This window comes from Calliphora vicina, chromosome 2, assembly GCF_958450345.1.
Source record: "Calliphora vicina chromosome 2, idCalVici1.1, whole genome shotgun sequence".
NCBI lineage: Eukaryota > Metazoa > Arthropoda > Insecta > Diptera > Calliphoridae > Calliphora > Calliphora vicina.
The window spans coordinates 133,347,931-133,402,836 of NC_088781.1; the positions used below are offsets into that span (position 1 = coordinate 133,347,931).

Sequence of the window (54,906 nt, forward strand, 5' to 3'; positions counted from 1 at the left end):
CATAGGAACGTTAAAAATAAATTTTGAATTATTGCAAATTCTTTATATATTTAAGCCAAAAATTAATTTCTGATAAAAGATGTAGTCAAATTTTGAAACTTTTAAGTGTTTCAATTCCATTTTTCATAGGAACATTAAAAATAATTTTAGAATTCTTGAAAATTTGTTATATATTTGCGCTAGATTATTTTTTCCGATAACAGTTGTACTTAAATTTTGGAAATTTTAAGTGTTTCATTTCCATTTTTCATAGGAACATTAAAAATAATTTTAGGATTCTTGAAAATTTGTTATATATGTATTTGCGCCAGATTATTTTTTCCGATAACAGTTGTCCATAAATTTTGGAAATTTTAAGTGTTTCATTTCCATTTCTCATAGGAACATCAAAACAAAGTTATAGATTTTTCCAATTTCATTACGAATATAAATATTTCTTTCACTGAAATAAATTATATTTATTATAAATTATGGACATTTGCACTGTTTCAATTCCATTTTTCATAGGAACGTTAAAAATAATTTTAGAATTCTTGCTAACAACAGTTATACATAAATTTTGGAAATTTCAAGTGTTTCATTTCCATATTTCATAGGAACATTAAAAATAATTTTAGAATTCTTGTAAATTTGTTATATATTTAAGCTAGTTTCATTTTTCTGATAACAGTTGTACATAAATTTTGGAAATTTTAAGTGTTTCATTTCCAATTTTCATAGGAACATCAAAACAAAGTTATAGATTTTTACAATTTCATTAGGAATATAAATTTCTTTCACTGAAATAAATTATATTTATTATAAATTATGGACATTTGCAGTGTTTCAATTCCATTTTTCATAGGAACAATAAAAATAATTTTAGAATTCTTGAAAATTGGTTATATATTTGCGCTAGATTATTTTTTTCGATAACAGCTGTGCTTAAATTTTGAAAATTTTAAGTGTTTCATTTCCATATTTCATAGGAACATTAAAAATAATTTTAGAATTCTTGAAAAATTGTTATATATTTATGCTAGATTCATTTTTCTGATAACAATTGTACTTAAATTTTGGAAATTTTAAGTGTTTCATTTCCATTTTTCATAGGAACATCAAAACAAAGTTATAGATTTTTCCAATTTCATTACGAATATAAAATTCTTTCACTGAATTATATTATATTTATTATAAATTATGGACATTTGGAGTGTTTCAATTCCATTTTTCATAGGAACATTAAAAAAAATTTTAGAATTCTTGAAATTTTTTTATATATTTAAGCTAGCTTCATTTTTCTGATAACAGTTGTATATAAATTATGAAAATTTTAAGTGTTTCATTTCCATTTTTCATAGGAACATAAACTAAAAGTTATAAATTCTGTGGAATTTATTAAGGTTGCTTATTGCTTTGATAAATCTACTGCTAATTTTTTATAAATAATGAAAATTCTTAATGTTTCAATTCCATTTTTCATAGGAATATTAACTTGTATTTTAATTTTTTAGAATTTTTTGCGGAATTTGTAGTACTTTATATGAAATTGTTAAAATTTGTTACAAAAATCTAAATAATTTGAAAAATAATTGTGTTTCATTTCCATTTTCCATAGGAATGTTTAAAATATATTCATGTTTATTGGAATTTTGTTGTATATTTGTCCAAGATTCAGATGTCTAATGCCAGTTTTAATTAAATTTTGCAAAATTTGTATGTTTCATTTCCATTTTCCATAGGAACAGAAAAACAAATTTTTTAATTTTTAGAGATTTTATTAAAAATATAAATAGCTTTCAATAAAGATTTTTAATATGTTTAGAATTGTGAGAAAACTAAAAGTTTTTTATAAAAATTTGGACAAAAAAATATTTCATTGCTGAAACTTTCTAACACAAATTCAGGTTTGTTGTAATTAAGTTTAATACTAAGTTGTGGATTTTACTTTGAATCTCTTTTAAACTATTTTATTCATGATATTTTAATAAAACTGCTGGATTTCAGAAGAATTTTAAACAGTTTTCTAAATATTTCAATAATTTCAAATTTCTGGGTACCCCTTTACGTATGATTGATATTAATTATTGGGACACTTATTATAAACCTTAATAACTCTTAGTGGAATTGAGCTGAAATAAAGTTTAAAGACTTTTTGGAATCCTAAGACATTATATTTTAATCTTACACTAAAACTATTTAATATTGCGCTCAAGGCAACAAATTAAAACAGGGTAAAAATGCATATAAATATTAAACAAAACTTAAGAAAATCAAACTTACCTCTTACAGCTTTTGCAGAATCATTTGCTGTTAGTAATTGCTTGTAATAGTGTTTGACTTATTGAAGAAAATAATTAATTGCTTGATTGATTGATTTGTTTGAAATAAATATTGAATTGGATGAATATAATTGTGATCAATGAATTTGAAGTTGAAATAAAAATCTAAAAGAAAAATATTAAACAATTAGCTAGAAACTATTATAATTTATTTGTATTTTATAATGATGATTTATAATATGTATAATATTGTTAACTTTATATATAATATATATGAAAAAGTTTTAAGAAAGAAGCTATGGCTCAAACAATATTTGTAATGTAGACGTTTAAGAGATTGTTAACAAAATTAAAAAAGAAACTTATGTTATTCTTTAGTTTTCGTAGCCAATAGATTTAAAATTTTAGTCTTGAAAAAAGTACAAAACATCATAAAAAGAAATTTCCTGTAATAACAGACTAAAATTGTCAAATCTATTTGCTACGCAATCATTAGTTTTCATATATGTATATATTATAGATTTATAAAATTTAAAGTTTTAAACAACTTCAATTAATATTTGAAACATATTTGTTTGGCAGGTTTTTTTTAAGTTTTTTAAAGACTTTGTAATAAATGCTTTAAGAGACAGAAAAATAGTTGGAGATATCATGAATTTAAATATATAAAAATATTTTATAGACATTATTTGCTGATATTTTTTGTATTTTACTTTAAGCTATGGTAAATTCTACTGGTTTAACTCTACTATATAATATTTGGCTTTAACTTGTTTGTATATATAAATATTTTTGAGTAAATTCTTTATTATTTTGTTAGGTAGTTAACTTTTTTTTATAATTATTGTAATTTTCAATTTGCTTAAAATATATAAAATTTTAAGAGTTTAGATTGAAGATTTCAGAACAGAGACAATTATTTTGGAATTCCGCATAAAACTGAATTCTAAAGAACAAAATCTATGATTTAGAAAGTTTTAGTGTTTCATTTCCATTTTTCATAGGATCAAAAACTAAAAGTTGTAAATTCTTAGAATTTTATTAATGATTTATATTGTTTTAAAAAAACTGCTACTAATTTATTATCAATAATGAAAATTCATCATGTTTCAATTCCATTTTGCATAGGAATGTTAAAATTATTTCGAAAATTTTAGAGATTTTTGTGGAATTTGTTGTTCGTTAAGAGAAATTGTTAAAATTTTAAAAAAATCGAAATTATTTGAAAAAATTTTGTGTTTCATTTACATTTTTCATAGGAACGTTTTTAAAATATTGATTAAAAATATAGATTAAGATTTCTAATGCCATTTATAGTTAATTTTAGTCAAATTTTTATGTTTCATTTCCATTTTCCATAGGAACAAAAACTAAAAGTTTTAAATTCTGAGGATTTTATTAAGGATTCATATTGTTTTAATAAAACTGCTTATAATTTATTATCAATAATGAAAATTCTCTATGTTTCAATTCCATTTTGCATAGGAACGTTAATATTATTTTGAAAATTTTAGAGATTTTTGTGGAATTTGTTGTTCGTTAAGAGAAATTGTTAAAAATTTTAATAAAAATGGAAATTATTTAAAAAAAAATTTTGTTTCATTTCCATTTTTCATAGGAACGTTTTTAAAACATTGAAATTTTTTGCAATTTTGTTGTGTTTTTATGCCAGATTGTGATTTCTAACGCCACTTATAGCTCATATTAGTCAAATTTGTGTGTTTCATTTCCATTTTTCATAGGAACAAAAACTAAAAGTTGTAAATTCTCAGGATTTTATTAAGGATTCATATTGTTTTAATAAAACTGCTGTTAATTTATTATCAATATTGAAAATTCATCATGTTTCAATTCCATTTTCCATAGGAATGTTAAAATTATTTTGAAAATTTTAGATATTTTTTTAAATTTTATTGTGTTTTTATGCCAGATTGTGATTTCTAATGCCACTTATAGCTCATTTTAGTCAAATTTGTGTGTTTCATTTCCATTTTTCATAGGAACAAAAACTAAAAGTTGTAAATTCTTAGAATTTTATTAATGATTCATAATGTTTTAATAAAACTGCTGTTAATTTATTATCAATATTGAAAATTCATCATGTTTCAATTCCATTTTCCATAGGAACGTTAAAATTATTTTCAAAATTTTAGAGATTTTTTTGGAATTTCTAGTTCGTTAAGAGAAATTGTTAAAATTTTTATTAAAAATCGAAATTATTTGAAAAAAATTTGTGTTTCATTTCCATATTTCATAGGAACTCAAAAAAAATTTTATTTTTTGCTGCTTTTATTATAAATATTAGTCCTTTTTAATAAAAAGTTTGTGAGTTCCATGTTTTTAATGTATTTGTGAACAAATTAAAAGCTTTTTAAGAAAATCCAGTTTTTTTTATCAAATTCCTTGTTTCTGTTCTGAAATCCATATCTTATTCCATTTTATTTTGTTCTTAAACAACCTGTTTTATGTGTTTTTGTAAAATGATTTTAAAGCTTTTTATGTTTGCTTTTTTTAAAGAGAAGAAAATCAACTAACATTTCTACTATAAATATGTATGTATATAATACTATAATTTGATTTATTTAACTTACTGTCTGAGGACATTTTTCTAAAAAACAATAGAAAATTAATACCTTAACAGTATAACCTTCAGCTTACCAATCTGCCTGATCCTCTGCTCCCTCTTTGAGTACCTGTACTGACATTAATTCCTCTACAATTTTATATTCATGACACTGGTTGCACAATAATCTGCCATTTGATTTGTTAGTTCTTTGTACTTTTTCATGGCAAACAATGTGCACTAATTTGAGATTTTTCAATGAAAATATTTCCAAAAAATATTCCAACACTGAGATGTCTACAACAGGTTGTTTGTGTATATTACACAAGCGTTTTGGTTGCTCTATTAAATCGCGGACATTGGCTATTATAGAGGGTAAAATGGAGCGTGATAATTCTATTTGATGATCTAGATTCCAGACTTGAAACAGTATTAGATTTTCCCGCGAAGCATAAGGATTGATGGAGTGTTGTAGAGCACAGTTATTCTGAGAACCTGAATAGGCTCCTTGGCAATAAAAATCACCCAAATCGGTGCATAGGGAGACGGACCATTCATCTAATATCTCATTTCTTAAAGTGTAGTCTTTAATGACCTGTTTCAGCTTCTTATTTGGCACTGCTGATCGGGCATCAGTTTCATCATCTTTTTCTAGTTTTTCCACTAGGAAATCATGTTTTGGCTCATATTTTCTATCAAATATCATGGAAAAATAATCACAACCTATCAACAGATAACGAAACTTCTCCAATATTGAGTCAATGACTTTGCGGGCCTTAAGATTTTGCCGATACAAATGATTGCGTGTTAGTTCATCTTTGGTTTTGTAGTAATAAGCTCTTACACGATCCTGAGCCTTTCTGGCCAGAGCCTCCTCTTTGGTGTGGCATTTCTCTTCTTGGCCCATAAACCATTCAGCATGTTCCGTTCTTAAGCTTAAGTGAGTCTTGACATCTCCTCTGCAATGAGGCAATTTTTTCTTTTCATAATCTGCTATTAGTTTGCCAAACTTTTCGGGTTGTTGTTCCATAAAGTCATAGATAATGTCGGCCACTTTGAGCAGAGGAGATCTCTGGCGTAATTGTTCGAATTCAAAGTCGCTATCTGTAAGAAAAGCGTGTGTTATATAAAAAAAAAGTGTAAAAAAGTTTAATTTCTTACCTGTGGTTATTATGGCTTCGGGACCAGCCACTATGAATAGAGTTTGAGATTCCAAGGTTAAAAAGTAGTCTTCATCGGTAACTTCGTAGCCATCAGAGGCTAAATAAATGCGCAAGTCTTTGATCTGAAAATAAAAAAATTTATTTAGAAAAAAATTAAAAAAAATTTTAACAATTTCCTTAAATAATTTTTATTCAGCTACAATATTTTATTTTAATTGTTAAAGCTAAAATAAAATAATAAAAAAGTACATTTCCGTGATAAAATTTAAAAAAATTAAAAATTATATTTTATGTTCCTATGAAAAATGGAAATGAAACATAGAAATTTTAAAAACAATAACTAAACCTGGCATTAGAAATCTTAATTAAGCATAAATATATAACAAAATCCCAATAAATAAAAATTTTTGTAAAACGTTCCTATGAAAAATGGAAATGAAACACAATTTTTTTCAAATATTTGAGATTTATGTTAAAAATGTTCAACAATTTCTTTAAACAAATACAAATTTTGCAAAAATACTAAGAATTTAGTGTGAAAATTATAATATTCCTATGGAAAATGGAATTGAAACATAGAGAATTTTTACTTTTGATAATGAATTAAGAACAGTTTTATCAAAGCTATATAAGACCGCAATAAAGTCTCAAGAATTTAAAACTATTAATTTTTGTTCCTATGGAAAATGGAAATGAAACATAGAAATTTTAAAAACTATAACTAAAACTGGCATTAGAAATCTTAGTTAAGCATAAATATATAACAAAATCCCAATAAATTTAAATTTTTGTAAAACGTTCCTATGAAAAATGTAAATGAAACACAATTTTTTTTCAAATAATTAAGATTTATGTTAAAAATGTTCAACAATTTCTTTAAACAACTAAAGATTCTGCAAAAATACATACATCCGCAATAAAATCTTGAGAATTCATAACTTTGAGTTTATGTTCCTATGAAAAATGGAATTGAAACATATAAATTTTGCATAAATTAACTGAAATAGGCATCAGAAATATAAATTCAGGAATAATATTGAACTAAATTACATTAAATTTTAATTTTTGTAAAACGTTCCTATGAAAAATGGAAATGAAACACAATTTTTTTTTTAAATTATTGCGATTTATGTTAAAAATTTTAACAAATTCTTAAAAGAACTAAAAATTTTGCAAAAATCTTGAGAATTTAGTGTAAAAATTTTAATATTCCTATGCAAAATGGAAATGAAACAAAAAGAATTTCCATTATTGATAATAAATTACCAGCAATTTGAAGAATTTTGATGTATTTCCATTTGAAATCTATTCCTTTGCTTTAAAACACTTCTGTAATCTCCTTATTATGTATGCAATGCCATGTAACATTGACATTTTTCCTATTCTAAACCTGAACTTGACCTCCATTTCCTCCACTAGCAAATACAGCATGTTAACCCTGACCTGTATGCATTGCATCCTAGAAATGTGAAGGTACAACCAACAAATAAAGCAAACAAAATCTGAAAAATACAAAAAAAAAAAAAAGAAAACATGCCAAAAGTTTAATGTCCTTCTTAGCCAAGAGTAAAGTAACCCACAGCAGCAGCAGAAGAAGAATGAAAATAGCAACTAACAACTACGACTCATTCATTACCAACAGGTGGCTGTATGGCAACTGCGCATTAAGAGTACATGGATGCTTTGAGTTGTATTTGGGGTTGGCTGACATTGAATTGTTTGTACACAAAAAAAAAACACTTGACAAGGTCCTCGCATAAATAAAAGGAAAGGAAGTTTATCCCCAACAACAAACATAATTGAAACAATAAATACAACACTGATATAATTGGCCCTGGTGGCAAAAATTCCAAGGTCATTTGTACAAAATAAAAACACGACGCAAAAAGTGAAAAACCCACTGGATATCATACTTACAGGAAACTTTATTTTGGCTTTAGTCTTAAGCATTTGCAAGGAATTGGCTCCTATGCCATATTTTCTAGAACGTTCATTATCTGTTATCTTATAGCCCTTAATAATAGCTGTTGGTGGAGATTCTGCTAAAGAAGTTTTCACCGAGTCCTCGAAATTTTCTTTCTTCGCCTGTGTTTCATTTTGTTGCTGCTGAGCCGAACTACGCGTTGTAGGCGCCATTACTTCTTTCAAGAAATTAAACATTATTTTCTTAGATATTGTGTTTTTTATAGACTTTTTCTATTATTTTAGTATTTAATTAATAAATTTTTGCAATTTTTCTTTATTTTTATCAACTTGTCTGTTCCTTTTAAGGAATTTTCTCCAACTGGTTGTCCTTTAAAGTTTAAACACTTGTTTTCAAAAATGTATGAATGAATGAATACTCACACTAGCTCAGTGTGTGTGTATTCTTTTGTTTATGTTCTAATCAAACAAAATTAATAAAGTAGACTCAGTAGAACAGTTGACTATTTTTGTTATTCAGTTTGAACTGTCAATTCACTTGTGGTTGTTGTGGCAAACAATACAACAAACCCAAAAGCAAAAACAACAACATGCAACTTTGACAGTTCACTTACCTTTAACAAAAACAAAGTACCTGTTGTTTCTGTAAATGTTGTATTTGTTGGAGTATTGTCACTATTTTATTAATTTATTTTGTTCTAATAAGAAAAAAAGGTAATGCCAAGTTGCCAAACTGGCGAACCATAAGCAAGGTGCTGCCAATCTGGCAACTTTATACATATCCGGCTCACGTGAGCGGCTGACGTGCTCACGCCTCTAAATTTCTTATGGGATATGATTGGCTGAAGACCCCCCAAATGTAGCTGGGAAAAACTTCATATACAAAATTGGTTCTGCTCACAATATATCCTCTTAACAATTGTATTAAACCATTCAGGACAACCTCGATTTTTGACCTACATATATCTGGATTACTAAGTCATTAATATAGACAATATGGATATCTAATGATAGATATTTCAAAGACCTTTGCAACGACGTATATAAGACTATAGTAAATTGGACCTACAATGGGTCAAAATCGGAAGAAATATTTTTTAACCAGATTTTTTTTTTCACCAAAAGTTTTTTTTTCGCTAAATATTAGGAAAAAATTTTAATTTTTTTTTTTTTAAATTTAAAAAAAAACAATTCGAAACATTATTTTTACAAAAAATGAAAAAAAATAAATTTTGTTTAAAATTTTTATTTTGAAGTATAAATTGGTGAAACATAGTTTTCTTACTTCTTTAATTTCGAATTAAGATTTTAGTGAATTATTTAATTAATATATTTTAATACAAAACCTAGTATATTTGATTTTATCTCAAAAATATCCTTAAAATCCATTCAGAAATCTAATAAATACCACAATTTTCAATTATACCAACAAAAAATCCATATCCATTATATTTAAAATTCTTTCAGTGTAGTAAACTATGTGGCATCTCCTCTAGAGTCTTATTTTAAAAAAACTTGGCATTACTTTTGTTTTGTTGTGATGTCACCTAAAATTCCTATACTCACTCCCCATCTCTTTTACTCCTTTAACAAAACAACAATAACAAACCAAAACAGCTGGTTTTTTGCAAAATCTTTTTGACAGTTGCTACTACATTTTTAGGTGTAAGGTGTGTGTGTGTTTGAGTGTGTGTGAAAAAACTTAAATTATGAATTAAAATCAAAAAAATTGCTCTCTAAATTGATATAAATTAATAAATAAAATAAACAAATAGTAAAAATTTACTATAACATCGGGAAAATATAGAAAACAACAAATATAAGCTAAAAAACATGACAGAAAGGTGTTAAGTGCATAAATAAATAAGTTTGAGAAATAGAGACAAGGGCAAGAATTATTTGCTGCCGTGGATTTTGTTGGAGCAGATATTTTTTCGAATAAATGATGAGCTATTTATGAGTAGACACGTTAATTGGTATAATAAAGTTAAACAACTAATTAAATAATAAAAAACAACGTGCTACGGCCAAAAGATAATGTTTATCAGTGGCATTTATAGAGCCCACAATTAAAATTTAAGATTATTAAAGAGGCAATAAAGTAAAAGTGAATGGCAGCAAGAACATTAAACAATTACCAATGTTTATAACTTGCAGAGTTAAAGCAATATTTAAATTTGTTAGAAATAATCAATCAAACAAAACCACATCATAGTTAAGTTAGTCATCAGTAGAAAAAACAACTTCTTTCAATTTGTTACTGTCACAGTTATTTAAAACTTCCCACCCATTTACTGACTTCCTACCCAACGATCACATAAAATTCTTGGTGTTTCTAACGCTATGTCTCTTAGTACTGATTTACCTTTGAGAGATTTCGACGGAGAGTCTGATGATACCGATTCAGAGACTGAATTACTCATACGCCATCATCATAGTGGCAGTGGTGGTGGGGCTGATGGCCATCACCTAACAAACACACATCAACAACAACAACGTTCTCGTCATGGCAGCTATAGCTACTCAACACAACACAATAACACTCATCAAGCACCAAGTTTTCTCAGTCAACTATTCGGTGTTGTCGGCGGCACAACAAAATACTCGTCGTCGTCGTTGTTAACGCTTCAATCGCAACAAAATTTAAAAACGAAACAAACACCACCACCACTTTTACGTAGTGCTACCGCCTCCTCGTTAGCGCGTGACGGTCAGGTACGTTTTAGAAATGAACGTAGTCGTGAGCGTTTTGCCACACAACAAACTGCAACGGGTACCACAGCGTCCAACATTACGGCCTCGCAAACTACTCTAAATAATGCGGCTCAAGCCGCCAAATTCGGTCGTTCAACCTCAAAATCCTACAATCTAAATTCCTCAAACGATAACCCAGCTAATACGGGAGTTGGTACAAACGCGGCCTCGGGTTCATTTCATTACAGTGACTCGCTACAAATGTCTAATATGGATAATACACAACCAAATATAACCACAACTACCTCCCCGAATGGGGTAATGCAGACGGTCGTAGATCCTGAGAACGGTTCGACGACGGTCTTCTATCAGAAAAATCGCCGGAAAAGTAAAAAACGTTCCTTCGGCAATATGTGTAAAATGTGTTTTTGTGGGTGAGTGTTCAAAAAAAAATTATTTGAATTTTTTTTTAAATCATATTTCTTATGTATAAAAATAACCAAAATAGAAATCAAAATCTGTGAGAGAAAACAAATGTTAAATTGGTATCTTTCGAAAAATATTTAAAAATTTATTTAATAAAAAATAAAAAACTGTGTGAGTTTGTGTTAGAAAATATCATACCTATAAATTAATTAGCTTCTAATTAACATGCCAAAAAATAAAAACAAATATTGCTATTACAACAACAAAAAACAAGTTTTGAAAAATAAAAATGTGAAAAACACACAATAAATATATAAAATTTATATATGCAAAAATATCAGTGAAAGTTTCTGTTATAAAATACATAAAAATATATAAAAACGAAAAGTATAAAATTATTCTATAATAAAAAATCGAAAATTATCCAAAATAAAAATATAAAATTTTGAATAAATTAAAACAGTGCTGACAATATGAAATTAAAAAATGATGTTAAAAAAATCACCAAAATTGCAATTTAAAAGTGCTAACATTATTAGCGTTTTTATAGTGAAATCTTGCAGCTGAAAAATGCAAAGAATCAAAGTTGTACTTTAAAGTCAGTGTTAACAAAGCAGCATATAATAAATAATGTTCATATTAAATATATGATAATTACATTAGATCTTGGACATGTAAGATTGTTGATAACGACCTTGGCAGGATATTAAATGTATTCCAATTTGACAAATGTCTAAATTACTTTACAATGGTATTCTTTGAATTATTACAGAGCAAACATAAACTATCGATAATAAATATTATGTATACGTAAAATTATGAAATATTTGGCTTAAAATGCTGAACTATCAATCTGAGGGTTGCGGGTTCGATTTCCGCTGGGTGGAGTATAATAAGCAAAACGCTTTGTATTCTGCTTTGGTTAAAAAACTACATATTAGTGTTATCAATATACCGATTATATTCATAAAACTAAAATATAAATTTAAAGTTCTAAGTTATTAAAATATTTTTTACAAAATTGAAAACCAAATTATACTTTAAAACATGATACAACAACATAAGGTACACCCAGTATAAAATAAATTCTCAATTATACAATTCTTGTAACGTCAAACAAAAGAAAATATAAAAAATATGAAAAAAAATCAAAATCAATGTTTGACGTTATAGGGCTAAATATTGAAAACTCTCCCTAGTGATTCTACCTTCTACAATTATTGTATCATGCTTTAAAATAATAATTTTGAATATTTTTAGGTAAACAAAATTAAATTTTTTTTTTTAATTTATTATCGTTTTTTTTAAATTTCAGTTTTAATGTTTTTTAATTTCAAAAAAAAAAAAAAATTTAAATTTTTTATTGAAAAAAATTTTATGAAAAAAAAAATGTTGGTGAAAAAAATTCGATTTATAAAATATTTTTCCCGATTTTGACCAATTGTAAGTCTGATTTACTATGGCATTATATACGCCGTTGCAATGGTCTTTGAAATATCTATCATTAGATATCCATATTGTCCTGTATTAATGATTTAGTAATTCAGATAGTTGTCCTGGTTTTCTCTCATATCTCAGCCATTTGTGGGCCGATTTTCTCGATTTCAAATATAAACCGAGCCGGCTCTGTAGCGAATATTTTGATGTACGAATCATGTATGTAAGTTATTTGTGGGATACGAAAAGTTGATTTCACCCAAATTTTTTTCAACAAACAATTTTTGGAATTTTTTTCAACAATAATTTTTGCCAATTTTTTTTTACCAAAATTTTTTTTACCAAAATTTTTTTTATAAAAAAAATTCAACATCATCCCTATTCGTGTTTAGCCATTAGTGTAGATTGCAATCGCATAATCCCGAAGAACAGAGTCTGCGGCTCTTTACGATAATCCTCTGCTCGGTATCATCGTAAATGTTTTGTTAGGTGTGGTAGCACATAATTCAATGTTCGCCCCAAATTTACCAATTCATTCACTGTAGTAGTGACATGTTCATTAGCATCATAGGTTAGGTAATCGGTCCAAAACCTTCGTCTCGTACAGCTCACTTGGGTCCAATGATCGTTCCCTTTGTGGTACCTGAAGAGAAAATGAAAACAGAAAGAAGAGAGAAATAGAAGTAAAAGAAAAGAAAATTTGCAAGAGATGAGTATTTGTAGAAATGGGAGAAGTAGGAGGAGAGGATGTTAAGAATTGGGAGAATTGCTGGGTAACCATGAGGTGCAATTTGCATGTTCGGTCTTATTAACCACCAGCTTTCCCTATTTAAGGCTTCTAAGCATCTTAGTTCCCTCACAGATAACTCGGAGAGGGAACTAAATGATCGCTCACCTAAAAGCCTATCAAGTAGATCTCCCAGTTCCGGACAATTACAAACGAAGTGTAGGATGGTTTCTTCCTCATTTTTACAACTTATGCAGAAGTCGTGATAATGTAACCCAAGTCTTGCAGCATGGGAACCGAAAGTGCAATACCCGTTGATCATAGCCACCATATTGCTAAGTCATATTCGTTGTAGTCGAAGTAGATACCACGAGCGTTTACGCAGGCTATATCATCATCGTAATGGCACAGCTGGATTCATTACCCCACCTTGTTTGGGCAAGTTCGTAATATGCGTCATGTATACGTTTATTGCGATTGATATCGAAATTCCGTTGCTGAGAATATCGAAGAGAAGAGTTAAAAGTACCAGTCATTCGATGGAGTCAGGCCCACAATAAGATTGTTTCTGATATTATGGCATATCCAGCTCCATTTCCTATTTGTGTTAGTATGGGTTCCTCGTTGGTAAGATCCACGTTGCTGATATTGTCAGGTCAGAATATTCTGCATATGATTCTGTAGCACTTGTTGATGAATACCTGTAGTTTTTGCGAGATTGTGTTCGATACTAACCAGGTTTCATTTCCGTAGTATATTCACGTTGAATATTCTAATCTTGGTTCGTCTGGATATTTGTCAGCTCTTCATACTGGTTGTAGTCTTCAGATTGCCGTTCTCGCTTTATTGAGCCTGTTTTTTACGTCTATTTCATTGGTGCTAACATTGTCAATTCCCATAACTTTGGTTTTTTTTTGATATTTATCTCAAATCCAACATTGCGTGCTAATCTTTCAAAATCGTCTAATCTTTTGCTTGCATGTTGGAGATCTTGTGCGAGAGTAGACAAATATCATCCGCACAAATCAAAATCCTCGAGTTGACGTGAGAGACTCCATGTGATTCCTCTTCTCTCTGAACAGACTTCGCTCATGATGTCATTCAGCACTGTAGTGAATAGCAGGGGTGATAGGGGCTTCCTTGTTTTACTCCAATGTTTGTGTTAAATGGTTGACTTATATTCGCTTTGTGAAGAACAGAGACTTCTGTCTGATAGTATCGAAGGCTTTCTTGAAATCTATAATGCGTTGGCTGTTGGTCTGGTCTACGAAGCTCCTGTTTGGCCGGAAACCTACCTGTTAATCTCGTAGATTGTTCTACATTTTACTTTGATGTCTTCCCTGAATTATGACTGCTAGTATCTTGTATATGGTGTAGGCCAGTTGGCCGTTTTTTTAATCGCAGATTGCCAGGCGACAGCTGCTTCTTCCAGGCAGAGATCCTAACGATATGTAAAGTCACGGATTTTATAAGGGCACTGTAAGAGGGCTCCAGAGGCGTTATTGGAACTATACATAATCAGGTTAACTGAGCAGATGAACTGGTTAGGCAGGATTCGGATCTGGACTATATTAATAGGAACTGGAAGGTTAAACCTCCAATATGCCACTACTATATGTGGATCTTCGAGAGATTCCGTGACTCTACGAACCAATGCTGCTGTTGTAGGACGGATTGCAGGGTGTTCTGGGCTATTTGGCCAAAGTTGGATGCAAAACAACCAGAATACTAATTGGGTTGGATAGGAAAAGTTACAGGTATTTAGTAGGAACTATGATCGGTCATTGCTCAATTGGAGCCTTCATTGGTAAATGGGATATGGGACTATGCTGTGCAAGGATATTGAGGAAGTAGAAACAGTGGAATTTATTCTGTGTAACTGTACTTGATTACAGGGTCTCAGGCAAACATGTCTAGGAGAAAAATTCAACGATTAACTGGGGGATATAGCTAGATATGATCTAGGTAATCTTTTAGGATTTATCAGGGGAATCCAGTCGATATTTCCTGTATTTTTTTGGACTGGATTTTTTCACTTTATTTCTACATTGCTTGACTTCTCTTCACATCTAGTTATATTTCATCATAAGGGATACATACTATGGGTCTCCGAGTGGAAGTGTACTTCTACACAATACAACCCTTCGAATCTCTCTATCTTGACAGATAGAAGTGATAAAACATATAGAGCAAAAAATAGGCTGCTGGCTTTTTAACGTCACCTGGAATGAATTCGCCTTGACAACATTTTAGCCTAAGAGTTGCCAGATTGAAGAGTTTACTACTGTTATTTTATCCAGTGATGACAATTAAGTGCTTTTTTACCATTTCAATATTTTATCGCAATCTTAAATGAAATTTCTGTGAATCCCTCTATTGTCATAATTTACCAACGTGAAACATACTATTTGCTCAACACTTGTTTAAATTACTCATATTACCGTTTATTTTATTTTTTTTTTGGAAATTTCTGGGAAAAAATTCTAAGAAAATTATTAAAATTGAAACTCTTTTGTATCGTTCATTGTGCTTATTTATCATTATTTTGTTTCTATGTAGTAAATACATGATAATAAACGTAACATGAATAAATAGATAACGAAATAGCGCGCTTCACACTCAACACTAACATTTTAATGCAAAATAATAAGACACTATTTAAAGTGGCGGTAATTAATTTTATAACAAAATAAACGATAATTTATTAGAGTGTGTATATTCTGCCGTTAAGTGTTTAAAATGAGTAAAAATAAATATTTATATTTTTAATTTCTTCTATAAATAATAAAGCACACACTTTAAAATGTTTTATGGCGATTCGTAAATTAATTACATTTAAATTAGATAATTTTTTTTTTGTTTATCTTAATCCAGCAATAGATAAATTAAAAATACTTTGGTTGAGTACCTAGAAAGTACAATGAAATGATTGAAATGTTTAAAATGCTTAAGCAGCTGTCATTCATTGTTTGGTTTGATGTATAAATAAATGAACTTTAAAAGGTCAACCTTGATTAATACAAGAAGTGACCTCAGAAATAAAATTGAGATAAAAAAATAAATAACAGTATTACTACTAGTGTTTTTATAATTTCAATATAAAATGTTTGGTTTTGCTTGAGCTGGTATATATTGTTGAGCGAATAGAGAAAAGTATAATCGTACTCTTGAATGACTTGGTTTCTAATTATGCTTAATATTTAATTTGTATAATACCGTAAAAAAGCAAACAAAAGTATTCAAATATTTTGTAATATTATTTCTTACCATTACTTTTGTTCGAAGGACCATTTTTAAACACAATTGTGTAGAAAATTTCAAAACTTAAACATATATTTAATGAATTATATTATTACAATTATTTTCTATAAATTATCTTATGGTTTTGCGGTATAAATACTAATCAAACATTACAACTTTATTTTAAAATAATTATCATAAATTTCCCATGAACATTAACATTTAAATTTTATAAAATTTATTTTAAACTATTTTCCTGACATTTGCTAGAGGTCATCAAAAAAACATTTTTATTTTTTTTTGAAAATATCAATTGACATTTTCCCATACAAGACATTTCAATTCTCATATGAACTTCCCTCCCCCTAACCTAAACTGCCAACATTTGAAAGTGTAAAATATTGCGGTGGTTTTTTTTAGTTAGTTATTATTGTTTTTTCAAAGAATTTACAATATTTTCTCATTACTGGAATTGTTTTTATTTTTTTATTATTGTTTTTAATACATAATTCACGTAAAATAAATAAGAAGGTATGATTTTTTCCACATGTGCAGTAAAAAAAAAACTTATAAAACTCACAAGCTGATGAATATGATGACTCAGGGGGCCTAGAGTACTGCAGTGGCTGTTATAATAATAAAAATATAAAAAAAATATATTAATAGTTGTAAAAGTTTAGAAGGTAAATATAGAATATTAATATGTGTAGAAAGTAAATAATTATTATTGACTGTACTGAAACTTAGTTAATTTTAATAAAATAGCGAGTTTAGTTGGCAAGATGTTGGCAACTAACTAATTTATTTGTAAGTTATTATTACTTTTTTGCAGTAATTAAAAGAGACTATAGGCTTCTCGCACAAAATTTAATATATTTCTTAAATAAACAATGTTTAGGTTAGGTTATCAAGCAGCCATCAATCGAAGCAGGAAAGAACAGCTCACTTGGGTCCATACAGTAGGTTCCTTTGTGTTACCTGAAAATATAGAAATAGAGAGAGATGAAAAGAGAAGAGGAAAGTCAGATAGAATATGTGTAGGTGTAGAATAAATATAGAGGAAGAGTAAGATGGAGATTAGTAGACTGCAATCTTTTGACGGATACTAGGTCACCTCTTGGAGTTTTCCGTGTTTGGCGTGAGTAGGAAAGAACAGCTCACTTGGGTCCATACAGTAGAGATAAAAAGAGATGAGGAATGACAAATCTGACGAGGAGTAAGATGGAGATTGGAAGACTATAGTCATTTAACGGATACTACACAGAAAATACAGATTCATAGTAGCAACCGAATTTGTTGCCAATCGAATGATTCGGTTGCACACATAGAATTTTTCGGTTCTGTCAACAAAAAGTCAGATGTTAATGAAGAATTACGGTTAAAACAACCAAAATTTTGTTACCCCTTCTAAATTTTTGTAGCAACAACTGTAAAATTCGGTCACTAAGGTAGAATCACTCGATTGGCAACAAATTCGGTTGCTATCTTTATAAAAGAGTTGATACATTCTAAATTTACGTGCGAGAGTTCAGTAAGAATATTGAAGGAACCATGTTCTAGATACCTAATGTGTAGATCTCCTAATTGTTAGGCACCCGTCAATTGATGCTGGAAAGAACAGCTCAATTGGGTCCATACAGTATGTTTCTTTGTGTTACCTAGGAAAAGAAAGGGCCAGATGGATATGAAAACAGAAGAGGAAAGTCAAATGGAGTAAAAGTGTAGAAGAAATATAAAGGAAGAGGTCTGACCAGGAGTAAGATGGAGATTAGTAGACACCATTCATTTGACGGATACTATGTCACCCCACATTTGGCTTGAGTGCCAATTGCAAATCCTTATAAAAGAGTTGAATCATTCTAACTTTATGTCCGAGAGTTCAGAAAATCTATTGAAGGAACGATGACCTACCAACCTAATTCGTAGATCTCCTAATTGTAAGGCAGCCGTCAATCGAAGATAGAGATGAAAAGAAAAGAGGAAAGTCAAATAGAGTAAATGTGTAGAAGAAATATAAAGAAACAGGTCAGATGAGGAGTAAGATGGATATTAGAAGACTACAGTCATTTAACGAATACTAGTTCACCTCGTGGAGGTTCCCATGTTTGGCTTGAGTGCCAATTGCTATTCCTTATAAAAGAGTAGATGCATTCTAACTTTATGTTCGAAAGTTCAGAAAGACTATTGAAGGAACGATGTCCTAGAAACCCAAAGCAGGAAAGAACAGTTCATTTGGGTCCATACAGTAGGTTTCTTTGTGTTACCTAGAAAATGAGAAGGTCAGATAGAGATGACAAGAGAAGAGGAAAGTCAAATAGAGTAAAAGTGTAGAAGAAATATAGAGGAAGAGGTCAAACGAGGAGTGAGATGGAGATTAGTAGACTGCAGTTATTTGACGGAGATACCTCGTGTAGGTTCCCATGTTTGACGTGAGTAGCCAATTGCTATTCTTTATGAAAGAGTTAATGCATTCTAACTTTATGTTCGAGAGTTCAGAAAGACTATTGAAGGAACGATGTTCTAGATACCTAATGCTTAGATCTCCTAATTGTCAGGCACCCGTCAATAGAAGCAGGAATGAACAGCTCACTTGGCTCCATACAGTAGAGGTCTGACGAGGAGTAAGATGAATATTAGTAGACTCCAGTCATTTGACGGATACTTGAACACCCCATGGAGATTTCCATGATTGGCTTGATTAGCCAATTGTTATTCCTTATAAATGAGTTGAAGCATTCTAACTTTATGCCCGAGAGTTCAGTATGACTATTGTAGGAACGATGTTCTAGATACCTAATACGTAGATCTCCAAATTATCAGGCAGCCGTCAATCAAAGTAGAAAAGAATAACTCACTTGGGTACATACAGTAGGTTTCTTTGTGTTACCTAGAAAAATAGAGGGCCAGATAGAGATGACAAGAGAAGAGGAAAGTCAAAAAGAGTAAAAATGTAGAAGAAATATAAAGGAAGGGGTCTGGCGAGGAGTTAGATGGAGATTAGTATACTCCAGTCATTTGATGGATACTAGAACACCCTGAGGAGATTCCCATGTTTGGCTTGAGTGCCAATTGCAATTCATTATAAAAGAGTTGATGCATTCTACCTTTATGTTCGAGAGTTCAGAAAGACTATTGAAGGAACGATGTTCTAGATACCTAATGCTTAGATCTCCTAATTGTCAGGCACCCGTCAATAGAAGCAGGAATGAACAGCTCACTTGGGTCCATACAGTAGAGGTCTGACGAGGAGTAAGATGAATATTAGTAGACTCCAGTCATTTGACGGATACTTGAACACCCTGAGGAGATTTCCATGTTTGGCGTGAGTAGCAAATAGCTATTCCTTATAAATGAGTTGAAGCATTCTAACTGTATGTCCGAGAATTCCGAAAGACTATTGAAGGAACGTTTTTCTAGATATCTAATGCGTAGATCTCCTAATGCCGGACAGTGACAAAGAAGATAAAAAACGGTCTCATCCTCCTCTTCATTGTGAAAGCTTCTATTGAAGTCATTATAGGGCAGGCCATGCCTCTTTGCATGGTTGCCAAATTTACAGAGTCCAGTTGTCATCGCCACTGCATTACTTAGGCCATGTCATTCTGGTAATCATACAGGAGGATTCACTCCTCCATCTTGTCTGAGCGAGCTCATAGTAACAGTTGCCAATTCGCTGCTTGCATTTAAATAACGATATTCAGCATAGGAAGTCTATGTCTCCGTCAGGCATCATGGCTCCCTTTTTTCACCAGATTGTCAGCAACACAGTTGGGTATATCAGCTTGAATAATACTACATTAATTTGGAATTCTAAAGGATAATTCCACATTCCTGAATGTAGACACCTTCGCCAACTCGATCTCCCCTTCTAGAGAAGTACGAAGAGAGCATGGGTTATGTAGGCTTTGAGGGCGGTTGTGGTTTGTGACAAAGACCTGCGACTTAACTAGGTCAAATCGCACGATCTCGGTTTCCAGATCACATCACCTCCACGTGGGATGACCATGCCCTCATGGTCATCCCAAATATGATCATGGAAAATCATATTTGCACCGAATCATTTCTTCATATCTATTATGAGCTCCTTAAATCTGACCAGACAATCACAGGAAACCTGTACCGAATGCAACTGTTTCGTTTGAGGAGAGCATTGGCCGAAAATCGCCCAGAATATGCGGCCAGACATGAAACCGTAATATTCCACCATGACAACAATATTCCATAATATCCAATTTTCCAGTCAGGGGATGACCCCTACTCATGCAAAGCATTGTATTGGGACTAGGAAAATTGGTTACAGGAGGGAGGAAAGAGGGAGTAGTGTTTGAGGACATTCGATTTGAACTTTCCTGCATTGAAAATGACAATACTTCAGCGGAAATTTTGTTCCACACACGTATAGTATGGCTAAAGAACGAATTTTCCCTGTAGTGTGTTGTGCGGTCCACTGGCCAATCGTCCACAAAGGATACTACATTCCATTGTAGTATCGATAGAACAGTGAATCAATAGAATTGGATACCCTACTGTCACCGATAATCACCTTCGCCCTCTCCTGGTCGGATATACACTGAAGAAATTATGTCTTCTTGAAAAATCATCGCTTAATTTTCCCTAACATTTTGTTGGTCTTCATTGAAGAATGAAGCAAGAGTTGCTAACTTGGAAAATATCCATATCCAGGTAAACTTCATTCAAATGAAATATTTAAAAACAGGAAGGAGTTACTCTCTTTCATTACATTGATTGCCCTAGGAGGCGTTTCAAAAGGCAGTCCCACATGAATATTATGAGGTTTTATTTTTTTCAAAACGAAATTAAAATACTTTTCCATCACACAATGTACAATACAATACAGTTGAAGGCGGTGGACAAAATACTACATAAATAGAATTTACAATTTAGTGGTTTTTGTTTTTATATTTTGTATATATGTATTTCTATATTATTAGTTGTTGTTTTTAAAAAGCTCTAGCTTATTAAAAATAGTAATTATTTTGTGTTGAAATACATTATTTATGACAAAAAAATATATATGCAAGCAGAACGTATAGTCTTAAACATTTGTTGTATTTGATTTTTGTTTTTTCTAAACCGTGTAAATAAAATGATTTTCTCATTTTTATTCAATGACAAATTTATTCCGATCATTTTGAATATTTCAATGATTACACAGGGCAACAAAATATTTTGTGGCAAGGGATTTATTAAACAATTTCAATACATTTGTGTGTTCTATATCTATACAGTTGTAAAATTATAAGACTTTCTTTGAATTGACTGCATGAAAAAACTTAAAAAAAAATTATTCAAAAAAGTGTGTTGTTTTCACATAGTTTTGTTTACTAATACATTCTCACCTCTTAAGTTTTTGACAACTGAGTTAGGTATTTGACTGGAGAGTTTCCGATGTATGGTTTTGACTACTAATTGATTATTTATTTTGTTGACTTAGAATCTGTGTTGCCCTGTGTGTTATTTACCGCATTGACGTGTGTAATAGTTTGATAAATGGTTTGATATCGTAGCAATTCAAATGTTTAATTTATTAGAATTTGAAAAATGTTTAATGGAATTTTAATTACTAAAAACGAATTCAAATTATTTCAATGGAAGTAATTTTTAGCTGGTTTCTTAACATTTGTTTCAATGGAAATAATGTGGGTTTTAAATAATTTTAAACAAATTAACAAAAATTCGTAGTTTTCAACTAAATCATTGACTCCTATGTCAGTGTGTTTCTTTGGAATTAAAATACGATCGTAAATCGTATATTAGATATATAAGTTCCTTTAGTTATAAGTTGGAACAAAGGGCCGTAACGAAACTCTTCCATGGGATCAAGTTTTTCCTGTTTCGCTAATTTCGGATTCTAGTTACCTTTTCCAGGTGTTAGCGGGTCTACCTCTTATTCTGCTGCCTTTAGGGTTCCAGTCAATTGCCATCTTTGATATATCATCATGAGGTCTTCTCAAAATATGGCCAACCCAGCTCAATTTCCTCTTTGCAATTTCTATGCGGACTGGTGTTTCGCATGTTCTAAAGAAGTCTCTTTAGGAAACAATGTACGTCCAAAATACAAGGTGGCGCAAAAGTAAACTTCCGATGTTTTTTGGCTGTAATTAAAAAAGAAATGAAAAACTTTGATTCTTCTTGTGGATTATTTTTATTTCGTCTTTTAATTTTTTTTACATCAAGTCGAGAATATGATGTCATGTAAATGGCCGCCGCCACAGTTGATTGTCATTTGAGCCCTTTTTATGGCATTTTCCATCACTTTGGCCAAAACTTCAGGCGATAGGTCCTCACATTCTTGACGGATATTGTCTTTAAGAGCTGCAAGAGTCTGAGGCTTGCTAGCCAGTGCAAATCGCCAAAACGGGAGATTAGCTGCCCGGGAAATGCATCCTTCAGCATATCGGTTGTGGCACGTGCAGTGTGTGCCGTTGCACCGTCCTGTTGGAACCACATGTTTTCCAATCCCTATTCATCAAGTTGCGGCAAAAAGAACTCGTTGATCATTGCTCTGTAGCGCTCACCATTCACAGTAACCGGTTTTCCCGCGACGTCTTCGAAGAAAAAAGGTCCGATGACTCCTCCAGCGAAAACTGCACACCATACAGTGACTTTGAGCGGGTGTAATGGCTCTTCGTGGGTTACACGCGGATTTTCAGTGCCCAGGAAGCGTAAATTTTGCTTATTTACGTAACCGCTAAGATGGAAATGGGCCTCATCACTCATGATTATTTTTGATGAAAAAACCGACCGATTGTTGGTCAAATAAATAGTCGGCAATATTCCGGGTTTTGGAACAGTGTAGCTTAACATTGTTTATTAATGTGTATTTCGCATGTGTTTACTACACAAATGTCAAAACAGAACTGACATTAGGGGCCATTACTATTGCGCCACCTTGTATTTGCAATAAATACTTGCAGGGATTGTATGTCACTTGCAATAGAGTTCCAATTTATTCCAAATCACATTAATATAGCAGGGTGGAGCGAACATTTGCGGAGTAAAGGCGGAGCTTGTTTTTAATATATATTTGTGGTGACTTCCATACTCTTTATAATGCACCAAATTACTATTTTGCTCTTCTTATGCAATATCATCAAGTGAGCCGCCTGTGGTGGATATAATACTTCCTAAGTAGCAAACGATTGCACATCCTCGAGCTCTAATTTGTTAACTCTGACCTTGAAGAGATTAGTTGTACTTATATGTAGAACCTTAGTTGTGTCGAAGTTAATATGAAGACCAACACCAGATGCCAGCTGATATATCTGATATAATTTGGCTTATATGTCGGCAAAGTTATGTGCGAGCAGGCAAATAACATCAGTGTATTCCACATCCTCCAGTCATCCATTCATATCCCATGTAAGGCCTCTCTTAATGCAGGTTGATTGCTGCATAATTGATATTGAATAACAGCGGAGATAGGATACATTCCTGTTGTACCCCAGTGCTTTCACCAATCGGATTGCTTAATATGCTTTCATGCAGTACTCGGCTTGTTGAGTTGATATACAGAGCTCTGATATGGTTGATTAGCTCAGGTGGAATTCCCTTGCATCGAAGTGCGTGCCGAATTGCCTGGGGGATAGTATCAAATGCTTTGGCAAATTCGATAAATATCAGATTTAGTGGAGATTGCCAACGACTGCTCCACTATGATCCATAGGCTATTTATATGATAGGTGAAAGATCGGTGTGCACTGAAATCAGCTTGCTCATTTCGAAGAACTGCTGAAATTGATGATGACAGTCTAGCATGTTTTATAATCGCTAAAACCTTATCGTGGTTAAAAGAGTTATACACCGCCAGTTCTTGCATTTTGTTAAGTCTACCTTCTTGGAATGTTTGATTATCACTACTTCATTTAGTTCAGCAGGAAGAGAGTGGGATGTCCAAAAAGTCTCTGACAATATGACTGATTATTTCAGCGCTAAAAGTCGGATCAGCCTTAAACAGTTCACGATTGATCTTATATTGATTAAGGAAATTATTATATTTACTGGTTAAATTCTCAACTTTTAACAACAACTACATATTGTTACGAAATTGTACTTGAATTCAAATATAACGATTTTAAGGGCTGATTTAAAAGTAGCATAATGCTTTCAAATAACAGTGCTGTAATAGCAAACTGTAACATATCTGTGGACATTATTAAATAAAAGCTTTCAGTTGATGTGATCGTAAGTTGGCAACGCTGTATTCGAATTCGAATATTCAGTTAAAGAACATTGTAGAAAGTACACCACAGATGGCGTATGTATTAGTAAGATCTAGAATATTCAAATTTTGACAGTTAAAGAACAATCTAGAGTGCAGATGGCAGTGTTATAAATATTGGCAGAGTTTGCAGTCGTGAGTCAGTTTATCAGATACGCTATTCAAATAAACATCAACTGAGTGCCATAAAGTGTGCTGTATTTTTCAAGTGAATTCGTATGCATTATAAAGTGTCTGTATTTATGAGAATTTATAAACGTGTATAAAAAAAACATTGAGTGACTATTTAATTCTGTTGTTGTACATTTTAAATAAATAAAGAGTTGTTACAATTTTCAAACTATTAAACGGCTTTTAACGAACGTATGGAATCAAGCCAATATCGGATACTCTCTTCCAAAGTGAAGCGTATCACAGAGAAAGCGTTCTGCATCGATCGAAGCAAATATTAGTCGGACGGGGCATACATAACAACCACTTCATTGTAAATACTTTTTAACAGGTATTGCAACATGTGGCCGAGCATTATCATAATGGAATATTACGGTTTCATCTCTGGCTGTATATTCTGGTCGTTTTTCGGGCAATGCTAGCTTCAAACGAATCACTTGCGTTCGGTCTGGCCAGATTTCAGCAGCTCATAATATATAGGACCCTTTTGCTCCCACCAAATACAGAGCATTACCTTATCGCCATGGATATTTGGCTTTGGTATCGATTCGGCAGGTTTATCGCAAGTAGGGTTTTTATCCCGGGAATTCCCGGTACAAATTTCCCGGGAATTTTTCCAATTTTTCACTACCCGATTCCCGGGATGTTTAGTCTGGAATCCCGGGAATTAAAAAATAAGAAACTACAAAGAAAACAAGTTACAAAGCTATTTTTTCACCAAAAAATGTGAAAAGTTTTTTTTAAGTTTTTATTTATGGTTTTTCGAATGATACAATAATTTGAAAAGACATACGGACATCGTTTTCTTCGCTATCTATAAGACGTCAGTGTATATACATATTTATTCTTTATGGGGTCGCATAACAAAGGATTAATTATTAATTCCATTTTTGAGATCAAAATAAATTGTGTCTCTTAACGATTAAGGTATTGAATTCATTCCTTATTGAATTTATTCATTTGAGAATTCATTATTTATAGAATCAATTTCTTATTAAATCATTATAAATTTCTTCAAATCCATAACAAAATGTATTGAATGATTAAATTTTTCTTCAATTCAAATCGATTACAAAAAGGCTTAAGACAATTTTTTTCAATTCATTTGTAAATGATTAAAAGCAAAACAAACCTGAATGAAGAAAAAATGTAAAGTCATTTTGTAGTAGATTAACAAAATCTACAAAAATTTAATCATTCAAAGTTTGAATAAATTCTGTTATTCAAAATTCTGATGTTCAAAATTAATTCAATTTAAAGAAAAACTTTTGAATGAAGCTAAATAATTAGATGTTTGGAATGGACTTATTTATGGAATGAAAGGCTGACATTTTTTAATTATGGATTAAAATTTTAATGAATTAAGCTCAAATTTAATTAATTAATACGAAGCTGCGATATATAATGATTATAACACTCTGTTATTATATGAAATTTGGCTATAATATTCCTAATTTACAGTATCAATATATATTTCGGGAATAGCCGGGTACCCGGGAATGTAAATAAAAAATTACCGATTCCCGGGAATCAAAAAAAGGTCGGGAAATTAAAAACCCTTATCGCAAGTAATGTTTCGGTACAAAAATGATTTCCTTTTTCGTTCATTAACTTTGTTTCCGTGAAAAAATTCCGCTTGTTGTGAAATTTTTAGATGGAATTTTGTAAACAATAAACAGCTGTTACGAACAAAATTAACTATTGTGAATGAAAAGATCATGAGAATATCACGATAACAATTTTCCCTTCGAGGGAAATGGATATTTCATGGGAACAAAATTTCACATGTTTTTGCCTATAGAAGTGACTAAAAGAGAATAAATGACAGATATGTACCCTTCAAAATGACATATACAGCCCAATTATGAATTAAAATTCCCCGGGAGTTTTCTCCCTTTTCTCATTTTTCCTATTCAAATTCAATGGGAAAAAACTCTCGAGGAACAAACTCCCGCGGAATTTTTTATTCATAATTGGGCTGATAAGTTATTAAAAATAAAAAAAACGCGTTCAAAAAATACGCAATTTATTGTAAATCCCGCATTTTTAAGTCATACACCCAATAGTTTTATATGTTCTTGTAAAATAAAAGAAAAATTGAGCTCGTCTTGGGTACTTCCTTATATTTCAGCCAATAACGGATCGATTTTGCTGATTTTCAATATCAAAATTCTTTGATATATTGACAAGGCGGTATGTGAATTTTCATGGGGGCTTTAGAAATTATATTTCAAATAAAACACCTCTATCTATAAGTATCCAGAATATATAACTTTTTTATGACTTATAAAAATCATGTTGGATTTTCAAAATATTCTGAATATTATTTCTAAAGGGAATTCCTCGAATTAACATTTAAATTGTTTGCAAATTTAATTACATTTAAAAAAAATGTTTTTTTTAAACGTTTCTAAACGAAAACGCAGTTCTTTTTCTACACTTTTATATCTCTTTAGCTTTTTCTTCAATTCTAATACAATTTTATTGATTTTACTTGGAAACCATTGACGTTTGCCTTAAATCCCATACAATTTGTAGACGATGTACTCGTATGTATTTAAGACACAAACAAATAAATGTTTTATTTAATTGTTTTTGGAAGCAGAAACAAAAATCAAATACCAGTTTTCAACACTTAAAATGCAAAATAATAAAAAAAACACAATTTAAAATAAAAAAAATAAACAACAGCTTTACACATTTTCAAGGTCAAGACGTAGAAAAAAAAAACCAAAAACTAAAAATCATATCAGCATTTTATTTATCAACATTTATAGAAAAAAAAAAGAAACACACATAATAGATTTGAACACAAATAAAATCTAAACATGTTTTTTTAAAAAAAAAAAAAAAAAAAACATATTTTATGAGTTTAGAAATCAATGGATTCAAGCTGACTTCTAACTAAAATAAAAAAACTTAAAAACTAATTTTTATTTTAGAAAAAAACACAACCAGACGGACATTTGTTTAAAGAAATAAGAAACAAAAATCTAAAACTACCGTTGACTGCACATTACGTTTACCACTGTTATCTGTTATGTCGTTACTATGTTACGTTATAACGTTTTTTTGTTTGTTGTTTTTTTGTTTTGATTTTCTAAGCCTTGCGTGACGCTTTCAAACCACCAAACTCCAACGTTCATAAATTGTTTTTTTTTTTTATTTTTTTTGAGTAATTTTTATTACCTCAAATAAATAAAATTAGTTTAAAAACTTAGCTTACGTTAGCAGAAAATTAATGAAATTCTGTTTCATGATTTCTTGTATTTGTTTTGTTACTTAAAACCAAAAATAAAAAAATACAACAATTTATTTTCAATTTACAATTTACTTAATTTAAGCTTTACTTAATCAAACCATATACTTCATCTATTGCCCAGAAGAGGTGTTAAATATAAACAAATTTGTTTTCTTTTGAACATAACTTTGAAATTAATGAATTAAGCCTTTTTTATCGCTAAAAGTTTGTAAAAATCGCCCGTTTGTCTCTTTGCTTACTGCATTATAAGTAAACACAATGAATATGTCAAACGTTAAGTGAGAATGACAGCTAAATACAGAGTTGCCCCCTTACTGGCAGGATATTACTCGGAATTTAACGGAAATGCACAAATTTTGCCAAATAAGTAATAAATCTCTGTTAATGATCCTATTTGACTTAACTAGACTTGAAATATTAAGAGAACGGATGTTAAGCTCTATTAAATAAATATTCCAATTTCTTCAGTCAATAACATAACAAATTTTTCTTATCAAAATAGATTTTTTATACCCTTCGCCATAAGTTTGTCATTCCGTTTGTAATTTCTACATTTTTCATTTGCGACCCCACAAAGTATATATATTCTGGATCCTTATAGATAGCGAAGTCGATATAGCCATGTCCGTTTGTACGTCTGTATGTTGAAATCAACTTTCCGTAGCCCCTAAATAACTTACATACATCAATATATCGGGAATTCTTCCGGCTCGGTTGCTATTAAAAAAATTGCAAAATCGGCCCACAAATGGCTGAGATATAAACCGGGAAAACCTCTATTTTTTGCCAATTTTTTATCTATATCTGGATTACTAAGTCATTAATATAGACAATATGGATATCTAATGATAGATATTTTAAAGTCCATTGCAACGATGTATATAAAGCTATAGTAAGTTGGACCTACAATGGGTCATAATCGGGAAAAATATTTTTTAACCCGAATTTTTTTTCATAAAAATTTTTTTTTGTCATAAATTATTTTTCCAAAAAAAAAAAATTTTAAATTAAAAAAAAAAAATTGAGAAATTTTAAAAAAAAAATTTAAAAAAACTTTCTATAAAAAAATTTTGAAAAAAATAAAATTTAAATTTTGTTTACCTAAAAATATTTAAAAAAAATTATTTTTAAGTATAATTTGGTGAAGGGTATCTAGATTCGGCTTTCTTACTTGTTTTCTTCTTGGATCAGCACTGATGGAACTAGGTTATGGGAGGGTGGAAAGTGGGACTAGTGTTTGTTGACATTCGATATGAACTTTCTTGCATTGATGGTGACAGTAAAGACTTCAGCGGGAAGTTTGTTCCACATCCAATCGACCACAAAGGAATGTGTTCTTGATGAAAAACGTGTATTACGTAAAATTATGCAGCTTTCACAAACAAGTTCCCTAATTTCATTAGAACACATTCGATTATAGTACCGATAGAACAGTTAAACGCAACCCACGTTGCGTCGGTGGTCCAGCGAATTAATACTGTCACCAATAATCATCTTCTACCTCTTCTCTAAGCATTGAAGAAGCTTCCTTGTAGCCTTCCAAAAGGAAAATCTACTGGTCTACTACCTGTACTGGTCTACTACGACTCCTTTTCTATACTTGAAAAGGTCTGAAAAAAGCATGCTCTACCATCGATTTCTCTACTATGTATTAGGAATAACTTCCCAACTTCAAAACACATTATTTTGTAGTACCGTGAAACGCAACCCACATTGTGTCAGTCCTCCATCTAATCAATTGAGTTGGATACACAATATAATCACCTTCGCCCTTGTACTTTTCCAAAAGGAAAATGAATTCGTCTACTACCTGGAACATGAAACTACCAGCCTCTATTTTACCGTGTCCCACTTTCGTCGACTCATTTCCTATACTTGGTAAGGAAGTAGTCTGAAAGATGCATGCTCTACCATCGATTTCTCTACTATTTATCTGGAATAATTTCAAAACACATTCTTTCGTAGTACGAATAGAACAGTGAAACGCAACCCACATTGTGTCGGTCCTCCAGCTAATCAATTGAATTGAATACACATTATCACCAATAATCACCTTCGCCCTCTCCTCTACGCGTTCGAGAAGCTTCCTTGTACCCTTTCAAAAGGAAAATGAATTCGTCTACTACCTGGAAGATGAAACTACCAGCCTCTTCTTTGAGGTGTTTACCACTAGTCCCACTTTCGTTGACTCCTTTACTATACTTGATAAGGCAGCAGTCTGAAAGAAGCATGCTCTACCATCCATTTCTGTTCTATGTATCAGGAATAACTTCCCAACTTCAAACCACATTCTTTTGTAATACCGTGAAACGCAACCCACATTGCGTAGGTGCTCCAGCGAATCAATTGAATTGGATACACATTATCACCAATAATCATCTTCGCCATCTCCTCTACGTGTTCAAGAAGCTTCCTTGTACCCTTTCAAAAGGAAAATAAATTCGTCTACTACCTGGAAGATAAAACTACCAGGCTCTTGTTTGAGGTCCCACTTTCCTACTTCTAGTCCCACTTTCGTTGACTCCTTTTCTATACTTTGTAAGGAAGGAGTCTGAAATAAGCATGCTCTACCATCGATTTCTGTACTATGTATCAGGAATAACTTCCCAACTTCAAAACTCATTCGATTGTAATACCGATAGAACAGTGAAACGCAATCCACGTTGCGACGTTGCTCCAGCGAATCAATTGAGTTGGATATCCACTGTCACCAATAATAACCTTCGCCCTCTCCTCTACGCGTTCAAGAAGCTTCCTTATAGCCTCCCAAAAAGAAAATGAATTGGTCTACTATGTGGAAGTTTCAAGATGCTTCCTTGTAGCCTTCCAAAAGGTAAACTGAATTAGTCTACTATCTGGAATTTGAAAGTAGAGGCTTTGTTGCGTTTACCACTAGTCCCACTTTCGTCGACTCCTTTTACTATACTTGGAAAGAAAGCTGTCTGAAAGAAGCATACTCTAGGGTAGTTTCTCTGATTTCTCTACAATGTAGATCTTCATAAACTTAAGATTTTGTGTCAGTCGGTATCTTTTTGCATAGACGTACTAATGTTGCTGCGATACGAAAGTCAGTTATGGTTTCAAACAGCTTTGATAGTATCGGGATGTTGAATGCGGCTTTGATTTGTAGATTTACCAGTCCTAAAGCCACATTCGAAGGAGCCAATGATGTTTGTCTGCTAGACAGGGTAACTGGCACTCTATGATTGGTACTGGGGGGTCTTCTCTAACAGGGTATTTCGGCGTTACTTGGTTGGAAAATTGTTCTCGCTATATTCTTATCAGATATCCATTTCATAGCATTGCTGTGGCCTTTAGTCTGTTGGACTTTTTGGTCGAATTTTCGGGCATCATGTAGTCACTGCCTATAATATAAGTAGTTTTCATTGGATCAGTAAGTAGCCTAGTCAGTGTGTTGACAAGGAGATACAACTTCGAAGTGATGTATACAATCAACAGTTATTTTATACTGCTTTAGTGTTTGTGTAATTAGTGGAGATCCTCAGTATGCTTCCATTGTAATTACCGCATGCCAAAAAACAATATCTAAAGTCCAAAACAATTCTTCGAATTGTTCCTTTCCTCATGGAAAAACAATATATACAACTCACTGTCAATTCATCGAATGTATTCATTTGAGAATCCTTCTAGGGCGTTATATTTGTGTGTTGTACTGTAGGAGCTGTCATAATGAAGAAGAAGAGGAGACGGTGTCCCACCTATTCTGCCAATGCCCGGCTCTTATAAACCTGAAGGAACGCATCCTCGGAATTCCATTCCTATCATGCTTAGATGATCTATCAAGGATGAGTCTTAGACGAATCTACTGCTTCATCAGAGAATCTGGTTGGTTTAGCCTGGAAACAACGGACGTATAATAAAAACCCTGCTGTTTACCCCTTGGGTATCATAATGGGATCAGTTTTGAATGCACCCAAGTTTGTGTTAATTCAAATCACTTTCTGTAGATATAAAGATTTGAAGCATTTATACGCTTCATATTCCTTTTGTATTCTACGTTATATTAGATCATAGCTCAATTAAATCCCATTCTTTTGAAGATAAATACTCTATATTATAAATATGTTGTGAAAACCGGACCCAGGTTACAGGATAAAAACTGTTAAATAACCAATGAAATTGGAACAAAATTACGCTAACACTTTTCAGAAATAAAATGTTTAAAAGTTATGATAAAATCATGCCTTGTGTAATAAAAAAATATGTGATGATTGGTTCACAACACAGCGTCTCCAACTGCGAGTAACTTTGATATAATAGATGAGCTGACAGCGGAACAAATTTGTTTGTATTTATATTAATTTTAAACAAGGGGAACACATTATAACATTTCACAATTTTCAAACAGCCACAGAGTAGTAAAGATGTTCATGTTTTTCATTTTTTAAATGCTTATTATGAAAATTATATCTTAAATAAATAAACAAACTAAAAAAAAACATATGACCTAAAATGCGAGATTTACAATAGATGGCGTATCTTTTGAACGCGGTTTTTGTTTTTCATAGGATTCAACTTGCGAGAGATGGTTCAGAAGTGTTAATTTTGAAACGGAAGAGAAAGATCGCCCAGGCCAGTCAAACAAGTTTGAAGACCAAGAATTGAAAGCATTACTACATGAAGATTGTTGTCAAACTCAACAAGAGCTTGCAAAATCATTGGGAGCTTACTCAATCATCAATTTGAAAACATTTGCAAGTAGCTGGATTCATCCAAAAGCTGGAAATAGGGCGTTATAAAAGAAAATCAACGAATTTTGGAAGAATCCTCCGGTGACACCCCAGAGGTAATTTGTATGCAGCCTGTGACGGTCCATAAGTTGTCAAGACAAAGTTGTCTTAGCTAAAGCACTAACAATTTTGTAACATGAAGCAATAATACTAATAAATAGTGACTATACCTGATCATTTTTATCTCGACTACCATTTTGACGTTAATCATGACAAAAATTTATCTGGTAGAGACATAGGGTTAATAAAAAGTGATGCCAAGTTAGTGTATATTTAAAGTGCAAGAAATAACGTTACTGTTTTTAGTGAAATCATGATAAGTGGTTTAAAAAGATTAATTCAATGTCACTACTCAAACAGCTGGATTCATCAAAAAGCAGGAAGATTGGGCGTTATAAAAGAAAATCATAGAATTTTGAATGACTAATCCGGTGACATCCCAGAGGTAATTTGTAGTTGTCAATACAAAGTTGTCTGAGCTAAAGCACTAACAATTTTGTAACATGAAGCAATGATAATTTTTATCTCGACTACCATTTTGACGTTTATCATGACAAAAATTTATCAGGTAGAGACATAGGGTTAATACAAAGTGATGCCAAGTTAGCGCATATTTAAAGTGCAAGAAATAACGTTCCTGTTTTTAGTGAAATCATGATAAGTGGTTTAAATTGATTAATTTAATGTCACTATTTTAAAGAGGCCAATTAATTAACTTATAAAAGAAATACCATTTGTTTTAAAATATAAGAAAGTGTTTTGGAAGTCATTGTCTTCAAAACCAAACTAATTTATTTATAATTTTTAGCAGATTTGAAATTTTTTTTAGGCAATACTTTTAGCGAAACTATAATTATAACACAGTACATGTGTTCTTGCAAGATTTTTGTTTTGTTTTCAATTAAGCATTATTGGAAAAACAAATTTTGTTTTAACTTAATGGTCGAATTGGTCTGGTTAGTTTTCTGTTTGTTTCATTTGTGTATTTGAGTGGCGAGTGGCTGGTATATTTTTAAATTCTAAATACGAAAATCTGAACAAAAAAAACACTATAATTGTGTTTATTGATTTTCAAAGACAATTACATTTTCAAATTTGTAAGCTTTTAGTTTTCTTTTTATGTCTGTCTGTCTGTCCGTTCGTCTGGCTGTCTTGTGCTTATTTTGAAAGAAAAATTTTATTTTCATTTTCATATTGTACAAGGGATTTTAATTAGCTAAATTTGAAAATAAAACACATGATTTTGAATTTGTTTAGACAGTTTCTACAAAGAGTCTAGTGTTGTATTTAAATATTAAAACAAAAGCAAATAGCTAAAGTAGACATTAATTTAAAGAACTGTCTGGCTGTTGTATGTTTGAATGGGATTTTCAAGCGTATTTTTAAATAGCATTTTTACATGTTCTACATACATTTTCTTGGAAAATTTATAGATTATTTTAGATGTTTTAGTTTTTTTCTTCTTTTTTTTCGTTAGAAAGTTTTCTATTTTTTGTTTTTGTCTGTTTTTATTTTTTATCTATTAGTTTGAGACATGAAATATGTATGTGACTTTCTTGGTTTTGGGTTGTTGTCTCTTTAAATATTTTGCAACATTTGTTTCATTTCAATTTATTTTGTGTGTAATATTGTATAGTGCAGAATTTCTTTTGGAATAATAATAGTTTCAGGGCTGTTTTTTTAGCTTTCCATGTAATACCTTAAATACTTTTACAAATACTTATTTCATTTGGAAACAATTATTCCACCCATATTGTTTTTTTTTTTGTCGTTGTCAAGTTAAAGAGTGTAAGTACTTTGTTTATGACTCAAACCGCACCTTTTTTTGAAGAAATAACAATTATAAATTATAGTCAAATATATTTATTTGAGTCATTTCTGTTTCACATTTATTGCAGTAGTCCATTGGGTTGTGGTATTATTTGTCTAGAAATGGGTAATAAAATTAGGTTAGTTATTAGAATATCACTAAAGGAACAAGGAATTTGTTTTATGAGAAATATAAAAGCTAAAAATAAGAGAAATTTAAAGAATTTTAATAAATTTTTACAATAATCCTTGAAAAGGTTACAACGTGGGTGAAAAATCTTTATTAAACCCATAACCACAGCTGAGATAACGTTTGTACTTGAAGTAAAAGCAGGGTTTTTTAAAAGTCCCCACCGCAATACATTTGATAATTTTTTGTCGCACAATAAGTAAAGGGTCTTTCCTTAAGTTCTTCCTATCTTAATTTAAATTTAAATAAATCAAAGTTTATGTGATTTATCATCGAAATTTGTTATTCGTTTGAAAGTCCTTTCGATATGAATACATATGGAATATAACATTTTGCAAATGTCCGCCGCGGCTTTGGCACCCAGCGCAAATGTCAAAATCTCCATGACAAATTCGTCTAACTTCCTCCATTATGTAGCATTTGTTTTTCATCGGTATGTTTTTCGGGTAGTTGAAGCATAAATTTCGTCTAGGCCACCTTCATCTTCAGATCCATATTCGATTCCTTCTCAATTCTAGAAAAAACTTCAGTTGGAAATCGCTCTCTTCTTTCGTAGATTTAGTGACGTTCATTGTCATTCTGCAAAGTCGTACAAGTTTTGCAACAATCCCATATTTAGACATGATTTCAAACAGTTTTTCTATTAAAGGAGTATCGAAGGCGATTAAGAAGGACCCTAGAATTGCAGTATCGGATTGTATATTATCTACTTTGGAGTTACGCAAGAACTTTACAGTCTTTATACCTGAAAGGGATCTGAGGGCAGAACAAACTTCATCCTTCTTCTCAGGATAATGTCAATCAGGTGTGGTGGTTCCAAAAAGGTCAATGGGGACGCAAGGGCCGGACTGCTTTACATCTTTGAATTAACTCGGTGAGCACAATGATCTGACATTGTTCTGGGTACCTGAAAGACTCGCGGAGAACTAACAGGTCGATTTCTTGGCCAATAGAGGCGTCCGACCCACTTTCATTCTTTCTTTGGCATCCCGTGTTAATACTCTACAGAAAGAGTTCAATTTTGGCGACGATCAGAGCGAAATGGCTCGGAACGACCTGATGCTTTTTGTCTACCATCTAACAAGATAAATGGTTTCATACGTAGCCTGAACCTGTAATGATAATCGAAGGCAAATTGATTTTCGTGCGATGTTTCCAAGATTTGTGGGAGTGAGAAAATGTTATGGATTTGTTGGGCATAATTTCATCAGGTTTGAGTATCTACAACGAGATTTGGGGATGCGGAGGATGTTCTGTCTTTTTTTGCGTACCCGACATAACACGATGGGTTTCCAAGCAGAAGCCATGCTTTCCTTCTTCCAAATTATTCAGACTTGCTTACGCATGCACTTTATCAGCTGATTATTTTTAAGTCGGTAATTTTGGTTAAGTGGTGGATATATTCTACATAATTGTCTATGAATAATTGTGGGTTGCTTTCTGCAGCATCTTTGGTGTCGTTTCTGTTATCGTAATGCACTATCTCCTCGTCAGTGACGTAATAATGTGACTTTTTCATGTTGAAAATCTGGCGGTCTATAAAGATCTGAAAGAGCACAAGATCAACTCAAAGCTGATAAGAGAATATTGAAGGGGCAGAGGGAACACTAGCAAGTACGACTGTGTTGGGTAACAGGAATGTTGAGGGCAGCGAGATATTGGTAAGTTTGCTCTCAGGCAAGTTTGAGTTTCCATTGTTTGTCAATACCATAATTATGAAATAATCAAAAAATTGTTTGTTAATATAAGTAAGTAACCGTATATATTAATAAAATACTAAAAGCATAAAAATATCATAAAATTTTTTGGAATATTAGGAAAAGTTTCCATTGTTTATTTTATATTTCAGTTTTGGATAAGTTGTACTTTATCCGAAAGATATATCCAGCCAGTTAAAAATTAAATTCAGAACTGTACAACGGCATTCAAAACACCATAGTGCTAAAACTCCCATCACTGGTGGCAGAGATTAACCGTTAAATTGACAAATGCTACTTAAACAAATTTGGTAACACTTTTTTACAAAAATGTCTCCTTTGATCAGGGTTGCCATATTCTTTGTAGAAGAAAATTGTCAGAAACATTATTATTGATATTTTGATTAGAAATTAACGAATTTGATGCCATTTTATAATATTATTAGGTCAGTATCTCATTGAAAGCTTATTTTCCCTTGATAATCAATAAATTTATATTTTTTTATTTAAAAATGTTGAAATGTTGTTTATAAATATATAGCTTTATTCTTCTTCCAGTGACTAAGGTTATATTCCTCTTATAAATAGCATTTATGCATATGAAATCTATAAACAAAATAAAAGTGAAAAATTAAAAACATAACCCCACCTTTAAGGGCGGACATTCACCACAATCATGTCACTCATCTACCCCCTCCCCCCATTAGGTTAACAATACATGCAATAATTTATTATCAATATCTTTGCATTCTCGCACACATGCTCATGCCATTCATTCGTTCCTATTCATGTCAATTAGAAGACAACCTTCATTAATGGAGGTTAAAAATGCAACAACTTGTTGCCTCTACGTACTTACTTTTTTTGTATTATTTCTTTTTCTGTTAGATTAAATAGAAAGTTTCATATAAACCACCATCCACCCCACTTTTGTCATTAAAGTACCTTGTTTTCGTGTGAGTTCATACCATAAATAAGTTTATTTATAGTATAATAAAGACGATGGATGTATGATTGTTTGGTTGGAATGGGATGGTTGATGGTTGATGATAATGAAGAAGTACATACTCGTAGTAAGGGCTATAGTACTAATTTTATTTGAATTTTTCCATGCGTTACAAGTATTAAGCTCTAGTTTCGCTTTGCAATGAAAAATTTTAACAATAAAATACTATTTAAAGTAGAGAAAAACGGTAAGTTTTTTTTTCATTTTACTGTACATGTACTGTATGTTTATAAACAAAGACAAAAGGTAATTTGCAATTGTTGTAGAATATTAATTTTATGAATGACATTTGACAGACAAAGACAACGTTATCAGTTGGGAAACAGTAAACAGCTGAAATAATTTGCTTTAAAGTATATTGTTGTTTGAAAATTTATTTGTTTTTAAAGTCTAATATTTAGCTATAATGATTTTGTAGAAATTTTTAGCAAAATATGCATTATGAATTTAAAAATATTTCTATCAATCGCATCAGTTAGAAATTCCATCACTGGTGTCAGAGAAGAAACCGTTAATTTGACAAATGCCACCTAAACAAATTTGGTAACACTGTTTTACAAAAATGTCTGCTTCGATCGGAAAACCAGTTAAATTTTGAAAGAAAATTAACAATTTTCACTAATTTGGTTGACAATACAATGGAAACTTTTCCAAACATATAACTAATAGGAATTTCCCACCTATTAACTGAAAGGGCAACACTGCTCCTGTCAACAGGAATCCGTCAGGTGACAAAATGACGCAGCTTGGCTCGGAATCCATATGTTGCCAACATTGCAAGCAGTTAAATATAGATTGCTGAATGCAATTCGTAATAATTTAATATTGTTATGAAATTGCAAGAAAATAGGGTTTAAAAAGTGCTACATAAATCATGTGCATTCCCCAAGAACTATTCTTTAAATATGGTAACCCCAACCAAAATGTCATTTGTTTGTTATTGCATAAACAGTAGTGCCAAGTTGGGCGATACAAAAATAACAGTTCTATCGCTAAAATCCTAAGATAATTCATTTTGAACTCTTTAAAACCTTAAAATCTAAAAAGTAATAGAAACATAGCAACAAATAAGTGGGTTTTTTAATAAAGTTTGTAATTTACGTTATAAAATTGTTATTTTCTGCCCATAAAGTCATATATTGTAAAAACAATTTCCCTTTCCTTGTGTAGTAGTATCTGTGCCTTATTAAAGACTTTATTAAATTATCCTTAGCCCTATTTTCTCAATCTCTGATTATCGTTTATTATTTTAGTATGAGAACTGTCAGTATATCGTCACGATAAAAAATAACCAGAGATTGAGAAAATGGAGGTTAGTCAGTCAGTTTAACACGCATTAAAGTATTAGATCAATAAGAGTGAAACTAGCACTCACTCCAACTCTAACATTCTTCTGAGTTACCAACATTTAAATAAACCATAATTTGCATATGTATTTCTAATACTTTACCGTGTAGATTTGTGATTCACAATCATTTAAATGACTTCCATAATGAAAAGGGTGAATGACTTGATTTGTTTTGGAATTTTCAAGCATAAAAGAAATCTTTGTTGTTTCAATCATTTCATGTTAACACGGAAATCTATAACTGACTCTCAAACTCAGTTTCAGTTATACAAAACAATCCTTACTTTATGTGTTTAAGACAACTGTTGATTTGTTTAATGGAGAATTATGAGTCACACAAAGTAAAAAATGTGTATATTGAATACATTTTGAAAGTAGGTTATTTATAAGTATTTAAAAGTGTCCGTACCTACTATAAGTATGAATTTTTTTAATATTTGAAATTTATATTATTGTCACATCAAAAGCAAACGTTTAACAAATGAAAATAATTAAAAAAAAATATATAAATAAACAAAAAATGATGACGCAAATCAAATTTTTATTTTAAATACAAAGTAAATTTTTATTTACAAAATAAAAATAAACAAATGGCATTTGAATCTGAAAAAAAATAATTCTTCAAAATAAGAAATATTTTGTTTTCTTAAAGAATTCTTTATTTAAATATATATTTAGAAAAGTGAAAGCGAATTGCTTTAAATATTAAGTATTTTTATTTATCTTAAGCAAAATGTTTGAGCTGACATCATGACAACTCAAGTGTGACATCAAAAGTGTTAGACAAATTGGCATTTTGTGGGGCATTTAAAAAACAAACATTAAACACTAATCTTTCAAACAAATTATTGTTTATTTTTTATAATTATAGCCATATATAACACAAACACAATATTACGTGAGTTAAATTTTAATTATCAACTAGAATATAGTTAAACAAAATGATTTATCAAAACATTTATAAATTCCCTCTATTGTTTGCATTAAATGTTGTAGCTGTGTACTTGCATATTAAAATACCCTTATATTTAAACATTTCTTAACTAAAGTGCTAATTTTGTAGTTTTGTTATGATCGCCTAAACAAAATTATTTTAGTCTATGGTTGTCTTAGCAGCTTACAGAAAACTTGTGGTAGTAATAATCTTAAATTCTAAAGAAAATGTATGCATACACAATTAACACCACATTCATTGATATGCAAACATTGCTACCTCATAAAAAATACAACAAAACTACTATATAAAATTCATTTATACCACCACCTCTACTATAATCTTAACAAACATTAGCTTTGCAATCCCCCCACTTCTGAAGCCCTTTTATCATATTGCCAGCAAACAATAAAATAACATGAGTAGAAAACGTATTAACAATAGAGTGACATGCAAACACATGTATGCCATACATTTCCCCCATTAGAGAGTGAATTAAATTTAAATGTTCGGTAAAGGAAATAATCATTTCGTTAAAGAGTTTTAATTACAAAGATTTTATAATTTAAACAGGTTTCATTTATAGTTGTAGGCAATCTATCAGCTTTAAAACTCTTTAATAACGGTAATGATTTGTTGACAATCACTAGTAATAAATCTTAAACTTGGCAGCACTAATATAAGAAAATGCACCAGTAACGGTAAATTGTTTGTTTATATTTGTCTCTGCTCTTTCAAGTAATACTCACTCAGCAGCCATTTTGCACAAATAACGGTAAACCAATTGTTTACATTTTTAAGCCAAGGGTTACCAACTAAATATATACTATTTTTAGCTTATAATTTAGTTTCGTTGAATCAATATTATATAGTATTATTCTCTTTTAGTTTATTATTTTTATTTCCAATTTAAATAATTACACCAAACGAAATAACCTTTTCCTTAAGCCAATTGTAATAATTATTTTTATTTTTTTGCTTTACTTTTATATATTATCTAGGGTATTTTTTCATAAGTTTATTTATACTGGGTCGTATGTATCTTCTTTTGTTTTTTGTTTTTAGTTTCTTGTATCTTGTAGTTTTTTTCTTCGTAACTTTGATCTTATTGTTTATGTCTGTATATACATAGTTTTTTCTCTTTTTTTGTTTTTACTATATTTTTATTATTTACATAAATATACGTTTACTTTTCTTTGCCTTAAAGTTTCTTTTATTTATATACTTTTATTTGAATTTGTTTTATTTTATTAGTATTTTTTTGGTCTGTTGTTTTTCATTTTTGTTTAGTACATTTATATTTGCTTATTTGATTAGTGTGTGGCTGTAAATTGAGTTTAAGGCTTAATATTTGAAGACCTGATGTTCTAAAAGGCAAAATAAAAATGGAACTTAAAAATAATCTTACAGAGAAAGAAAAACATTTCCTGTTTTTTTATAAGAATATTTTTTTTAGCCTTTTTACAAATTTGTTTGAGTCCCAAAATGTGATAAATAAAAAATATATTCACAATTTTTTTTTTGACAATCATCACAAATAATCTGTAAAAGTAATTTAAATTTACAAAAAAAAAATTGCCATCAAATCTAAATTTTTTATAAAATTTTATTGTCAATTTGTGATAATCTCACACACTATTATTTTATTAAAAAACGGCTACAAACTACATATTATAAAAGATTTATGTTGTAACTTTTATTCTGAAAATTTATAGGTATTTTGTGAACATTTTTTTGTTATGAAACAAAAATATTTTTTTATATAAACAATTAATAGCAAAATATCTCAAGAAATTTGTCACAAATTTGATAAAATAGATATATATTGTGTTAAATATTTTATTGTCCTAAGTTTGTCACAAAATCAAAATTTAAACCTGATATTTCTTTATTTGTCACAAAAAATTGTTTTATATATAAGAATTTTATGACAAAATAATTCTCAATATTTTTTAAAAATGTATTATTGTATTGTATTATTTTTTTTCTGCAACATTACTTTTTTTAAATAATAATATTCAAATTCCCTTTTAAACGTTACTTTTCAACCTTTTAAACTGGCAACTTTGTTTTTTAATCATTAAAACAAGTGGCAGCACTTGTGTGCCACTTGTTTTGTTACCTAAACAACCCTGTTTTAATATTGATTTTCTACAGAGAGTGTGAGAGAGAGAGAAAAAAACACAAGAAAAGTGATGCCCATAAATCAATGCAAAAAAATTTTTGTAGACGAAGTTTATTTAACAAATCATTACAAACAAGAAACAACACAGTGTTTTTGTGAAAATAATTATAAAAAGCTAATAAATTAACAAAATTATGCACATAAAACAAGTGAAGAAAGTTATCTATTCAAATAATGCATAAAAATATAAAATTTTTGCTTACAAACGTGTAAAAAAACGAAAAATTCCCATGTCTAGAAAATAAACTACAACGACGACAAAGAAGAAAACTTTCCTTTGTGTGTCTCAGACAAGAAAAAAAACATAGATTCTAGTTGCTACAGAGTCTCAAGAAAAGTTACATTAAACTTTCAAGAAAACGAGATAAATAAAAACTAAATAAATTGTGTGAATTAATAGAAACTTTTTCCATGGCAAAAATGAATATGGATGACGTTTCATCACAAAATTCTGCTACGACTCCCATAGTCCGTGAGAATATACCCCTGATTAATCGACCAAAACGACGGTGGTACCTATTTAGGTGATTCACTTTTCATTTTTATTACGAATTTTTTTTTTAAATTTAATTTTATATGCATATTTTTACAACAATAAGTAAAGAGAGAATTGTTTATCATATTTGGATTGTTGTTTAATTAAGTTGTTGGAAATATATATATACAGATATAAATTGTTTTTGTAGTTGAAACCAGTCATATAACTATTGTTGTTGTTTTACATATACACAAAACAAATAAGTGAGCTGCAGAGGTATGAAAGAAAAACAAACACCCCCGCTGTCTTCTCTGGAATGTTATCATTTTTTATATGCTGAGTGTGGCTCTTTCTCTGTGTATCTCTCTATTAGTGGTTTGACAATTATTATTTTTTTTTTGCATTTTTTAATAAATTTAAATAATTTTTAATTAAATTTATTTTATTTTTTTGCAATTTTGTTGTGTTTTATATTCTTTAATTTAGTTTTCTTTATATGTTAGTATGTATACATTATTTGCTATTGCGTGTTTTTCTGCAATTAATTTGTAATCATATGGTCTTGTTTTTATTGTGACCTCCATGTTTGGAGCCAGCCCATCATCTAAATATTTACTTGCCTTTTACAGCTGTATGGCCTATAAAAACTATACAATTATTTTCTTATTGATTTTTTAAAGTTTAAAATATATAATTTATAATTGATGGTAAATTATTATGTATAATGTGTTGGAATTTAACTTAATTACAATTATAGAGGAATGCTTGTCATGTAAATAAAATAATAATCTACGTTTACAATAACTGAATAATTTAACAAATAGGTATATTTCTAACATAAATTCACATTTACTAGTTTTTCTATAACAATAAAGTAAGTTTCAAGATTACATTTTAACAAAAATACATTTATAGAATGTGTTTGTTTATACTTCTTAGCATTGACCGTACTGGTTGTATAAAATTTGACAAGGAACACTTAAACTGCTCGAGACAGAAATGTAATACCTACCAACTTTTCTCTTTTCGAATGAATTCAAATACAAGATTTGTAAGACTGCCGAAGCGAAAGAGACTAGACCCCAAAGAACGCATTTAAGACAGTAAAGTTTGACTGTGGCAATATTCTGGTGTGGGTAGCAGTATGGGTCCAATTCACAGTATAAAATATATTCAGCCCAATTTTACGCGAGTTTTTCCCGCGTAAAAAACTGGGAAAAGGGAAAAAACTCTCGAGGAATTTTACTTATGGCCTCAATATTATACCACGAAGGAAGCTTTATCAAAATATTTCGAAGCAGAAATATTGAATCTTCAATTGGTTCAATGAATGGTCGCTGTAAAGCAATAATAGTTACAACAGATGTACCACAAAATACAGAGTCATTAGAAGGTCCAGACAATTTTGTAAAAATAAAACCTAAGTTTCCATTGATTGGTCAATACCATAATAAATATTATTTGGTTTAGGTTCGGTTGCTATTAAACATCTAGAAAATTGAACCACAAATGGCAGAGATATAAGCAAAATACCACGACTACCACAAAATTGTTTTCACTAATAAATTTAAAAAAATTCAAAAAGAAACTTTTGTCATAATTTTTTTTTAAATTAAAGAGAAAAAAAATAAAAAAAAATTATTTTTCAAAATTTAATTTTGTAGATATATATTTAAAATTTTTAGAAACATTGTTTAACCAAAATTTTTTTAATCAAAAATTTTTTGAAAATTGTTTTCAATATTTTTCTCAAATCAAATATTTTTCCACAAACATATTTTAACTAAATTATTTTTTTCTCCATAATTGTTTACCCTTTACTTTAAATTTCAACTCTTATTTGAACATTTGGAAAAGATTCCATTGTATTGTCAACTTCAATATTATGAAAAACGGTTATAACGTATGGTGAATAAAATACGAACAAGTAAACACTCTATTTAAAAATGACACATGACATTAACAAAAAAATTACATACGGTAAATTCAAGAGTACTGTCTTTTTATTTATCAAACATAAAATTGTTCGGATCAATTTAATATTTGTTTCGAAAATGGCACTAAACGAACTGAACCGTCGAAAATTAATTGTTAAATTTTGTGAAGAAAACCCAAATAAAACCAAAAATGAAATTTTTTGGCACTTTAAGGACATGGGATTCCAAAAAACCTTTATCTACAAGACAGTAAACCTATATGAGAACAATATGCCAATTGAAAGAAAAAGTGGATCTGGTCGAAAATACAGTTTACAAGACTCCAAACTACGCTCTAAATTAAAAAATGAAGTATTAGGTGCCAGTGCAAAATCATATCGTCAATTGGGTAGGAAATATAATTGTGACAAAAACACAATTAAGAAATATTTAGAATCCATGGGAGTACAGAAAAGGAAGAAAAGAACAGCACCATTTACCACCGAAGCTCAACAAAAGGTAATTAAACACAGACTACGCGAGCTTTCCAGAAATTACTTTTCTTGCTCATCAGAGTACAAATGTGTAATGGACGACGAGATATATTTTACCGTTGAAGGAAATGAATGGCAACCAAAACATTATTTTGAGTCTTCTAGTCACGCCGCCACCGAAAAAGTTAAATTTATTCGTAAGACAAAGTTCCCAGGAAAAGTTTTGTTATGGTTAGCCATAAGTGAAAGTGGTATCAGTGAACCAGTTTTTTTTAAAGGTGGATTAGCTGTGAATGCCCAAGTTTACAATGAAAAATGTGTGCCAGCACTTAAAAATTTTATCGAAAAATATCATCGAAAACAAAAAATTATTTTTTGGCCAGATTTGGCGTCCTCTCACTATGCGAAATCCACAATAGGAAACTTGAAAAATAAAAAAATAGAATTTGTCCCAAAGGAAATGAACCCTCCAAATGTTCCACAATTGCGACCTATTGAAACTTTGTGGCTAATTTGAAACGAAAAGTTTATGAATGAGGATACAGAGCCAAAAATGTTGATTCCCTAATTCTGAAAATAAAAAAGGAGCTGAAAAGTATAAATACAGAAGAATTCAGGCTTCAATGAGTTATCTTCCCAAAAAAATAAGAAAAGCAAATCGCGAAGCAGCTAATTTTTTTTGTAAATATACTTTAGTATGTAAGCTTAAATATTAATTACAATTTGAATTTTAATAAATTTTTTTTCAACTGTTTTCGTTAATTTTATATTTGTTCGTATTTCTTTCACCATACGTTAAATTTAAAATATTTTCTAAGGAATAAATAAGGAATAATCCAAAATGAACATATAAATGTATTTATTTAAATGTTCATTTTGGATTAGTTTCCGAAAATTGGAAATAAAATTTAATTTTCTGTAGATCAATTAAAGTTTTCGATAATTTTCTCTAAAATATTTAATGTTGTCGATAAGATTAATGAAAAATTTAAAGTTATCGATAAATTTCTTAAGAAAAATTTAAAGTTATCGATTATTTTCTATAGAAAATTTAAAGTTATTGAGAATTTTCAATATAAAATTTTAAGTTTCCATTATTTTCTTTAGAAAATATAAAGTTATTGAACACTTTATGGTTATCGATAACGTTCTACAGACGATTGAAAGTTTTCGAAAATTTTCTATAAAAGATTGAAAGTTATCGATAATTTTCTTAAGAAATTTTAAATATATCGATAACTTTTTATTGAAAATTTAAAGTTATTGAGAATTAAATTATATATAGGGATAATATTCTATGTAAAATTTAAAGTTTTCGATACCATTATATACAAATTGCAAATTTTCGATATCTTTCTATAGAATATTGATTGTTATCGTTAAGATTTAAATAGAAAATTGAAAGCTTTCGATAACATTCTATAGAAACTTTAAGATTCAGATAACTTTCTACAGAAAATTTCTTTAGATAAATAAATTAATTCGTTAATTTTCCATATAAAACAAAGTTATCGATAACTTTCATTACAAAAAAGTTATCAATAACATTCTTTAGAAAACTTGAAATTATCGATAACTTTTAAGTTATCGATAATTTTCTATGGAAAGTTGAAAGTTATCGAAAATTTTATTAGGAAAGTTATCGATAACTTTTTGTATAAAATTTAAAGTTATCGATAACATTCAACAAATATAGTAATCGATGACTTTCTATAGAAAATTTTACTTTTTCAATAACTTTCTGAAGATATTTCTGTTAAAAGTATAATTTAATTTATTTATTTTTTTTATAATCGAACCAAATGATTAAAGAAATTTCTTATATGAAATCGTTATATCGATAGAAAATCTTTACTGATAATTTTCAATAGAAAATTCAAATTTATCAATATATTTCTTAATTATTCTGACAATTGCATCTGTTTGTTACAGCTTCATGGAAACTTTAACAAGCATTTTATTATTCCTTTACAACGCCATCACTTTTTCTCTATTTATAAAATTGTTGCATTTTACATCCTTCTCTCTCCATTTACCACCTCCTTCAAACTGACACTTTTAAGGATTTTCAAGGTTTTTGTTTTTGCATTTTTATGCAAATAAATATTAATTTCATTCAAAGGTTGACAATATTCAGGGTCACATGATGTAAGAAAATATTGTTTTCTTTATATTTTGTTTTTGTAGGAAAACAGCCATATGTTTAAAGTTGGGTGGCATCCAAAAATGGAAGAAAACTAAAGCAATAATAGTAAATAAATAAGCAATAATAATAAACAAAGAAACTGGGGTATAAGGTTATCATATGCAATAATAAAAAACATTAATAAAACTATAAATAAATCACATAATAACTTAAGAGGATAAGAAAGAATTTACTAAAAAGTTTGATTTTGTAAAAAAAAAAATAATTTAAATTCATTTGTTTGAAGTGATTAGTTTGCTATATAAACATTTAAAAATACCTTTTGATTATGATCTTTAAAATCTATTTATTAAAATAATCCTCATTTTTCCATTCTTTTCAGTTGCTGGCGAAAATGGTTTTCAGCCCGTGAACTACGCGCTCGCACCGTTCACCTGGGACGTGCCACAAACGAAAAATTCCCACCGAACGAGATACGCAATCAAAAGTACAATTTCATAACGTTCCTGCCTTTGGTACTCTTCGAACAGTTTAGATTCTTTTTGAATTTATATTTTCTATTGATGGCTCTGTCACAGTTTATACCCGACATACGTATCGGCTACCCCTACACCTATTGGGGTCCGCTGGGCTTTGTCCTAACAGTCACAATATGTCGTGAGGCCATCGATGATTATCGTCGTCATCAAAGGGATCGTGAGGTGAATTCACAAAAATACAAACGTCTGATTGTGTCCGAGTCGAGAGGTTATGAAATGGTGCCCTCTTCCAAAATCAAAGTGGGTGATATTATAATAGTGGAGAAGAATGAGAGAGTGCCGGCCGATTTGGTTTTAATAAGAACCAGTGATAAGAGTGGTTCAGTGTTTGTGCGTACCGATCAATTGGATGGTATGTTTATAATTCGCCTTCAAATTTAATATTTTGGCTATAATATTTTTTAATCTCATTATTATCTAGGTGAAACTGATTGGAAATTGCGTTTAGCTGTACCCTCTACCCAAAAATTGAACAAAGATTCCGATTTATTTAACATAGATGCCAGTGTTTACATAGAAAAGCCTCAAAATGATATACACTCTTTCATAGGCACTTTTTCCATGACCGATGGCAGCGAGGAGACTGGTTTAAATGTGGAGAATACTTTGTGGGCCAATACAGTAGTGGCTGCTGGTACTGCCACTGGTGTTGTCATCTACACTGGCTGTGAAACACGCAGTGTTATGAATAATTCCCAGCCTAGATCCAAAGTGGGTCTTTTGGATATGGAAATTAATGGTTTAACTAAAGTAAGTTTTTAAAAAATGGAATTTTAATTTAATTTACTCAATTTCTAGGTTCTATTCTGTGCTGTGTTGGGTTTATCTTTGGTGATGATGATGCTAAAGGGTTTCAGTGGCCCCTGGTATCGTTATATGTTCCGTTTTGTCTTGTTGTTTTCTTATATTATACCCATCAGTTTAAGAGTAAATTTGGATATGGGTAAGGCATTTTATTCCTGGCAAATGCAAAATGATCCTGAGATACAGGGAACTGTGGTGCGCTCCACCACCATACCAGAGGAATTGGGCAGAATATCTTATGTTTTAACAGATAAAACTGGAACTCTAACGCAAAATGAAATGGTATTCAAAAAGGTTCATCTGGGTATAGTGTCCCATGACAATGATACCTTTCACCATGTGGCGGAAATTATAAGCTCTTTAGCGCCCACTATATTAAGAAAAGCCAATGCCACAGATACCACTTCGAAAACCAGTCTTTATAACAATCGCATGCGTAGGCCGGAGGGTTGGCGTGAGTGGGAGGCTGTAAAGGCTCTAGCCTTATGTCACAATGTCACTCCCGTCACCGATGAAGATGACAATCGTTCGGTATCGACCTCCTCAACTTTCACCTCTTCGGCTGGTGGCTCGAATTCACCCACAAAATCTGTGATAAATATGGATGTGGCCTCTGCAAGTGAACATCAATACCAGGCCTCTTCACCCGATGAAATAGCTTTGGTCAAGTGGACGGAACAAGTGGGTTTGACTCTAATAGCGCGTGACATTAGCTCCATGACTTTGCAGCTGAAGGCTCATCAAAACGATGATAATTTGCTGCACTTTCAAATTCTCAAACTGTTCCCCTTCACCAGTGAAAGCAAACGTATGGGCATTATTGTCAAGGATTCTCAGACAGGAGAAATTGTTTTCTATCTAAAGGGTGCCGATGTGGTAATGACGACTATAGTGCAATATAATGATTGGTTGACAGAGGAATCGGGCAATATGGCGCGCGAGGGTTTAAGAACTTTGGTGGTGGCCAAAAAAGTTTTGACAGAAGAGCAATATAATGATTTTGAAACCAGATACTCAGCGGCCAATGCTTCACACTCGGATAGGCCAGCTAAAGTAGCCGCCGCCATAGAGTCGTTGGAAAGGGAAATGGAATTGTTGTGTTTAACAGGTAAGAAAAAGTTTTGCTACAAATTCATAACGTAAAGAATTTTGATTTCACGGTAAAATTTTTCATTTAAATTCCAAATAATTTTTATCTAAATTTTTTTCTGTAAAAAATTAAAAGTTATTGATAACTTTCTATAGAAAATTAAATCTTAACTTTCTATAGAAAATTAAATCTTAAGTTTCTAAAGAAAATTAAAAATTATCGATATTTTCTATAGAAAAGATGTTATCGATAACTTTCTACAGAATATTATGTTAATGATATGTTTTTTACAAAATTATAAGTTATCGATAACTTTCAATAGAAAATTGTTAGTTATCGATAACTTTCTATAGAAAATTGTTAGTTATCGATAACTTTCTATAGAAAATTGTTAGTTATCGATAACTTTCTATAGAAAATTGTTAGTTATCGATAACTTTCTATAGAAAATTGTTAGTTATCGATAACTTTCTATAGAAAATTGTTAGTTATCGATAACTTTCTATAGAAAATTGTTAGTTATCGATAACTTTCTATAGAAAATTGTTCGTTATCGATAACTTTCTATAGAAAATTGTTCGTTATCGATAACTTTCTATAAAAAATTGTTCGTTATCGATAACTTTCTATAGAAAATTGTTCGTTATCGATAACTTTCTATAGAAAGTTGTTAGTTATCGATAACTTTCTATAGAAAATTGTTAGTTAGCGATAACTTTCTATAGAAAATTATTAGTTATCGAAAACTTTCTATAGAAAATTATTAGTTATCGATAACTTTCTATAGAAAATTATTAGTTATCGATAACTTTCTATAGAAAATTATTAGTTATCGATAACTTTCTATAGAAAATTATTAGTTATCGATAACTTTCTATATAAAATTATTAGTTGTCGATAACTTTCTATAGAAAATTATTAGTTATCGATAACTTTCTATAGAAAATTATTAGTTATCGATAACTTTCTATAGAAAATTATTAGTTATCTATAACTTTCTATAGAAAATTATTAGTTATCGATAACATTATTTTGAAAGTGGAAAGCTATCGATAACATTATATAGAAAATTAAATGTTATCGATTGCTTTCTATAATAAATCAAAATTTATCGATTAACTTCTAAAAAAATTAAGTTAACGATAATTTTCTATAGAAAATAGAAGTTATCGTTTATAGAAAATTTAAAGTTATCGATAACTTTTTATGAAAACTTAAATGTCGATAACTTTTTATAGAAAATGAAAGTTATCGATAACTTTCTATAGGAAATTAAAAGTTATCGATAACTTACTATAGAAAATTAAAAGTTATCGATAACTTTCTATAAAAAATTAAAAGTTATCGATAACTTTTTATAGAAAATGAAAGTTATCGATAACTTTCTATAGGAAATTAAAAGTTATCGATAACTTACTATAGAAAATTAAAAGTTATCGATAACTTTCTATAAAAAATAAAAAGTTATCGATAACTTTCTATAGAAAATTAATGTTATCGATAACTTTCTATAGAAAATTAAAGTTATCGATAACTTTCTATAGGAAACAAAGTTATCGAAAACTTTTTATAGAAAATCTAAAGGTATCGATATTTTTCTATTAAAAATTTTAAGTTATCTATAACTTTCTACAGCAAATTTAATTAAAATTATAAATTTTTATAGAAAAATAAGGTAATCGAAAATTTTCTACAGAAAATTGAGAATTTTGTATAGAAAATTAAAAGTTATCGATGATTTTCTATTTAAAATTGTAAGTTATCGACAACTTTTCATAGAAAATTTAAAGTTATCGATAACTTTGTTAAGAAATTTTAAAGTTTTCATCAATTTTCTGTAAAAAATTTTAAGTTATTGTGAAGTTTCTCTAGGAAATTTCAAATTATCTATATAATTTTTAATTTTTCCCTTCTAGGCGTTGAAGATCGTTTACAAGAAGGCGTCAGACCCACGCTCGAACTACTACGCAATGCTGGTGTCCGCGTTTGGATGTTAACCGGTGATAAATTGGAGACCGCTTGCTGTATTGCCAAATCTTCCCAGCTGATTGGCCGTAATCAGGGCCTACACGTTCTCAGACCAGTTAAAACCCGCACTGATGCACATTTGGAACTAAATCAATTCCGGCGCAAACAAGGACATGCCTTAGTCATTTCCGGCGAATCTTTGGAAGTGTGTCTACAATATTATCGCATCGAGTTCTTAGAACTGGCCACCGCTTGTCCGGCCGTGGTATGCTGTCGTTGCAGTCCCACCCAGAAGGCACTGGTGGTGCAACTCATACAGAAACACACGGGCAAGCGTACATGCGCCATCGGTGATGGTGGCAATGATGTCAGTATGATCCAGCAGGCCGATGCCGGTGTGGGCATAGAGGGTCGTGAGGGCCGGCAGGCCTCGTTGGCCGGTGATTTCAGCATACCGCAATTCTCACACATTGCCAAATTGTTGCTGGTACATGGTCGTCGCTCATACAAACGTTCGGCCGCCCTCTCACAATTTGTTATACATCGTGGTCTGATTATTACCACTTTGCAGGCGGTATTCTCGGCTGTTTTCTATTTAAGTTCGGTGGCTTTATATCAAGGCTTCCTTATGGTTGGCTACTCAACGCTCTACACCATGTTTCCGGTATTCTCATTGGTTTTGGATCAAGATATTGACTCGTCAACGGCTGTTACGTATCCCGAATTGTATAAGGATTTGTCGAAAGGTCGCAGTTTATCCTATAAAACTTTCTTTATATGGGTGTTAATCAGTATCTATCAGGGTGGGGTGATAATGTATGGAGCTTTAATATTATTTGAGGATGAGTTTATACATATAGTGGCGATCAGTTTTACGGCGTTAATTATGACCGAATTGATAATGGTGGCATTGACAGTGAGAACATGGCACAGGTAAGAGGGATTTTTCAACCAAGAATTGTTATTCAAAAAAAATATTTTGCACCAAAAAATTTTTTTCATCAAAAATTAGTTTTTCACTAAAAAATTTTATTCACCAAAAAAAATTTTTTCACCAAAAATTTTATTCACCCAAAAAATATTAAAAATTTATTTTCACCAAAATTATTTCTTCACAAAAAAATTATTTTTATTTAACAAAAAAATTATTTTTCAACAAAATTTTTTTCACCAAAAAATTAATTTTTTACTAAAAATTTTTATTCGGCAAAAAAAATTTTTTCACCAAAAATGTTTTTCATAAATTTGTTTAACAAAAAATAGTTTTCAATGTTTATCTTCCATAAGATTCGGCACATCCGAATATAGATAACTTTTACTTGTTTTAATTCATCTTAATTTTTCTTCTTTTTTATCTTTTCAGACTAATGGTGCTAGCCGAATTATTCAGTTTAGCTTTATATCTCATTTCTTTATTCGTTTTACATGAGTATTTTGGTAAGTTTGTGATTAGAAATCTTTAAACCTTTTAATTTTAATATTTTTTTCTCTTTATTTCCTTTACAGATTGGGAATTTATTTCATCCACTGATTTCCTGGGCAAAGTTTCCCTTATTACCCTGGTATCCTGTTTCCCCTTGTACATTATTAAATTTTTACGCAAAAAATGTTCGCCGCCTTCGTATTTGAAACTTTCATAAATAAATTTGTTTTGTATTAAGTTCTCCCTTTTAATTTGTATTTAATGAAAGTTTCTTTTTCTTTTTTTGATAATAATATACTATAATTTTTTATAAGTACCATAATTTTAATTAATTTTAGGCATATAAATACGATGAATACATAATTTTTTGTTTCGTTTTATGGTTTTTATTTAAAGAAAAATTTTGTTAATGTTTTTTTTATATAACTATTATTTAATATTTAAGTTAATGAAACATTTACACACAAGGATAATTAATTGTTTTTTTCTTTTTCATACTAAAATTAATTAATTATTAAAGAGTGATTTCGAATTGCTATAAAAAGGAAAGCAAAGAGATTAAATTTTCAAGTTGTAAAATTAAGAGGAAAATATTGAAAGTATTATATAGAGATTTAAACAAAGTTCTAAATGATTTTAATAAAAAAAAAGTTTCTTCAAATTGTCGAGAATTTAAAACCTTTAATCTTTTTGCTTTAATTTGTATGGCAAGGACAAAATCTCTTTATTACCTATAATTTAAATATATAATCTCATTTATTATATATTTTAAGTTTAAAACGTTATGTGTTAAATCAAATTTAACACATAAACAAAATTTTGATTTAATTTTATTAAAAAAAACAAAAAAAAAACTAAATAAAAACTCCTAAAAACACAACAAAGTGATAAACAAACAAACATACAAAATTAACTATAATTTCTCTCATGTTGCTAAAAACTCAAATAAATTGGTAAATAAAAAAGAAATTTAATTAATACTTCCTGGGTTTAAAATTGAATTAACTATGTACTACTGTTCACCAAACAAAAATTTTCAAGCTAAACCTTTAAATTAATATATTTTTATTTAATTTATTTACATTACACACCTTGCATTTTGCTCTTTTAACATTCATTTTACTTCTTTAACTTCGATGTTTATACATGTTTTTAATACTTGTTTAATTTTGTGTTGTTTTATTCTTTTTATTTACCTTATAAATAAACCAAATATTTAATATGTTTATATTTAATTAACTAAAAATGTTTTTCAACATTATTATATTAAATTATTAAACTAAATAAATACAATTAAACATTTATAAATTTCTTTATAAAACAAAAAAATAATTAAACAGTAAATAAAACTAAAAACTCTAGTTATTCTAAAAATACAGAATTTTTAACTATTAAAAGTTCTATATTATTATAGTCTTTATGAAATGAGAATGACAAAAAAAAAACAATTAAAAAAACTATTTTTAAAAATAAAATTTAAAATACTAAACAAAAAACAACAGATTTTAATGTAAAAAATAAACAATTAAATAAAAATAACATAAAATTTCAAAAAAATTAACATAAAAGTGTTTTAATTTACTAAATATACAACTTCTTTTATTAATATAACCACTGTAATTAAAAAGCGCCTGAAAATCTGCAATAGTTTTTATCTAATTTCACAGAAATCTTATTTTTTGTTCGCCATTTTTTTTTGTACTTTTGCAAAATTTGTGTTTTTTGCATTTATCTCCTAAACTACTACATGGAATCGGCCCAAATCCCCTGTTAACTGATTTTGACACCCGCTGAATCCGAATATCGCACTTATAATATAATCTGAACTAATTTTTATAAAACATTTAATAATTTTTAAATATGTAAGACACTGTAATTAAAAAGCGCCTATAAGCCTGCAATAGATTTTTTTCTTATTTCATTTCAATACAGAAATCACATTTTTTGTTCGCAAATATTTTGTATTTTTTTCTCCTAAGCTACTGCACGAAATCGGCCCGAAACTCCTGTTAACTGATT

At 30.1% G+C, this 54,906-nt stretch overlaps 2 protein-coding genes across 3 annotated transcripts; one reads left to right on the forward strand and one right to left on the reverse strand.

The window, feature by feature from the left end:
* Positions 1 to 4,704: 4,704 nt before the first annotated feature.
* On the reverse strand, positions 4,705 to 8,281 carry Drep4 (DNA fragmentation factor-related protein 4). Its single transcript, XM_065499863.1, has 3 exons — positions 7,905 to 8,281; positions 5,986 to 6,109; positions 4,705 to 5,928 (listed from the first exon to the last, which is right to left on the reverse strand). The coding sequence occupies exons 1-3, from the start codon at positions 8,145 to 8,147 to the stop codon at positions 4,916 to 4,918; spliced, it is 1,380 nt and encodes a 459-aa protein (XP_065355935.1). The 5' UTR covers positions 8,148 to 8,281; the 3' UTR covers positions 4,705 to 4,915.
* A 1,957-nt stretch (positions 8,282 to 10,238) lies between these two features.
* Positions 10,239 to 54,455, forward strand: LOC135952091 (probable phospholipid-transporting ATPase IIB). 2 transcript variants are annotated; one of them, XM_065501887.1, is made up of 7 exons: positions 10,239 to 11,038; positions 47,446 to 47,954; positions 48,024 to 48,352; positions 48,401 to 49,514; positions 51,413 to 52,397; positions 52,828 to 52,901; positions 52,971 to 54,455. In XM_065501887.1, exons 1-7 carry the CDS (start codon positions 10,254 to 10,256, stop codon positions 53,102 to 53,104), a joined length of 3,930 nt encoding a protein of 1,309 aa, XP_065357959.1. In that variant the 5' UTR covers positions 10,239 to 10,253; the 3' UTR covers positions 53,105 to 54,455. The 2 variants fall into 2 exon arrangements, with proteins under 2 accessions (XP_065357959.1, XP_065357960.1); XM_065501888.1 differs by lacking the exon at positions 10,239 to 11,038 and adding an exon at positions 42,079 to 42,553.
* The last annotated feature ends 451 nt before the right edge of the window (positions 54,456 to 54,906 follow it).

Excerpts from the sequence above, each read along its gene's own strand:
- Drep4 (XM_065499863.1), bottom strand. The coding sequence starts at position 8,147 with ATGTTTAATTTCTTGAAAGAAGTAATGGCGCCTACAACGCGTAGTTCG. Across the intron at positions 6,110-7,904 it reads AAGCCAAAATAAAGTTTCCT|ATCAAAGACTTGCGCATTTA; the intron begins GTAAGTATGATA and ends TTTTATTTTCAG. Across the intron at positions 5,929-5,985 it reads CGAAGCCATAATAACCACAG|ATAGCGACTTTGAATTCGAA; the intron begins GTAAGAAATTAA and ends CTTTTCTTACAG.
- LOC135952091 (XM_065501887.1), top strand. The coding sequence starts at position 10,254 with ATGTCTCTTAGTACTGATTTACCTTTGAGAGATTTCGACGGAGAGTCT. Across the intron at positions 49,515-51,412 it reads GGAATTGTTGTGTTTAACAG|GCGTTGAAGATCGTTTACAA; the intron begins GTAAGAAAAAGT and ends TTTCCCTTCTAG. Across the intron at positions 52,398-52,827 it reads ACAGTGAGAACATGGCACAG|ACTAATGGTGCTAGCCGAAT; the intron begins GTAAGAGGGATT and ends TTATCTTTTCAG.